General features: G+C 44.4%; 1 protein-coding gene across 2 annotated transcripts; it reads right to left on the bottom strand.

Moving 5' to 3' along the window:
* Positions 1-39740: 39740 nt before the first annotated feature.
* Positions 39741-71271, bottom strand: Wee1 (WEE1 G2 checkpoint kinase). Of its 2 annotated transcripts, none has more exons than XM_074041131.1 (11): positions 70591-71271; positions 69043-69248; positions 68393-68453; positions 67812-67984; positions 66601-66722; positions 61536-61682; positions 59836-59931; positions 59656-59741; positions 58040-58210; positions 57802-57947; positions 39741-42318 (listed from the first exon to the last, which is right to left on the bottom strand). In XM_074041131.1, the coding sequence occupies exons 1-11, from the start codon at positions 71161-71163 to the stop codon at positions 42144-42146; spliced, it is 1956 nt and encodes a 651-aa protein (XP_073897232.1). In that variant the 5' UTR covers positions 71164-71271; the 3' UTR covers positions 39741-42143. The 2 variants fall into 2 exon arrangements, with proteins under 2 accessions (XP_073897232.1, XP_073897236.1); XM_074041135.1 differs by lacking the exon at positions 39741-42318 and adding an exon at positions 54905-56255 and having other exon boundaries at positions 70591-71258.
* Positions 71272-72089: the final 818 nt, after the last annotated feature.

Here is a 72089-nt window from a genome sequence, read left to right as displayed (position 1 = left end):
TCCAAGTGTGGACTTCCCCTGGTCACAGCAACCCCCTCAGGGGTGAATGGGCACATGACCCAATGACAGCCATGAGATCTTGGTTCAGACTTCTAAGAAAGAGTTTCTCAAGGTTGTCTGCTAGACTTGAAGCAGAAAGCCCCATGGGTTCTGAGCCTGCCACCAGTCACCTTGCCAGTATTTGAATCTGAAGTGACAGAGAAAAGACAGAGCTGAGAAAAAGACAGAGTCAGAGTCCTGATGACAGCATTTGAGCTTTGAATTCACCTATGTCTGAAACCATCTCTGCCTCTCATCAATATTTAAAAAAAAAAAAAAAATCAATATCCTTTTTTCAAAAGTCACCTTGGGTTGGGTTTTCTATCTCAAAACCAAAAGTCATAAATGAGATTTTGATTCTGTGAAGGAAATATTTTCATCTCTGATTCAGAAAAATCAGCATTCAGGGGAAGTGGGTGGGAGGGACATGTAAAAACAATTAAATTAAATTAAAAAAGAAAATCAGCATTCAGATACATAAAAAGAGCCAGGCACTGGTGGCTCACACCTATAATTCAAGGTCTTGGGAGGCAGAGAACAGGAAGGTTGCAGTTCAAAGCCACCCTGGGAAAATAGTTCTCAAAACTCTATCTCAAAAAAACCCATCACAAGCTGACAGAGTGACTTAAGTGGTAAGAGCTCCTGCCTAGCAAGTGTGAGGCCCTGAGTTCAAACCCCAGTGCTGTCAGAAAGACAAAAGACCAAAAAAAAACCATCACAAAAATGGGCTGATGGAGTGGCTCAAGGTGAAGGCCCTGAATTCAAGCCCCAGCACCACCAAAAAAAAAAAAAAAAGTAGATAAAAAGAGACAGTTAAGGAGTAACCACACCAGGTCTTGAGCTCCTTAAGTCTTGATATCAATTTGCAGTTCTGTATATCACAAGGGCCTTCCTCAGTCACAGAAATGAAGAAGACAAATAGAAAATTTTGGGCTAAAAAATTAGCTAGCCAGAGCCTGGCATGGTGGTACATGCCTATAATTCCAGCACTCAGGAGGCTAAGGCAGGAGGATTGAGAATACAAGGCCAGTGTGGGCTACACTGAGCATGTGCTTCTGCCATGATGTCTCAAAAAAAAAAGAAAAAAATGAGCTAGGCTTAGTAGCAGCACCAGCTGAGATGGACATTGAATGGCAGGTGGGACTGGGCCTGCAGTGATGGTAAAAGGAAACTGTTTGCAAGACCAGGGATCCAAGGAATCTCAGGAGTACAAGCACTTTATACTGTCAAAAGCATTGGGTGACTGTAGGTAGTGGCACATGCCTGTGATTCCAGCTCTGGGGGTACTGAAATAGGACAAAGTTTCTGATCAGCAGGGCTATATAGCAAGATCCTGCCTGAAAAAGAAAAAAAAAAAGAGGATTGGATGATAACAAATGATAGCATGAAATAGAAACACATTTAGGGTCAGAATGTTTGGGGGAACCATATTAAATATTGGCAGCAAGTGGCTGAAACTCAATTGTGACTCACTTAATTGTGGTAGATATTGAGGAAATGGCTTATTGACCCAGGAAAGAGGACTCAAAAGAATCCAGTGAGGAGAAAAAGCCAAATTCTTAGCTGTGAGTTCCAAAATAGTGTCTTGAAAGCAGACAAGCTGGCTGGATTGAAGCAGAACTCCCCTCTTAAACAAATAAATGGATATGCTGGATAATTTTTTCTTATGTTGTATCTGAAAGGAAGAAAGGGAAACCCCCAGATACCAAGTATGGAAGGGTACCCAAAGCTACACTGGTGAACAGAATCTGAAGCTAAAACAGAATAGGCTTAGGGAGTAATGGTGGGATTTTAACATTGACATGACAGATAGAAATAAAGCCACAAACCCTTATAAGACATGGAGTTGGAATAAAGGTCCTATCTACTTCCACAGGAGAAAAGAAGAACTCTACTTTCCAGTCTGAGGAAGAGCAAGAAACCTTTTCATTAGCCTAAGCCACAGGGAGAAAAAGAACCTTCCATGAGAAACTGAAACCCTAAGTGTTTCTATGTCACTTTAGGTCCTGAATCCACATTATCCATTAGTTACAGGTCAGAAGATACTGAGAAAAATACAAATAAATTCATATATAGCCAACAGAGTTGGAGAGTATAAAATAAGAGAATCAAAAGTCCTAAAAACAGCTAACAGAAAAAGAAAGACTGCTTGCGAAAGAACAAATTAACCAGCTATTCATCAGCAACGATAGATGGCAAAAGACAAAGGAATATCTTAAAGTTTCTAGTGGAAAATAATTGTCTAACTAGAATTCTACCCAGATAATTAGCATTAAACAGTGGAAGATAAATAAAGATAAATTCAGACACACAAAGACTGAAAGAGATGACTTATTAGTATGGTTTGGATGTGGTCTGCCCCCCAAAAGTTCCCATGTTGGAAGCTTGGTCCCAGTGTGGGTGTGGTGGTATTGAAGTTGTGGACCCTGGTTAGTTCCCACAAGAGTGAGTTGTAAAAAAGTGAGCCTGGCTGGGTGCTGGTGGCTCATGCCTGTAATCCTAGCTACTATGAAGGTAGAGATCAGGAGGATCAAGGTTTGAGGCCAGCCCAGGCAAATAGTTCATGAGACCCTATCTCAAAAATACCAAACATAAAAAAGGGTGGTGGAGTAGCTCAAGTGGTAGAGCACCTGCTTAGGAAGCATGAGGCCCTGAGTTCAAACCTCAATAATGCCAAAAAAAAGAAAATGAGCTGACACCCTCTTCTCTCTGACTGCTTGTCTCACCGTGGCATGAGTCTCCTTCCTGCATGTGCTCCTGCCATGATGCCATCTGCCTTGATGCCATCTGCCTTGACATGCTACAACCCTCACCAGAGCCAGTGTCGTGCTCTTGAGCCTCCAGAACTGTGAGCTAAATAGAACTTTTCTTTATATATTGCCTAGTCTCAGGTATTCTGCCAATGAGAAATGTCCTAATACAACAACTCACAGGATTATTTTCTGAAATAATGACAAAGAATATTCTTCAGCAAAAAAATAATTGAACCCCAAATACTTGAGGCAATGACAAGCAAATAGATATTCATTCTGATAAATCTAATTAAGTATAGGCTTTTAAAATTAAAAAAGAAGAACAGGGTTGTTGATGTAGCTTAGTGGTAGAACTCTTGCCTAGCATGCATCAGGCACTGAGTTTGATTTCTAGCACCCCAAAAAAGAAAGTAAGAAAAAAAAGAAAAAAATTTGAAGTGGTTGAAGAAGTTGGTTAAAAATAAAATGGACCTGGAATATCCAAAAGAATTAAATAAGTATTATAAATTATAAGAAAGTAGGTGAGTTACCAGGATAAAAGTTACCATAGAGAAATAATGTGCCTTGGGCTGAAAGCATGGCTCAAGTGATAGAGTACCTGCCTAGCAAACTCAAGGCCCTGAATTCAAACCCCAGTACCACCAAAAAAAAAAAAAAAAAGTGGGGGGGGGGCGGTCAGAGCACTTAAAGGGGGCAAATTTGATCAAAGTATGTTACATATATGGAGATATCAAATATCACAATGGATTTGGCAATTTAGGGCTCACCAGTGATCTTGACTTGGTGGTTTTAGCAGTGGGTGAGGGACAGAAACCAGGTGTGAAAAGGTCGAAGTCAACATAAGGAAGTGAGGTTATGACTCCAAAAACCGCTCGGCTTCACATACCTAGCCATGACATTTAAAATATAAAAGTAACTTTTTTTAAAAAAGACATAGCTAGATTCTTATAAATGCCATGAACCAGAAATAGACAGAAACCCAGTGGTGTTGGAGCAGAAATCTCAGGCTCACAGGGCTCCAAGACTGCAGGCTGGACCATCATGGCTGGGTGACAGTCTGGCACCTATGGGGGCAAAATGCACCCCACAATGCGGAAGCCAGAGCTCACAGCTAGATACCAGAGGCTACAGTAGGCTCACTGCTTTTGAAAAGAAGATAAAGAAAAATGGCTGTGAATCTGTGTATTGTAGCTTCCTTAGAACTTCGGGAAATGAGGCCAAAGAGATTGCCCAGCCACCAGAATTGCCAAGCTGTCTGCTGGCCCCATGGGAGACCTGTCACATCCCTCCTCGCCAGGGGCAGGGAGTCATGTTGCTGAGCCCTGACACCAGTTTGACAAGGGCCAGATGAAGGCATCTTGGGAAGACACTGAGGAGGGAAAGTGAGAAAGCGAGAAACCAAACAGAAACACATACTTTCTTGCACAAAAAGAGCTTTGAGCCAGAATCAGAAAATACAAAAAAGTCCTACTGGGAAGAAAGATAATTTTAGACAAGAGAAATCAGACCAGAACATGCCTCAAATTTCCTCCGGAAGTTTGTAAGAATATAAAGAGACTTGAAGAACATATTTAAAGTGTGAAGGTGTTCAGAAATGAACACATACCTTCCATTTCAAAAGGAAGTTATTAAGTAAAAATAGGCAAAACTGAAACACATAAGAAGAATGAGAAATCTTTAAAATGCAAGAATACCCTAGTTGAAATTTACAAAGCCACAAATAGGAGAAATTCTAGATTGAATATACTCAAAATGTAAGTTAAATTGCATAGTGAAAACTTCTGGAACTGGAATATAAAAAAATAAGAATAAAAAAACTTATGCCTGCCAAGGTGGTTGGTACACGTCTCTAATCTCAGCGCTTGGGAGGCTGAGGCAGGAGGATCATGAGTTCAAGGCCAGTGTTGGCTATATACCAAGACCCTGTCTCAAAAAAAGAAAAAAAGGTTTTGGTTTTTTTGTACTGGGGCTTGAACTCAAGACCCACACCTTGAGCCACTCCATCAGCCTTTTTTTGCGTGTGTGATGGGTTTTTTGAGATAGGGTTTCTCAAACTATTTGCCCAGGCTGACTCTGAACCTTGATCCTCCTGATCTCTGCCTCCTAAGTACCTAGGATTAAAAAAAAAGATTTTAATACTGGGTGGGGCCCGGTGCCAGTGGCTCACACCTGTAATCCTAGCTACTCAGGAGGCAGAGATCAGGCAGATTGTGGTTAGAAGACAGCCTGGCAACATTCGAGAATGTTGTAGGGTGCTGGTTCAAGAAGTAGAGTACCTGCCTAGCAAGTGTAAGGCCCCAGAGTACCACCACTAAAAACAAACAAAAAAAAAAACCCAAAACAGTGTTGTGGAGATTTAGGCTGGGTGTGACTGTGCATGCCTATAATCCCAGCTACTCCAAAGGCATAGGTAGGAAGACCACAGTCCAAATCTGGTCCAGGTAAAAACACAAGTCTCTATGTGAAAAATAACTAAAAGACAGAGAGTTGTAGGGATTAAAAGAAGTTTCAAAATATAAAAAAAGAATTAACAGATTCTCACCACTTACAGGCCCCATACGAAATGATCTACAAGATTTTTATTCTGATATAGACACTTGTTCACATTTTAGTGTTTCTAAAATCATGATGTATATACAATCAACTGCTAACTTTCATACTTAGTTTTGTTTTCCCTTTGAAATTTTTGTCCAGGTTGTGTGTGTGTGTGTGTGTGTGTGCACTTGTTATTGTTTGGTTTTGGTTCATTCGTTGTGGTGCTGGGGATTGAACCCATGGACTTGTGCATGCTGGGCAAGCACTTTACCAGTGTGCTACACCGCCCCCAGCCTCTTATCCAGATTTACTTGCTTCGTCTTCTGTGCACTTACCATAATGTATCCACACTCTCCTTGAGCTGTGTGAATTTCCTCCCAAGTGTATGCATTCACGTTATCTGTGGACGTCATCCTCCTGAAGGCTCCCCGGTGCCGGGATCTCCAGGGTCCCTGACCCGAATGGACCTGAGGAAGGACTGAAGACACGAGACACACGAAAGGACTCACTCACTCAGGAAGGGAATGACGAGACACATGACCAGAAGGCTGGTGACCTAACTGGCCAATATTTATTTTTGCATCAGGCTTTTTAAGCAGTACAAAGCAGGAAGTTATACAATGCAAGAAGAACTCTATTCCTGGGAAACAATGTCCTCTACCTGAAAAACAAGGTTCTTGCTCCAATCTCCTAGGTCACACAAGCGAAGCTCGGACCTTCCTACTTTCAATGAGGACACCCAAACCTCCCTGTTTTCATCTAGCTTCGCTTGGTGTCACATACATAAAACTTGGGCCTGGTTGTGAAGGGCTTGTGCCCTGTTTCTGATCTTTCATAAACAAATACCTTCAGGTTAATATTTCTTTTTTCCAGACAAAGGAGCCACTCCATGTTTCCTCAAAACCCCAGTGAGAGACGTGGTCGCACTTGCAGTCCCTGATCTTGTCAGGACCCTGCTAAGCCACAATGACCTTGTCAGATTGCAGCTCATGGCTCCCAACACCCTAGAGTCTTCCGACTTGCTCCAGTATGGAGCCTGTCCTGTGAGCCTGTGCCACAGTTGCCATCTTGAACTTTTCTTTGCCCCTTTGGAGATTTCCTTCAAATCTCTCTTGTGAGGAATACCTGATCTCCTGGTTCCCATTCCACCTCCCTCTTGGATTATCTCCTTGATTCAATGGAACAAAATCTCCTATTGTGCACCAAGAGTGTTTTAGAAGCAGCAGTTTTTGAAACTTTCTACACTCACTTGATAATTTCATTGGGTTAAGATTCCAGGTTGAAGGCAGGTGTGGTGATGGCTCATGCCTGTAATCCCTGCACTTGGGAGGCTGAGGCAGGAGGATGGGAGATTCAGAGCAATCTGGGCTCCCTAGCAAGACCCTGACTTAACCAAGTTGAAAATTACTTTTCCTCAGTATTTTGAGGCATTTCTCCTTTGCCTTGGCCTTCCATGAGAAGTCAAGAGAATTGGGGTGCATTCTGGTCATTCGGCCTCTGTAGAAACTATTCTTTCTCTCTGAAAGGTTTTGGGGACAGACTCTCCTTGTCCATGATGTGGGATTTCCCCATGGAGGACTGATTTTCATTCATCGTGCCAGAATTTAATGGATTCTTTCAAGGCTTCACCTCTTGTTGCCAAGTCAACGTTGACCCCAGCCTATGCTCAGGGCTAAGAGCTAGCCTGTGCCTGGGATTCTGCTCCACGTTACTATCTTTGGGTTCCTTTTCATTCTCCAGCACCTGCAAATTTCCTTGTTTTCAAGCTGCCTCCATTGTACCATTCTCTCTCATGGCTGTAAGTGTCATCTTATGAATTGTGTAAGTTAGACCTCATTCGATGTTCCTTGTCTGATAGAGACCTCAAACTTGGAATTCCAAATCAGAGCTCCTGATAGTCCCTGTAACACACTCCTCCCTCAGTCTTCTGCCTCTCCATAGGGACGTTGTTCCAGGTACTCATCTGACCTCAGTCTGTTTTTTGGTGGCACTGGGGTTTGAATTTAGGACCAAGCACCAGGCAAGCACTCTACCACTGGAGTCCTTTATGCATTTTTTTTTTAAGTCTTACTTTATACCCTGGACAGTGGTCCTCACATAGCTTCCCCATATACCTGGGATGATGGGCATATGCTACCAACACACCAGCACTGGTTGAGATGGGGTCTCGAGAGCATTTTGCCCAGGCTGACCTCTAAGGGCAATCCTCCCTATCTCTGCCATCTGAATAGCTAGGCTTGTGGCATGAGCCATGGCAACTGGCCCTCAGTCATTCATGACTCCTCTTTTTCCCACACGTTCAATGCCATCAGCAAATCCTCTTGACTCTACCTCCAAAGTACATCCAGAAACCAATGAAGTCTCTCCATCTCCATTGCTAACACCTTGGTCCAAACTCCCAGCACATCTTACCTGGATTATTAAACTTTCAGCTCAATCTGTTGGACTGTCACTGTGATTGTCCCAGTGAACCACACGTCTTTCAGTAGTCCCCTTTTCTCAGATCGGGGCTGGTCCTGTGACCTATTTTAACCAAAAGGAGATGGTAGAAGTGAAGTTTGCCAGTGGTGAGCCTCGGTCTTAGAAGACCTGGCAGCGTCTGCCTGTGTACCCCTGGGAGCTCTGAGCTGCCATGTAAGAAGGCTTGGTGCCCTGCAGGAGGGGCCACATAGAGAGAGGCTTCCAGACCACTTGGGAGTAGACTGAGGAATCCAACCAACAGTGAGAAAGAACCGGGTCCCCACATGCACAACCTTAGGGGAGCTGCTGCAACCTACCCCCACCTACTTGAGCCAGGCTGGCTAAGGTGCCACACATGTGAATGAAAAAGTCACAGTGGACATTCCAGGCCCAGGAGAAAGTAACCCTGCTGTGCTCAGTACCCTGCTTTCTCCTGGATCGCCCTGCCCCCTTCAGCCTGTTCTTCACACAACAGAAAAGAGATCTTTCTAAAATGCCAGAAAGGGCATTTCAAAACCCAGATCTTCACAATGGCTTACCAGGTCTCCAGCCCAGCAAACCAAGGCCACAGATCCAACTCCTTCTACTGCCAGAGGAAGGAAGACTTCTGCACTTTTAAGGATTGTCAACAACTTTTTAAAAAAGGGTGGGGGGGTGGAGAGGAAGAAGAAAAAAAGAATATGCAACAGAGACCATATGTAGCATGCAAAGCTTCAGAAAATGGTTACTATCTGGCATTTTAGAGAACACTGAGGAAGTCTGCCCCTTCTCACACACACACACACCACCACCACCACCACCACCCCCACCCCCCGGCTCATCCCCTTGTTTACCTAGGCCCAGGCAGACCAGCTTCCTCATTCCTCAGTTTCTCCTGTTTACTCCAGCCTCCCAGGCAGGCTTCTGCCCTGGGCTCTTCACACTTGTGGTTTCCTCTGATGGAATGTTCTTTCTCCAGATATCTGCACACCTAACTTCTGCCCCAGGTCCTCCCTCAAGTGGTCCTGCTCCGTGAACCCTCCCCGACCACTCCCTTCAAGCTCACGGTCCTCTTGCATACACTCCCTAACACCCCCTCCTGTGTTTTTCTTAAAGCGTGTATCATAGCTAACATACATAGTTTACTTTTTATTGTTATGGTCTGTTTTCTATGTTCTCCCCCTAAAATGCAAACTCCACGTGGACAGGAGCTGTGGTCTTCACTGCAGCACTTCCATACTCCCGTCGTTTAGAACCGTTCCTGGTGCATTGTGGTATTTTGATATGTATTTCTGCTATGTCCTTGTGAGTTAAAAAAAACCTGTGTTTTCTGTCACTAGTTGTTAATGCCATGTTTAGGAGTCTTGTCCATGAACTCTGTGAAAGCTGGACCACAGGACAACAGTGTATCAAGAATCTGATGTCAAACTATATTACAAAGCAATAACAATAAAAACAGCATGGTACTGGCACAAAAACAGACATGAAGACCAGTGGAACAGAATAGAGGACCCAGATATGAAGCCACACAACTATAAGCAACTTGTCTTTGACAAAGGAGCTAAAAATATACGATGGAGAAATAGCAGCCTCTTCAACAAAAACTGCTGGGAAAACTGGTTAGCAATCTGCAAAAAACTGAAACTAGATCCATGTATATCACCCTATACCAAGATTAACTCAAAATGGATCAAGGACCTTAATATCAGACCACAAACTCTAAAGTTGATACAGGAAAGAGTAGGAAATACTCTGGAGTTAGTAGGTATAGGTAAGAACTTTCTCAACGAAACCCCAGCAGCACAGCAACTAAGAGATAGCATAGATAAATGGGACCTCATAAAACTAAAAAGCTTCTGTTCATCAAAAGAAATGGTCTCTAAACTGAAGAGAACACCCACAGAGTGGGAGAAAATATTTGCCAGCTACACATCAGACAAAGGACTGATAACCAGAATATATAGGGAACTTAAAAAACTAAATTCTCCCAAAACTAATGAACCAATAAAGAAATGGGCAAGTGAACTAAACAGAACCTTCTCAAAAGAAGAAATTCAAATGGCCAAAAAACACATGAAAAAGTGCTCACCATCTCTAGCAATAAAGGAAATGCAAATTAAAACCACACTAAGATTCCACCTCACCCCTGTTAGAATAGCCATCATCAGCAACACCACCAACAACAGGATGCGGGGAAAAAGGAACCCTCTTACACTGTTGGTGGAAATGTAAACTAGTACAACCACTCTGGAAAAAAAATTTGGAGGCTACTTAAAAAGCTAGACATTGATCTACCATTTGATCCAGCAATACCACTCTTGGGGATATACCCAAAAGACTGTGACACAGGTTACTCCAGAGGCACCTGCACACCCATGTTTGTTGCGGCACTATTCACAATAGCCAAGTTATGGAAACAGCCAAGATGCCCCACCACTGACGAATGGATTAAGAAAATGTGGTATCTATACACAATGGAATTTTATGCAACCATGAAGAAGAACGAAATGTTATCATTCGCTGGTAAATGGATGGAATTGGAGAACATCATTCTGAGTGAGGTTAGCCTGGCCCAAAAGACCAAAAATCATATGTTCTCCCCCATTTGCGGACATTAGATCAAGGGCAAACACAACAAGGGAATTGGACTTTGAGCACATGATAAAAGCGAGAGCACACAAGGGAGGGGTGAGGATAGGTAAGACACCTAAAAAACTAGCTAGCATTTGTTGCCCTTAACACAGAGAAACTAAAGCAGATACCTTAAAGCAACTGAGGCCAATAGGAAAAGGGGACCAGGAACTAGAGAAAAGGTGAGATCAAAAAGAATTAACCTAGAAGGTAACACCCACGCACAGGAAATCAATGTGAGTCAACTCCCTGTATAGCTATCCTTATCTCAACCAGCAAAACCCTTGTTCCTTCCTATTATTGCTTATACTCTCTCTACAACAAAATTAGAAATAAGGGCAAAATAGTTTCTGCTGGGTATTGAGGGGGTGGGGGGGAGAGGGAGGGGGTGGAGTGGGTGGTAAGGGAGGGGGTGGGGGCAGGGGGAGAAATGACCCAAGCCTTGTATGCACATATGAATAATAATTAAAAAAAAGAAAAAAGAATCTGATGTCATAGTCTTTCTTTTTTGTTTTGTTTTATTTTGTTTGAGACAGGGTCTCTCTTATGTAGCTTCAGGCTGGCACTGACTTGTGAAAGAGCAAAAGAGAAATGAGGAGGTAGAAACAAAGTGAATCCACACTTTCTCAATCATTTTTGCGGTGAAAGCGGGTTATGATAGTGCACCTCTGTAATCCCAGCGCTCAGGAGGCAGAGGCAGGAAGATGGTGTCCAACCTGAACTACAAAAAAAAAAAAAAAGAAGAAGAATTTCTGCTGTGAATGAAAGCAGAAAAATGGAATGGTGGCTGGAAAAGGACAAGGGTCAAGGGAAGGTGGATATAGGGAATAATCTAGACAACACTTATGCTTAACAGCATAGGAGAGAGGAAGCAGTTAAAGAGCAGAGCCCTCGGAGGGTGAGAGCGATGTGGAGCATAGGAGGAGAGATTGGTTGGTGAAAGGTCAAGATCTGCCTACCCTGGCATGGTAACTAGAGGAGATACAGAGCAGTCTCCAGCAAGGCTGGAACCTTGGGGGGGTGGGGGGAAGACTAGGGAGTTCCCATCTCCTGGCCTCTAGTTCCTCATTGACACGTGGGAGATGAGGTTATCTGCTGAAACCCGGGGTGGGCAGGATATGGGAGGCTTGAGAAGAGAGGACAGTCTGGGGCATGGGAAAGACAAAGGGACTTTACTAGGGAAATGGGAAAGGACAGTGGGCAGCTATTGAGGATTTAGGTAAGGTCGGTAATTACGAATGTAAATCATGCCTGTAATCCTAGCTCATCAGGAGGTAGAGAGCAGGAGGATCATGGTTCAAAGCCAGGCCAGGCAAATAGTTCAAAAGACCCTATCTCAAAAATACCCATCACAAAAAAGGACTGGTGGAGTGGCTCAAAGTAGTAAGAGTGCTTATGTAGCAATCATGAGGCTCTAAGTTCAAACCCCAGTGCCAACAAAAAAAAAAATGAAAGAAAGAAAGAAAAAGAATATAAATGAAAGCAATCAGCCAGTTTGGGTGACTTTTCATTGAGAAATACCCTGCCCCTTGTTTGGTACTGGGGAGATCAGATCGATTGTCACAAAGCAGTGATTCGTGATATGTGGCCCCCAGTCCAGAAGCATCAGAATCACTGAAAATTGGTGAGACCTGCACACTCTCAGAGCCCCTCAACCTGAATCAGAAATTTTGAGGTGGGGTAGGTGGGGTCCTGCAGGCTGTGTGAACAAGCCTCCAGGTGGTGTTGATGCTATGCACAGTCAAGTCCAAGCAGCACTGCCACACAGGGACATTACAACGGCCACTAGAGTCTGCACTGAAATAGGGAAGTAGAGGCGTGAGGAACTTGTGGGTCAATGTCTTAGCACAGAACAAGCCTGGTGAATTCACTCTCTACCGCTGTCATCACAAATGACCCCGGCTTAGTGGCTGAAAACAACAGCCATTTATGATCTAGTTCTGGAGGTCAAAAGTCCAGATACAGCATGGCTCACAAGGCTGAAATCAACAAGTCGGTGGGACCCCCTTCCCTTCTGGAAATGCTGGAGGTGAACCAGCCTCTAAGCTCATTCAGGTTGCTGGCAGAATTCAGTGCTTTCTGGTTGTAGGCTGAGGTTTCCTTGCTGGCTGTCAGCCAGGAGCCTCTAGAAGCTTCTTACACCCAACTGCATATCTTGTGTGTTACCCCTCTGTCTTCCAGCCAACCACAACATATGGTGTTCTGACATCTCAGATCCCCTTGGCTTCCCTCTGGGTCACATCAGTTCTGCTTTACTCTTGCATCTCTCTGACTCCAGCTCCAGCCAGAAAAACTTTTCTGATCTTTTTTAAAGATTCAGGTAATTAGATTGGGCCCACCTGGATAATCCAAAATTATCTATTACTTTAAGGTCTGTAACCTTAATTGTACCTGAAAATTCCATTTTGTTATGGAAGACAACATATTCCTTGTTTCCTGGGATTACCATGTGAACATCTTTGTAGGACCTTCTTTCTGTCTTTACAACATGGAATAGTAAAACAAGCTTCAGTGGTGGTAAAAAAAAAAAGACAAGGGGAGGGCTGGAGGAAATGACCTTGGCGGCTACAAGGCCAGAGAGCTGAGAGGCCTGGGTGTTGGGAAGTCATCCACATAGATGCTGGAGTCATTAACAGTAATTATACAGTAGGAGTGAAGGGAAAGGCTGTGAGCCAGCAGCTCCAGGTCTCATTGGAAGGCTTATGTCATTGATCATCAGAATGACTTCGGGAGTTCTATTACCATGTATGTCTGGAGTCCCACTTTGGCAATTCTTATCTTCAGAGAGGTTACACAAGCTGCTCATGGTACCACCATGTGCAGTGAGAAGCCATGGATGTCTTTGGTTGAGAAATATGGTGATCTGCAAAGCTGATCTTTGCTTTCTATTTTTTTTTTTAAGACTTCACTGGGTTTTAATTAAAGAGAAAATTGATTCTTGACAGAACAGGCGTCATACAATGGTGGCCAAAACCACAAAATCTTTAAAACGTGAGACAAGGACAAATCCAGGTTCTACTTGAAAACATGCATTGTATTCTCATCTATGTCTTGGACAATATACAAATTCATTGGGAAACAAGAAAGATAAAATCTGAACAATTTCACAAGTATCATTTCACATGTTTTTCATCCCAGCAATTTGAAAACAAAGGTTGGAATGACCTAAGTTCAAAGTCAGCCTGGAAATACATGTCCAGTTAAAGAAGTCCTTGTCTAAAGAAAATTTAGGGCTGCTGGAACAGCTCAAGTGGTAGTGCACCTGCCTAGTAAGCATAAGACTCTGAGTTCAAACCCCAGTACTGCCAAAAGGAAAAAAGAAAAGAAGTCTAAATGCTTTCTATTTTTTGTTTTTGTTTATTTGTCTTTGGTCTTTTCATTTGTTTGGTGCTGGGATTGGACCCAGGGCCTCCCACTCTACCATTGAGCTATGCTCTAAGCTATACTTTGAGGTAGTGGTCTTTAAACTTTTGCCTAAAATTGATCGAAGGCTGAACCCTCAGTATCTACCATCCACCACCCCTTTCATATCCTGATCCCTGCTCTCTTTACAAAAGAAAGGCACCTTTCTCTCACTCACCCTGAATCTTATATTGCAAATTCGCACAGGATATGAAGAATTCATGTCTTTAAACAGGGCACCTGTAATATCCACATGTGCCACATTGAGACCTGGGTAATTTGGTAGATGTTGAGATGTCAGATAAGATGTTGAGATGTCAAATAAGATGTTGATTGAGACAAAGGAAGAATGGCAGGCTTTATTCCTCTTCCATCTCCAGACTGCTGTGGAAGAAGGCAGCGCTCGAGGCGGGAGCCTGTGAGAGCAACAAGACCAGAGTGGGCACAGGGTGAGCCAGCACCTTTCTTCTCCAGCGCACTCGGGGCAGGCCTGTCTGCCTGATCTACATATCCAACTTAGAAAGAGAATTCACAATGAGATAGGGAAGCAGCACTTTCATAGAAGTTGAAAAAAATGAAGCCTGATTGGTTGACTTCTTTGATAACAAGGTTGGTTTTTGCCAATTTGATTATATGCCAGACATCTTCCCAAACTGAGTCAATTCTGTAGCTACAAGGTTGTAACAAATTCTACTTATTACCTGCTAAAGAGAAGGTATTTTATTTTTTAAAGGTGTATTAGAGATGGGCTGGGAGCATGACTCAAATGGTAGAGCAAGCACGAGGCCCTGAATTCAAACCCTAGTACTACAAAAAAAATTAATTTCAATAATTTATCAGTTGACAAATCAATTTTCAGTTTTGTTGAAAGTGAAAGAATTGAAAACCACCTCACTTTTGAAATCCCTTGCTACCCAGCTCGGCGCATTCAATCATCCATTTCTGGAAAGCACACCCCAGACTTAAAATTCATTTTTGGTAATAGTCTGCTATGTGAGTTTTGGTATATAACTCAGAAGGGGTTCAAATAATGGAAATTATTCCAATCTCATCTGTTTATGTGAACAAGGTACTACTTAACCACTAACACATGGACTAATACAAACACAGGCCCATCTGCTTCTTCCTGAGACACATTTTGGCCCAGGGATGCAGCTCAGTGGTAGAGCTCTTGCCTAGCATGCAAAAAGCCTTGGGTTCAATCCCCATCACAGGAAAAAAATGAAAAAGAGCAAGATATTTCCACTAAGATTTTATTTTCTATATTTAATAATTATCATAATTATAAAACATGTCTATTGTTTTGATCAATTATATACTAAGCCCAGTACTGAATAATAACTATAATAATTCAATCCAGAAAAAAGTTAACATTTACAATCTGATAATTGTAGGAAAACATCTTTAAAATTTCAATTCATTAAAAAAAATAAGGTAACTGGTAAAGACTTTCAAAGAGAGTACATTACATCAGGATAAAATTCTGTGGTGAGAGAGAGCAACGGATTTTATAAGTTTGAGGAGAAAAGGGCACAAGATAAAATTTCAATGTTAAAAAAATACCTTTTTTTTTTTTTTTGGCAGCAATGGGGTTTGAATTCAGGGCCTCATGATTATTAGGTAGGCACTCTTACTGCTTGATACACTCTGCCCGCCCTTTTTTGTGATGGGTTTTTTCCAAGATAGGGTCTCATGAAGTATTTGCCCGGGGTGAGCATGGAAAGGTGATCCTCCTGATCTCTCCCTCCTTAGTAGCTAGGATTACAGGCATGAGCCACTGGTGCCCTGCTCTATCTTATTTTTTTAATGGATGGAGGGTAGCAAATTGCATGGTGTTTAGATTCTATTAGATACATTTTTAAAAAGTGACATTAAGCAGGGCACTGATACCTCACTCCTGTAATCCTAGCTACTCAGGAGGCAGAGATCAGGAGGATCTTGGTTTGAAGCCAGATGGGGCAAATAGTTTGTCAGACCCTTCTCAGAAAAACCCTTCACAAAAAAGGGCTGGTGGAGTGGCTCAAGGTGTAGGCCCTGAGTTCAAGTCCCAGTACTGAAAAAAAAAGTGACATTAAGTTTTAAAGGTCAATCTACACAATAATTCAGAAATTGCATTCCTGAATTTATTTAGACTTATAATACAAATTCCAAAAATGATTTTGAGGCCTATGGATATTCAAGTTTGATGAAATACCTGGCCTGTTGTGAGTGCCTCGAGAATCTTTGCTGAATTTATTTATCAGCAAGTCTAAGACTAGAGGGGAACCAGTATGGGGTTGCTGCCAGAGTCCATTCACTTTTTCTTTTTTGGGAGGGACCTAGGGGTCAGGGTGTCCAGCACCTCACTGAGCTATACCCCCAGACCCCATTCACTTTTAGTACTCATGGAAGGACTGTCTACTTTGTGTCAGGAACTATACTATCCTACAGACATAAAATAGTAATCATGGCCTTGACCTTAGGGAGTTTATAGCTGGAGAAACTATGAGGCCTAAACCAAGGCTTAGCACCATAAAGGGCAGAGGTGAGGAGGTGGATGACAGCAATACCTATGTTTGCTGGTTGAGAAGTACCTCTAGGTTTTTATTTCATGTTTCCCTTTTTTAGAAAGTAAGCTTTGTGCTGGGCATGATGCCACATGCCTGTGATCCCAGCACTTGGGAGACTGAGGCAGGAAGATCATGTGTTGGATGTCAGCCTGGGTTATATAGTGAGACCCTGTCTCAAAATTTCACAAAAAATAAATTAATAAAAAGTAAGACTGGGGCTGTGGGTATGGCTTAGTGGTAGAGTGCTTGCCTAGCATTCTTGAGGCCCTGGGTTCATCCCTAGTACTACAAAAAAATAAAATAAAGTATAAGATTAACTTGCTATCTCTCGAGTACAAATACTGGGGACTCAATTTCAGGGTCCCCTTGAAACTGAATGTTGTTATTCTGCAGTCTTCATCCGACACCAATTTTTTTTTAGTAATAAAAATAACTCTTGGTCATATGAAGAATTCAGATAGCAACAAAGTGTAAAAAGTGAAAAGCAGGCTCTTTGTTTCACCCAATCTCATCTCATTAAAGTAACTACAGTTACAAAATGGGATAGTTCTAGAGTACTAGGGCCCAAGTGGGTAAGAACAGAGTAGCTACAGTGGAGAGGGGTCAAAGGTGAGGGGCCAGGCCCCTGGGTCTCCGGCCTCTATCCAGACCTGTGTCTGACCTGAAGGCCTAAAGCAGTGTGGCAAGTTACACGTACACTCACACATGCTGAGTAGTAACAGATGAAGTGGCTTCACCCTCGTGTTCCCAGCTGCCTCTGTGACCCCAGGGCTCCTCGAACTTTGTGCACACATCCCACCAGCACAGTCTCCTTCTAGGGTTCTGTCTTAGTTCATTTTCTGACTTAGCCCATTTTCTTTCTTTTTTTCAGCAGTACTGGAATCTGAACTCAGGGCCTTGTGCTTGCCAGGCAAATGTTCTACCACTTGTGTTGAGGAGGGCTCAGGCAGAGACTGAGAGAGCAGCACAGCTTTCGGGAAGCAAGTTTATTAGGCAAGCAGGCAGCGACTCTGCAGACTTGAGTCCAAAGGCTGAGCCTGAGAACAAAGGGGAGCTTTCCTTATATGCCATTTAAAGCAGGTTACAGAAGGGGGTGGGTGGATACAGCTTGTCCCATACATAACCACATGCTATTTCATTGGCTGTTTTAACCTCTGGGGCGAGGTGACCCTCCTCTGGTCTCCAGGTAACATTCCCCAACTCTGGTTTTCCTTTGTTTTACTGTAGCACTCATCAATCTCTCTCTTTCCCCTCCCTGCCTTCCTGCCACATTCCCCGCTTTGATGCTCAGACCCACTTCTGGGTCAAAGAGCATCATCTTGATAAAGACCGCAGTACTGGGGGATTAGGCAGGGTGACATCAGGCGTGCTCTTAAAACAAGGAACATTGGCCCTAGTAAGGTCTTGGACCCACCTAGGGTTGAGAACCAGTCCCCAATAGATCACTGGGACTTTGTCCCTTTCAAGTCTGCACAGGGACACGGGCAAGCTTTTTTATCTTGTTGGTGATCTCTTTAATTACCTTTTCCTCATCATCAGTCTGTAAACGAAAGTTACTCAAATTGAGATCATTCCAGGCTATTGTAGCCAGTGGATGAGGTTAGGGCTCCATGTGCCTGGGAGCCCCGTCCCCTACCACTGCGTCTCCTGTGCAGTATCATTGGAAAACTTTTGTCCCAAGCAGATCAAGTCCCCCACCAGGGTAGAGAATTGGCCTTTTGGACAGGAGATACAGTAATTCCCAATAATAGAGGTTTTTAGGAGCCAAACGCTCTCCCCATGGCTGAGGAGTGGTTTCATCAAAGGGTTCCTGTGGGTTTAGCTCTTTTGCCTCCCATGGCCAATGGTCTCTGATATTTGTTCCTCCACAAACATAACACGAAGTTACATTCAAAGTTTGTGCTATGGACTCAGCTAGTGAGAGGAACAGGTTTTTGGTTGTAACTAAGATGGGAAACTCACTTTGTATCTCCTCGTAAAAGAAGTGAAAGGCCTGGTATGAAGAGCTCTCATGAGTGATCATGATGAGGTGAAAATGCAGCAAAGTACCAGGGTCTGTTTCCTTTTTATAGACTAAAATGTCAAACTTTTTCCCAACTTCCCGGCCTATTTCATTGAGGTTGAGAATAGTGAGATTTACAGGATGATAGGCACCAAGAGTGAAGTCAGGGGTTGTTTTCCTTTTTTGTAAAAAAGTGACAGTTCCATGTGAGGTATGGACCTTCAAGCCAAGTTGCCCACCTTTCATAACCCCACTAAGGGCAGTAAAGTTGTTCATAGGATGCACAACTAGACGTCCCACTGTTCTCTTTTGGGCATATATACTTGCCATTTAACCTATAGGTCCTTTCCCAGGCTAGCCTCCCTACAGTGCCCTAAGGCCCGGTATTTTTAGCTATTGCAGCACACATCAAAGTATATGCACACAGGTTTGTTGGGGTCATTAACCTGGGTGTGGTGAATACTGGTGAAGCTTTGGACCTCTAGCCATTGCTCTTGAGGGCAATAGATGGTGTTAAAACAGATATACTGACCACCACGGAAGCAAACTGAGTAGGTGGTATGGCTGTGGGTGCAGGACCCTGCAATGGTGCCTGCACAGGAATAATAAGTATGGAAAACCAGAGTTTTGGTAACAGCATTCCCTGCTTGGGTAGTGTGCATACATGTGTCACAGTCCAAAACCCGAGTTTTCCCAGGTAGAGAGCGAACCAAAATTAGCAAGAAGAACACACAGAATGGACTTATCCTCAAAGGTGAGATGGGCGACTCCTCAAGCTTCCACCGGGTGTAGACTAGTCAGCTTCCACAGTGACTAGAGCAGGGCTGACATCGTCCATAGTTCCCTGCTGTCTCCTGGAAGCAGCATCCTGTCAGGGAAGGGCACTAGTGTTTTGAAGGTGATCTTGTATGATGAGACTGGGTCAGGGATGCACTCCCATTTGAGGGAAGCTGGCTTCATTTGGCTGTGGTGGATCCAGGGAATGATCTCTGCTGTGGAGGTAGACAAAACAACAAAAAAAGGGCCCCTCCAGTGTGGCCTTATGGTTCAATGTTCCATTTTTTTACCCTAACAGCATCCCCTGGTTTGTAAGGATGTGTGGGAGTTGTCAGGCTAACAGGGAGTCTCTCTCTTACCCAATCATTGATTTTTGAGAGAGTCAAATCAAGGGCCTGTATCTGTTGTCTCAGGGTGAGGTCACCTATTTTCTTAAGGTCCCCTGGAAGGCCCTTGTCTAAATGGGGTGGACACCAAAAAAGCATTTCAAAAGGGGAGAGACCCTCTGTTTGGTGGGGCTTGCTAATCCTAAACAAGGCAATGGACAGTAATTGATCCCATAGTAGGTGGATCTCCTGGCATAGTTTTTTTTTTTTCATTTTTCTTTTATTATTCATATGTGCATACAAGGCTTGGTTCATTTCTCCCCCCTGCCCCCACCCCCTCCCTTACCACCCACTCCGTCCCCTCCCTCTCCCCCCACTCAATACCCAGCAGAAACTATTTTGCCCTTATCTCTAATTTTGTTGTAGAGAGAGTATAAGCAATAATAGGAAGGAACAAGGGGTTTTGCTGGTTGAGATAAGGATAGCTATACAGGGCATTGACTCACATTGATTTCCTGTGCGTGGGTGTTACCTTCTAGGTTAATTCTTTTTGATCTAACCTTTTCTCTAGTACCTGTTCCCCTTTTCCTATTGGCCTCAGTTGCTTTAAGGTATCTGCTTTAGTTTCTCTGCGTTAAGGGCAACAAATGCTGCTAGTTTTTTAGGTGTCTTACCTATCCTCACCCCTTACTTGTGTGCTCTCGCTTTTATCATGTGCTCATAGTCCAATCCCCTTGTTGTGTTTGCCCTTTATCTAATGTCCACATATGAGGGGGAACATACGATTTTTGGTCTTTTGGGCCAGGCTAACCTCACTCAGAATGATGTTCTCCAATTCCATCCATTTACCAGCAAATGATAACATTTCGTTCTTCTTCATGGCTGCATAGAATTCCATTGTGTATAGATACCACATTTTCTTAATCCATTCGTCAGTGGTGGGGCATCTTGGCTATTTCCATAACTTGGCTATTGTGAATAGTCCTGGCATAGTTTTTTTAATTGTAACTTTTAGAGTCTTATTTATACATTTTATCTTTCCTGATCTCTGGGTGGTGGTAGGCCAGGTGTAGCTTTTAATTTATTTTTAAGCTCTCAGCCATTAACTGTATCACCTTAGCCACAAAGGCTGGCCCATTAGCTGACCCAATAGACACAGGTATTCTGAATCAAGGGATGATTTTCTTTTAATAGGCACCTGGCCTCTTTTTGGGCTTTCTCAGTCTGAGTGGGGAAGGCTCTTATCCATCCTGAGAAAGTGTAGACAAACACCAGCAAATATAAGGAATTATTTCTGGCACATAGACTGCACCTTTCACATACTGTCTTACTTATTCCAGAGAGCTGGGGGACAAGAAAGTGCTGGGCCAAGGTGGTCTCAAGAGGGGCCTGCCCTGAGTGGGTTCCTTCATGGAACTGTTTGACAGATGTGGGAGCCAGTGACTCAGGTATGGCAATGTGGCCATCAGTAAACTTCCACCATCTGTCCGGTAGAAAATTTTCTCCTTCAGTTCAAACAAAGCCTGTTCTTATGAAGTGTGTTATGGATCCCATTCAGATAAGGGGCACAGGAACAAGGCAGCTGCCAGTAAGGATGAGGTTTGTCTTCCTGTGAGGGCTGCTCGCTTGGCTTTCCTATCAGCCTTTCATTTTCCCCAAACAGCTGTGGTCTCCCCCTTCTGGTGCATGACTGCTACTCACTTAGGGGCCCATACAGCTTTTAGTAATTTTAGAATTTTTATCCATATTTAACACTTTTTTTTCTGAGTTAGAAGTCCTGACTGGAGCGTCTAGGGATATTACTGCATATCTGGCAAAATGTGTGCTTTTCAGACAAAGCTGTTGCCATCTATGAAATACTCAATGTCCGGATGACTAACGGGCTAGTTGGTCAAGCCTGGCCAGATGGAGAATACCTCATCTGTAATCTCTAAGCAGTCATGCTCCAGTGGGCCTGAATTAACCCTTAATAGGGCTGGGTTTAGAATCTTAAGAACCTCTAGATGGACATGTGGTTTTTTATGTAACATTCTTTGATATTTGACCATTCGGGAGTTTGTTAACAAATTATTTTCTTTGTATTTCATGAGTGTCAAAACAGAGTGGGGAACTCACTGTAAGTTTTTGTCTCAAAGTAAGTTTGTCTGATTCAGCCACCAAGATAGCAGTAGCCGCCAGGGTGCACAGACAGGGTGGCCAGCCTGAGGAAACTGCATCAAGTTGCTTTGATAAATTAGGCCACCAGGCAGTGCCAGGAACCTAGAAGCTGGGTCAAGACTCCTACAGCAACCAATCTGTCATGTACATATAGGAAGAAGGACTTTATCATATCTGGCAGGCTCAGAGCAGGGGTGTTTATGAGTGCCCTCTTAATTTTTTTTAAAGACCTTTTTTTTTTGTTTTTCTCCCCATACCATGGGTTCCCACTCTCCCCGCTTTGTGACTTCATAAAAGGGTTTTGCCAAGAGAGAGTAATTGGGCATCCAGATCCAGCAGAAACCTGCAGCTCCTAGAAGTTCTCTAATCTGTACAGTGGCACATAAGGGATGGGGTTTCCCTGGGGTCTCCCACTAATATGCGTTTCTCTGACTTTTTACATTTTTTTCCCTGCACTTGGAAGCTACTGCCACCATGGTTACCATGACCCTACATGCTTCCTCTAGATGGGGCTTCAGCCATGTGGGCTGACTGAGGACTGCATCCTGCCAGCAATCAATATAAGGAAACTGATCTGACTATTCAGAATCCCCTACAAACACTTCAAAAACTCTATTGACTATGACCTTCTCTAATGACCCCTCCAAGAGCTGTTCTACACCAAAAGCAGGCCAGTTTATTTCACAGAAGGTCCTAAGCATGTCAGGAGTCAGTTTGACCCCATAATCTTCATTAAATCCCCTCTTAAAGTTCTATTGGGTGTTCTTTCTCTGACATCCTCCCACTCCTCCCGTATGTCAGATGTCTAGACAGAGACAAAGACAGAAGGGATGAAGGCTGTGGAGAAGGAGGTAAAGGTTCTTCCTCTCCAGCACACAGGGGAAAACAAATAACACCACTCACTTCGTCTGTCTCTGGTTGCTCCCCTCATGGGGATTTAGGCATTTCTTGGCTATAGTGAGTCCATATAAGCCCTGGACTACAAGCACTGTTAGGGTTCACCCTAGACCATATGAGTTCGCCATGGACCTGCAGATCAGGACTCCACACTTGCTTTGTAACCAGGCTACGTCTCAGGTGTTAGGGTCCGAGAATCCTATTCCTCCGAGAGACAGAGAGTCACGCGTGAATGCAATCAACAAAGCAGAGTTTATTGAGCTGGCAAGCCAGGGTCAAGCTCCCACACAGACACACAGGTCAGATTGGGCAGACAAGACCCCGAGCCTCTTTAGGGAAGATCTTATATAGGCCCCTACCGGCCGTTACAGCAAAAGCCCGCACAGTACATAGCCAATGAGTTTGTAACACCACATACATTTCCAGCCTGTCCATTTAAGAGTACACATACTTTTTAGCCTATAGATTCAAGGGTCAGTATTCGCGCACACGGTTACATTTAGCAAGCAGGCAGGGCACATCTTGCACGTACTTCTAGTCGTCTTTCGCAATCTGCTCACATTCCTCACATTCCTCACATTCCTCACATTCCACCTGCCCCCATCCTGTTTATCTTATCCTGCATGGGGCATCCTGTGCTGGCTTTACTGGTTTCTGCTATGGGGATCTGCTGGGGCAAAGGGCACATCCTTTCATTCCCCCCTTTTCTTTGGGCTATATTGAGGAATCATTCTCAAGGGGATGAAGAGCCTGGTATTGTTGGCAGAGGACCAGAAGTTGGACAGTGTTAATTCGGTTTTTGATGAAAGTCACAAGTCAGTTTAGAATACAAGGTCCTATGGTGACCAGTAACAGGAGGATTACTATCGGCCCTGCTAGTGCAGACAGGAGGGTAGCTAACCAAGGGGACTGGTTGAACCAAGATTCGAACCAGCCTTCCCTGGCCTCTCTTTCCCTTTTTCGTTGCTCTAGGCCTTCCCGAAGTTTGGACATACAGTCTCGGACAACCTCGGTGTGGTTGTCGTAAAAGCAACATTCCTCCCCTAGAGCCGCACAGAGGCCACCATTCATAAGGAACAGTAGGTCCAGTCCCCTCCGGTTCTGGAGGACTACCTCGGATAGGGAAGTTAGGGATTTTTCAAGGTGGCTAATGGATTTTTCAATACAGTCTAGGTCCTCATCGTTGGCCGCCCTGAGGGAGGTGAGGCCGGAGTGCTGAGTGGCCAGAGAAGCTATGCCGGTACCCGCCCCTGCCAGGCCTATTCCAAATAGGGTAGTGATGGTTAGGGTGGTAATGGGCTCCCTTTTTGCCCGGGGGCGGTCGGACCAGTAAAGAATGGGATATTCAGCTGGATGGTAGAGGATTCTAGGCACCACTATCACCATCAGGCAGAATTCCCGGGAGGCATTAAAGACCGATCCAGCCAAGTGGGGGGTCAGCCCGTTCAGCGAGCACGCCCACCAGGTGCCTCCGGTCGGGGTTATCCAATGGGAGGCATTCCCGTTTGGGTGCTCAATTATAGTAGTGCACAATTTTTTATTTCCTTTTGGGATCTGCCCTACACAAGTCCCTTGGCCACTGACCTGAGCCATGGTCAGGCCGGCGGGTCAGACCTCCCAACCCGTTGGAGTGGTGGTGTTGACTACAAAAGAGGAATTGATTCCAATAGCCTCGTAGAAAGGGGGCGAAGGGCTGTAGTAAAGCCAGCAAGCCTCAGTTAGATTAGGGGCTGTCCTATTCAGGGTCTCAAATGTAGCAAACAGCAAGGTCTCCAGGGGGCTAGGTGGTACAGTGAAGGGAACGGTGGTTGTGGGTTCTGGGGGTGTTGCTTTGGGACTCTGAGAGTCATTGGGAGTGGTGTTCTGGGGCATCCGGGGAGTTGTGCGTGGAACCAATTTTGCCTCAGACAACTCTGGCTTTAACACAGGATTAGGCCTTAACACGAGATTAGGTCCTAACGCCGCAGGGTAAAAAGGGCTCCTGGATGATTTGTTTTGTAGAGTCTGACTCCCCAGGATTTACCCAATTCCCAATTTGTCACCTTTTTTCCTAAATCAGTGAAATTTATCATAATGGGATTACAATTGGGGGGAGTTGGGCATCCCTTATTTATAGGTCTAGGTTGGTGGTATGTAATACCAGATTGAGAGACTCTACTTAACTGAATAAGGTCCCCCTGTTTGGGGGGTGGCCACCATATGTCCCCTGAGCTCTCACAACCCCATGACTTACAATAATAGTCTGCGATTCCTCCACATTTTTTTCTGTGGTTGGGTTGGGGAGCGGGGCAGACATAGAAGTAACTTTGGCACAAATCCCATTGTCCCTGCCAGTGAATAAGGCCCTTAAGTCAAAGTATAATTCTGGGAACCAGGTGCTGGGAGGGGTCACCTTGGAGGTCTGGTTAAGAATGTCTCCTGTGGATATATCTACAATCATCCAGGTCAGGTTAAAAGGTTGATGTGGATTTGTATGCCCCAAGCAAGTGGTGGACAGGGTTAGAAAAAGGAATAAGGTTACCGAGGTCCAGTTTGCTGAAGTTTGAGTTTGAAGGAATTGTCCTTGTGGTGGGACACCCTTCTTGTTGGCAGGAAGTCTTCCTTCACAGCTACCGGGTCCGCCGGTCTGATGTGGGTGTAGTGGACCCAGGTGATGATCCCATTCTAGGAGGGCTTCGGAGCATCTGGGGTGTTTTCGTTTTCCGGAGCATCCCGTATCAGCTGGAGCTTGAGTGGATTTGTGGGATGCTGTCGTGCAGTCTAATTTCCCTGCTCCTCCTGAGGACGTGCCCATCTCACATGGGAGTGGTGTACCCGTGGTGCAATTCCATCGACCTTGAGGGCGGTGGGGGTAGTAAGCAGTACAACATAAGGTCCTTTCCATCTAGGCATCTAGGCTCTAGGGTTTTGGACTGATGCCTTTTAACCCATACCATGTCACCCGGGACTATGCCATGTTCTGGAGTCGGGACCCTCTCAGTAGTATGGTACGCTTGAATTAAGGGCCATATTTGTTGTTGCACCTTAGCTAGAGCCTGTAGCATAGTCAGGTAATTTGGGGCCAGATCACCTAGTCCCGGGCTTAAGATCCTTTGAATGATGGGGGGTGGAGCCCCATACAGGATCTCAAAGGGGGTTAGCCCATGGACATAAGGGGAGTTCCGGACTCGGAAGATGGCCAAGGGAAGGAGTGTCACCCAATCACCGCCAGTCTCCAGGGCCAATTTGGCTAAAGTCTCCTTTAGTGTCCTATTCATCCTTTCTACTTGCCCTGAGCTCTGGGGGTTATATTCACAATGTAGTTTCCAATTGGCCCCCATAGCCTGGGCTAGTCCCTGCAGGACTTTACTAACGAAAGCCAATTAACGAAAGGCAATTGTTATCTGACCCAATTGCCTCAGGCACCCCGTACCTGGGTATGATTTCCTCTAATAAGGCTTTTGCCACTACCTGACTCGTCTCCCTCTTTGTAGGAAATACCTCCACCCAGCCCAAAAAGGTATCTATGAACACTAGCAAATATTTGTACCCAAACTTCCCTGGTTTTACTTCGGTAAAATCCACTTCCCAGCTTCTTCCCGGGGCCCTCCCCCATTCCCAAATACCTATGTGGTGCCCCTCCCTTCGTCCTGGTTTCATAGCTGTACAGCTAGCACAATCCTCCACAATTTGACGGACGGCCGCGGTCTGGTTTGGAAATCAGAGTTGTGCAGATGTCAGCAAGTCTAGCAACTTTCTCCGCCCCAAGTGGGTGGACTTATGTAAGTTAGCTAACAGGAATCGGCCGAGTTTCTCGGGCAGGATTAGCTTGCCTTCCAAGTCGCTTCTCCATTCATCCTCCCTTTTTCTAGTGAGGGAGTGGGTTCTCATCCAAGTGAAATCCTCCAAGGAGTACTCTGGTCGGGGAGGTAGCGAAGGGAGCTCGGGGACAGGCACATCTATAGCCGCGACCATGGAGGGACTCACCATTGCTGCTCTCCTAGCTTCTTGATCAGCCCTGTTGTTACCGACAGCTTCCGGAGTCTTGGCAGACTGATGGCCTGGGACATACATCGCTGCCACTGCCTTCGGTTTTTCCACTGCTATTAATAGACACTGGACTTCGGCCAGGTTTTTTAAGCCTTTCCCTTCTGCTGTGCAAAATCCCCTTTTGCGATAGATGGCTCCGTGGACGTGGATGGTACCGAAAGCATAGCGGCTATCGGTGTAGATATTGACTCATTTTCCTTCTGCCCTTTACAGGGCCTCAGCCAAGGCAATTAATTCTGCCTTTTGGGCTGAGGTTCTGGGTGGGAGGGCGCTGCTCCATACTGTGTTTCCTTCTTGGTCGACCACTGCTGCCCCTGCCCTTCGGACTCCATTTTGGACAAAACTGCTTCCATCAGTGTACCAATTTAATTTACAGCCGGACAGTGGGGTGTCCTTTAGGTCAACCCGTACCTGGGTAACTTCGGAGAGGAACTCCTTGCAGTCATGGACAGGTGTCTGTAATTCCAGGTTGGGCAACAGGGTGGCAGGGTTCAGAGTTACAGGATCTGTGAAGGTGATCCGAGGGGAATCCAGCAAGAGCCCCTGGTAGTGGGTGAGCCTGGCATTCGTCATCCATTTCCCAGGGGGTTGTTTAAGGACTCCCTCCATCGGGTGAGGGGCCGTGACCCGGAAGGCCTGTCCAAAGGTTAATTTGTCTGCTTCTCTCACTAACATGGCAACGGCCGCTATGATGCGGAGGCAGGGGGGCCATCCTGATGCTACTGCATCTAATTTCTTGGAAAGATATGCCATGGGTCTCTTCCAGGGACCTAACTGTTGGGCCAGGACTCCTTTGGCTACCCCCTTTTTTTCATCCACAAACAGAGTGAGCGATTTTGTGGGGTCTGGTAGGGTCAAAGCAGGGGCCTGGAGAAGGGCGGCCTTTAGCTGGTCAAAGGCCCGCTGTTATTCCTCTCCCCACCTCCAATCCAGAGCCTCTTTGGTGGCCTCATATAGGGGTCTGGCTATCTCCGCAAATCCCAGAATCCAGAGTCTACAGAACCCTGCGGAGCCCAGGAACTCTCTCACTCCCCTAGTGGATGTGGGGGGTGGAATAGTCAAAATAGTCTGTTTCATGGCATCAGTCAGCCATCTTGCCCCATCTGTGATCCGATAACCCAGATATGTCACTGACCTTTCACAGATGTGGGTCTTCTTGGAACTCGCCCAATATCCCAGCTCACCTAACTCCGTTAGCAGGTGTTCAGTAGCCTCGCTGCACTCCTCTCGGGTTTCTGCCGCTAACAGTAAGTCATCAATGTACTGTAGTAGAGTGACTCGCGGGTGACTCTGGCGAAAGGGCTCCAGGTCCTGGCTCAGGGCCTTGTTAAACAGGGTGGGAGAATTTTTAAATCCTTGTGGCAGTCTGGTCCAAGTGAGCTGTCCGGTCTGGCCCCCATCCTCTTGCCATTCAAATGCAAATAGCGGCTGGCTGATTTCTGACAATGGAATGCTGAAGAAAGCATCTTTCAAATCAAGGGTTGTATACCATACTTGTGAGGGTGGTAGGTGACTGAGCAAGGTATAGGGATTCGGTACAGTGGGATGAATGTCCTCCGCCCACTCATTTACCTTTCGCAGGTCTTGCACAGGCCTATAGTCCCCGCTTTCCAGCTTTTGGACGGGGAGCAGAGGAGTATTCCAGGCAGACTGACAAGGCCGCAGTACTCCTTCCTTTATTAGCCTGCGGATATGAGGGGCTATGCCTCTTCGAGCCTCTTTGGGCATAGGATACTGTTTTACCCGAATGGGAAGAGCGGAAGCCTTCAATTGTATAACTACGGGAGGGAGGTGTTTGGCGAGGCCAATTCCCACAGTCTCTGCCCAGGCCGTGGGAAACCTTTTTAGCCATTGGGCTATGTCCCCTCCTGGCTCCTGTCGGCTCTCAAACAGTCAATATTCATCAGCCAATGATAGGGACAGGACGTGTATCAGGCTCCCCTCCCGATCAGTCACAATTATTTCATCTGGTTCAAAATAGATAAGGGCCCCTACTTTGGTGAGCAGGTCCCGTCCAAGCAAGGGAGCGGGGCTCTCAGGGACGACCAGGAAGGAGTGTGTGACCTGGTGTTTTCCTAAGTCTACCTTTCTTTTGGTAGTCCATGAGCATAACTGTGTACCCGTGGCCCCCCGAACGACACTTGTTCGTTCCTTGTTCAAAGGTCCACATGCCTTGTTTAAGACCGAATACTGGGCGCCGGTATCCACCATGAACCCCATCGGCTTCCCCTCCACACATACAGTTATCCAAGACTCAGGGAGGGGGTCCGAGCCCCGTCTCCCTCAGTCCTCTTCTCCGGCTAGAAGGACTCTGGCCTGCTCCACTGCTCGTTCCCTTTCCCTGTTACCTCCCAGTCTCCTGCCAAACCCTCTTCTTCCCTTTAACTTAGGGCACTCTCTCTTCCAATGCCCAGTCTCCTTACAGTAAAAACAGCGTTCCTTATCCGGGGTCCTGGCGTGGCCCCCTTCCCTGGGTTGGTCCCGGACACCCGCTAAGAAAATACGGGCCATTTCTCTTTGTTGCTTTCGGTTCTCCTTAGCCTGGAACTCCCTGTCCTCCTTCCTCAATTTCTCCTGGGCCTCCCTGTCTTCCTTTCTCCGCCTTTCCTCCCTTTCTTCTGGAGTTTCCCTTGCGGTAAAGACCTTCTCTGCTATCTGTAACATTTCCCTAATGGTTACCTCCCCTAAGTTTTCCTGTTTATTGAGTTTTCTCCTAATGTCTGGAGCTGCCTGATTAATGAATGAGAATACCACAGCAGACCGGTGGATCTCTGCCTCGGGGTCAATAGGGGTGTACTGATGGTATGCCTCATAGAGGCGCTCTAAGAAACCGGCCGGGCTTTCATTTTCCCCTTGGACAACTGCCTTTACCTTTGCAAAGTTGGTGGGCCTCCTAGCGGCCGCTCGGAGACCTGCCATAAGAGTCTGGCGGTAGATTCAGAGACGCTCCCTACCTTCTGCAGTCCCGAAATCCCGATCAGGGTGGCGTAGGGGGAAGGCCTGGTCTATGGCCGGTTGGAGGGTTGTGGGTCTCCCGTTGTCCCCCAAGACGTTCTTTCTAGCTTCATGGGGGACGCGCTCCCGCTCCTCCGTCGTAAAAAGAGTATTGAGCAGCTGGTGACAGTCGTCCCATGTGGGGCGGTGTGTGTGCATGACGGACTCCAGGAGATCTATGAGACACTTAGGGTCTTCTGAAAAGGGTGGGTTCTGTGTCCTCCAGTTATATAGATCACTGGAGGAGAAGGGCCAGTACTGAAACTGTTGCCCCCCTCCCGGTCCTCCTTGGCCTACCGTCCAGACTGGAAATGTGGGGACAGTTTCCTCCCCATGTGTTGATGAGGAGGGCCCATCTTCTCCCTCCCTTTCCTGTACCCCTCGGGGGCGGAGTCTTCGACCCATTCCTCCTCCGGCCGTCTGTCCTGTTGAGGAGGATGAGGAAATTTCCTCCTCCGGAGCACTGGCCTGACCAGGGGGAGTCACGTATGGGGGCGGCCGATCTTCCTCTACCCCCACGAGGGACGGGTAAAGGGGGGAACTCTCCGGTAAGACCAGGGGTGGTAAAGAGGGTGTCCTATTTTGAGGACTGGTCAGGGAGGGAAGGGGAGGTTTCTCTTCCTCTTTTATGACCAAGGCAGGCGTGACTGGGGTTTTAGCCCCGGGAGCCGAACTGGAGGGGTGAGTCAGAAAAGCTGTTAACCAAGGGGGGGGGGGTTCCCTGCTAAATCTTCCCAAACCAAAATGTAGGGGACCTGATCTGGGTGGCCTTGATTGCCTGGTTGGAAAACGACAGCCTTGACCTTAGTGATCAGGTCTAGGGAGAGGGAACCTTGAATGGGCCATCTGACTCCGAAGGTGGGCCATTCTGCAGAACAAAGGGTGTTGAACTTACCTTTCTTAATGATCAGACCCGCATTTAATGCCCTTTTTTTGACTTCTGGAAAGTGAGAGAGAATCAAAGACTTTGGGGTTGTTTGTCCCTGTCCCATTGTGGGATGAGAAGCAACCACCAGGAGAGATAGAACAAAAAGGGTGAAAGCAACAATAACTCCACACACACAGAACACTCTCCACCACTCGCTTGGACCGGTCCTTCTCTCACGCTGGTGCGCACCCCATTCAACCTCCTCACCGTCCAATTTGGATATCAGGCCGAAAGGCGTCCACTTGACAGGTGGTCGGTCAACTAGTTCAATTAGTTCTTCACCTGGCACCAGGATTCCTGAAATGCTCGAGCCCAAATGAGAGGAAAGCCTCTCCCAACAGGACCTTGTGGTCCCCTTAACGAGATTCCCAGAATGATTCTCCCTGGGGATTGGCCAAATCCCCGCCGCGGCCCAAATGGGAACAATCATCTACCAATTAGTTCCCTCCAAATGAGAATCTCAGACTCTCCCAATGCCTAGGACTTGGAATCACCTCTGCTTTCTCGTGGATGGTCTGCCTTCTCGAAAAAGGGTATCTCGGTGGGACCTCCAAATGTTAGGGTCCGAGAATCCTATTCCTCCGAGAGACAGAGAGTCACGCGTGAATGCAATCAACAAAGCAGAGTTTATTGAGCTGGCAAGCCAGGGTCAAGCTCCCACACAGACACATAGGTCAGATTGGGCAGACAAGACCCCGAGCCTCTTTAGGGAAGATCTTATATAGGCCCCTACCGGCCGTTGCAGCAAAAGTCCGCACAGTACATAGCCAATGAGTTTGTAACACCACATACATTTCCAGCCTATCCATTTAAGAGTACACATACTTCTAGCCTATAGATTCAAGGGTCAGTATTTGTGCACACGGTTACATTTAGCAAGCAGGCAGGGCACATCTTGCACGTACTTCTAGTCGTCTTTCGCAATCTGCTCACATTCCTCACATTCCTCACATTCCTCACATTCCACCTGCCCCCATCCTGTTTATCTTATCCTGCATGGGGCATCCTGTGCTGGCTTTACTGGTTTCTGCTATGGGGATCTGCTGGGGCAAAGGGCACATCCTTTCATCAGGCTCGCACTTTCACACACTCTCACACAGCACAGTACTTCCACCCCGCTCTCTGAGCCTGAAAGACAAGGTTTCACCCCCAAAAAGGGCATTACTCGGGTGCCTTTTGAGAGTTGATCAGACTCCCCTTCTGCCTCCTGAGGAAGGCCTGAAGTTGAACCCATGTTCTTACCAATCTGATGAGTGGGGTCCCAAGTTGGTCCCTGAGCCTTTTTGGGTTCCTTTGTGCAACTGGAACTCACCTCCTCACCTCGCTGGAAGAGAGGTTCCCTCCCCCAGATCAACACAGTCCAGTGGAGCCTGGCAGGGGCAGCCTTCCCAGTGGGCCAGGGACACTGAGCTGGTGACAAGAAGGTAAAAACACCACCCTCCAAATCCCAGGTGGGTACCCAGAAATGTTGCAGGAAGGCTCAGACAGAGACTGAGAGGGCACCAAAGCTTTCAGGAAGCAAGTTTATTAAGCAAGCCGGCAGCGACTCAGTGGACTCGAGTCCAAATTCTGAGTACTGAGAACAAAGGAGGCTTTCCTTGTATACCATTTAGAGCAGGTTACAGAAATGGGGGTGGGTTTTACAGCTTGTCCCATACATAACCACATGTTATTTCACTGGCTGTTTTAACCTCTGGTGTGAGGTGACCCTCTTCTGGGCTCCAGGTAACATTCCCCAACTCTGGTTTTCCTTTGTTTTACTGTAGCACTCATTAATCTCTCTTCCCCCTCCCTGCCTTCCTGCCACACTTGACCCATACTTCCAGCTATTTTCCATTCTTATAACAAAATACTTGCCACTGGGCAATTTGTAAAGAATAGAAATTTGTCTGGAGGCTGGAAGCCCTAGAGCATGGCACCAACATCTGCTCGGCATCTGGTGAGGGCCTGGTGCTGCCTCATAGCATGAGCAAGTGAGCTAGTTCAGATCTCTTCCTCCTTATAAAGCCACCATGGGGTCCCACCCTTACCACCTCATCTAATCCTAACTACCTCCCAGAAGACCCAACTCCAAAACTATTACCATATGGATTTAGGGATTAAGTTTCCAACACATGAACTTTTGGAGGACACATTCAAACCCTAGCACCATCCATCTCAGTCCTTTGGGGGACCTGTGTGTTTGAAAAACCCACAGGCTAACCAGGTGAATCTTTAACTGGTCTAATTGGTAGGTCTTCCCAGGACCCCTTCACCAGCCAACATGTCCTACCCAAGGGCTGGGTGCTCCTATAACACATTGAGTTGGTACCACTGGGCAGCATGGCAACTGAGAAAATAACCTGCCATGGGACTCCCTTCTCTTCAGTAAACAGATATGCCTATGCTAGACTTCTTTTCACTACTCTCCCCACACCACCCTGAGCCATCTCTAAAGCAATAAATCCCCTTTCAGTGGTAAATATCTTTGCAAGATAGTGTCCAAAGGGGCACCTCTGAGCCAGGCTTGCCTGGTAAAAGGGAGGTCTGCCCCTAACTTGACCTCTTGGGCAAAGTCCTCTACTTAAGACCTTGTATGTATAAGATGGGACCAATCTTATACATACAATTGAAGGCCAGGAAATTAGCATAAACACGTGTCAAACCTGCCAGCCACTCTAGTCCCTCCCTAAGGACTGCCCAGATTTTCCTGCCTTATGACTCAAAAATTGTCTTTAAACAAAGAAATCAATGCTTCCATGCCACCTGACAGGAGCCCACCACTTTTTGTCTTGCAGTGCTTCCTCCTACTCTTTCCTCCCTTTTCTTTCAATAAAGTTTTGCTGCTATTTCACAATTTGTGTCTCTGTCCAGTTTTCTGATCAGGTGACACAGAACTTGGAATCTTCTGGACTAGTGTCTTCTTAGACCACTCCGCCCAGTAGCACCACCTTTCATCCACTTGGCTACTTCACCCCTTAACTCAGGAGGCCTCTGCCTGGACCAGAAAGTGATAGATGAGTGAACAAATGAAGGAATGAGTAAACAAACAGTTACCTGGTTTCTCTAACTTCCAGGTTTTTCACTGTTGCACCTGACTCCTTTAAAATATGCTTTTGTTGCCTACCTTGATTCAGGCCCTTATAATTTCTTTTACCTATTTCCTTCATTCTGTTCAGCATAACATCTGCTGCTGGCCTCTCCCCTCCTCCCTATATTTTAGCCTCACTATCACAATCTGCCTTGGAGGCCAGCAGACTCATTTCTTTATGCCCTACATTCAATCATTCAATCATTCATTCATCAACAAACATTTATCCAGTGTCTGCCACATTCTAGGCACTATTTCAGGTACTTGTGAAGAGCCCACATTCACATAAATACATTGCGCCATCTGTTATTTGGTGAAAAGTTATATATATAGATATATAAAGAAAATGATGAGCTGGACACTGGTGGCACATGTCTATAATTCTAGCTACTTGAGAGGCAGAGATCTGGAAGATCTCAGTTCAAGGCCAGCCAGCGCAAATAGTTAGAGGGACCCCCCCCCCCCGCCACCCGCCGCCATCTCCAAAATAACAAGAGCAAAATGGTGTGGCTCAAGTGATAGAGAGCCTGTTTGGCAAGCATGATGCCCTGAGTTCAAACCTCAGTCCCACCAAAAAGAAAAGAAAAGAAAGAAAAAAAAAAATCAAGCAAGAAAGAGGAGCAGGGGGGTGACACATTAAACAGTTGGTCAGGAGCAGTCTCACCAAGAAAGTCTAAGAACAGTGAGGTAGTAGTGACAGGAGTGTGTCTCCAAGTTCAAGATGAGAAAACACAGCACAGGAAAGGATGGAGAGCAGGGCAGGAGACCTGGCCACAGTTGGTTTCAGGGTCAGACAGCACAGGGCATTATAAGGACTTTGTTTTTACTTCAGTGAAACAGACAGCTATGGCGGGTTCATGCCACTTTTTCTTTTCTTTCTTTTTGGTGGGATGGAATTTGAACTCAGGGCTTCATGCTTGCAAAGCAGGCATTCTACTGCTTGAGCCACACATCCAGTTCTTGATTTGAAACATTTTAAAAGAACTCTCCTGGCTACTGTGTTCAGAATAGACTAGCAGGGTATGTGGGTTATCGCAGAAGCCAGGAAACAGGAAAAGTAATTCCTGGAGCCCAGATCAGGGTGCAGCAGGGAAGGTGAGGGGAAATATTTGCATTCCGTCCTGAATATATTTTGAAGGCAGAGCCAACAAGATTTTCTGATGGATGGGAGGCTGGAGGTGAGAGAAAGAGTAAAAACTGACTCCTAGGTTTATTGTCTGAGCAAAAAGAATGGTGCTATCACCAGATGAGATCAGAGAGGCTGGGGTGGAGTCATTCAGGGAGTTAAGATCACATGTTCAGTTCTGGACACATGGAGCTGGGGTTGTCTTTTAGACACCAGAGCAGAGCTGTCATGTAGACACCTGCACAAATGACTGCAGAAAGAGACCTGGGGCGAATCTCATGCCATCTCATGCATTAAACATCCTATCTTTACGAACATCTCCAAATTTTCTTCAATTTCAAATTTCTTTTTTGGGAGAGGGAGAGGGGGTGGGACTGGGGTTGAATTCATGGTCTCCCACTTACTAGGCAGGCAGTCTACCACTTGAGCCTTTTAGTATTTTATTTTTCAGCTAGGGTCTTACCTTTTCATGGGCAGGCCTCTGATTGAGATCCTCCTACCTGCATAGCTGGGGTTACAGCTGTATAATACCATACTGGATTGTTTGTTGAGATGGGGGTCTCACTAACTTTTTGCTGGGCTGGCCTCAATCCTCCTGATCTCTACCTCCCAAATAGCTGTGATTACAAACATAAACCCTCATAACCAGCCCTCACACTCTTATATCCAACCCCCTACTTTATCTGCTGACTTAGCAATCTAACAGACATCTTTCCAAAAGCTAAATTTCAACCTTTCCAAAACTAAATTTCTCATTCCTTACCTCCCTCCACAAAACACAAATGAACCAACAATAACAAAAGTCAAAAGTCTCAACAGCAATTCCATTCTACCTAAATCTTAAACTCATCTTTGTCTCTTCCCTCTCTCTCTCTCTCTCTCTTTTGGTGGTAGTGCGGTTTGAACTCAGAGCCTCTTGGCACCCTACTGCTTGAGTCAAGTCCCCAGTCCTCTTTTTTTAATTGTACAAAGGGATTTCATGTGATATTTCCTTACGTGCATATGTGACTCTTCTCTTTGAAACTTCACATTCAAACCATCAACAGGTCCTTCTGGATCCATCCCCAGGCCTTCCTTACCTCCCTTACCACACTCCACCTGCTCCAAAGCACCCATATCATCTCTTGCCTGGATTACTGTAACAACCTCCAAACTCAGACCAAATTCAGACAGTGTCCCCCACATCTTCTAAGAGTTAAGTCAAAGCATCTCATTCCTTTGCTCAAAGCCTGTAGGCCGCACCAGATGTGGGCCCTGTCACAGGTAACTTATCTCTCTACTCACATCCCCTTTCACTTGCCTGGGCTCACTCCCCTCCTGTCACACTGGCCTCCTCCACTGTACCCAGCACACTCCTGCCTCAGGGTCTTTGCACTTGTGTTTCCTCTGCCTAGAAAGCACTTTCCCCAGCTTTGCAAAAGGGTTACTCTTTCATTCCCTTCATGTCTCTGCCCAAATGTCACCTTATCAAAAATGTGACTTCTACTTCCCTGATGACTTTATCAAAAAAAAAAAAAACCTACACCCACCTCTCCTTACATTGCAAGCCCCACAGCAGCTGATACTGTCTTGTTCATTGCTGTAACCTCAGTGCTTGGAGTGCCTAGTGTATAGTTGACATCCATTAAGCATTTGCTGGGTGAATGAACAAATAAAGCAAGAGGAGCTTCTCTGAGTTTAAGAATTCATCATGACACCAGAAATTGGCCTGGGAAAGGAAGAGACTTCAGTGTGAACTCTGAGCACAACAATCAGGACATAACAGCAACGCACACACACACACATGTGCACACGTGCCTGCAAACAGTGTAGACCCCATGAAAATGCACAGCAAAGAAGAATGACGAAGTGCAGCTGCAGGGTGTGTGAACACAGTAAAATGCTTGTGGTAAGCTACAGAAAAGTAGTCAACTGCAAACTAGAACCGATGAGACTGGGGTATGAACTCAGAGCTTGGCACAGATGCTCTGCCACCTGAGCCAAGCCTCCAGCCCTTCTCGCTCTGGTTATTTTGGAAATAAGGTCTCGTTTTTTTGCTCAAGCCAGTCTGTTCTAAGATCCTCCTATTTTCGGTTTCCCACAGTCACCAGGATGACAGGTGCATGCCACCACGCCCAGTTTTTTTTCCATTGAGATGGAGGTCTCACAAAGTTTTTGCTGTGGCTGGCCTTGAACTGTGATCCTCCCAATCTCAGCCTCCAAGTAGCTAGGATTACCAGGTGTGAGCCACCAGGTGCCCTGCAGAACTGTTTTTGGTATATAGTAATTGTACTGCTATAATCACAGCTATGCAAAATGTCTCTGTGTATACATAGTACATTAAAAACAAAATTAGCTATCGTATTAAGCTTATAAGTGGGATCGTGAGTGGTTTTATAATCTTTTTTTCTTCACAACTGAAACAACTCATGTTCTTTTTTTTCCCCGTAAAAGGTGAGTTTTAACTCCCTGGGCACACAGCAGTGGCTGAGGAAAATCCCAGTGCAGTGAAGTTAGCACACAAATTCCCCCAGGAACTCCCAGGTCAAGGTGGGAGGGGTCCCGAGCAGGCCCTGCAGAAGAGGCCTGCAAGCTGAAGTCTGGTGAGGCATGGAGTGTTTGCATGACTAATGGGGGGGAAAACCCACCAGAAAGCTATTTCTATTTAAGCTCAGAGAAATGCAGAAGTAAATCTGTTTGAGCTTAACTTGGCTTTAAAAGGAAACCAATGATACCCCTAGAGTTTTTGTCGGGAGGTGGGGGCCTTCTGTAAGGAGGGAGGTCAAGTGCAGGCTCTAGTGACCTTTACAAGAAAACTAAAATCTCCTGCAAGCAGCCGTATTCCAGGGCCTGGGGCAGAGGCTCAGGATTAGTGCAGAGTTCCAACTCTACAAATCCATTATCATTGATTTTTCTTTTTTTTGGTGGTAGTGGGGTTGAGCTGAGGACCTTACACTTGGGGTGGGGGGGGGCTCTCCCACCTGAGCGAATCATTCCGCCAGTCCTTTTTTTTTGTGATGAGTTTTTTTCCGAGATAGGGTCTTGATAACTATTGCCCCGAGCTGGCTTCAAACCTCAATCCTCCTGATCTCTGCCGCCTGAGTAGCTAGGATTACAGGCGTGAGCCACCAGCGCCCAGCTTGACCAGCATTTCTTAACCAAACTAAGGTTATGAACTCTTTGGTAATCATTAATCATAAAAGCAATGGGACTTCCTCCAGGAAAACCGTACATCAACCCAAAAAGCTGAAACATTTCAGAAGTGTCATGGAATCCCCTGAGTTTTATTCATCCTAGTTGAACCAAACCCCAGATTAAGAACCCTGATGGGCCTGAGTACTTGCAATGTGTGCAATGTAAATGCTATTTTTCAAGTCCGTTAATAGGGCTGTAATGACCGGGCGGTGGCTCATGTCTATAATCCCAGTTTCTCAGGAGGCAGACATCAGGAGGATCACGGTTTGAAGCCAGACGGGGCAAATAGTTCGTGAGACCTTATCTCGAAAATAACCCGTCACAAAAAAAGGGCTGGTGTAGTGGCTCGAGGTGTAGGCCCAGAGCTCAAGACCCCGTACTGCAAAAAAAAAAAAAGACTGTAATGAATAAAATACGAAATCAAATAATAGAAATACGAATTCAGAGACTTGTGTTCTATGTTCTCCAAAGAGGCAGCAAACGCCTGTGCAGAGCCAGGGAACGGTAAGCGGGTCCCTTAGTTCTGCAACAAGGCTGTCTCCCTAGTGCTGGAGAGGAGTCGGCAGGGGGCAGCGTCCCAAGACGCAGGCAGTGAAGGGCGCGGGGCTCCGAGCGTGAGATCCGGGGATGCGAGGCCTCCGGGAGCCAGTCCCGGACTTTTGGGGATGGATTGGTTTTATTCTGATTTATTTTCAAGGAAATGCTGTAGCTGCTGCTTGGCTCACCTGTACTTGCTTTCTTCTCCGATCCACACCAGGTTTTGCAGGCATGGCTTGTCAGCGCGTGCGTAGGGAGCGGCCAGCCAGACCCCGGCACGAGGGCTGGGTCTTTCGGGTTGTGGGTGACGGTCCCCGCGCGGAGACCCGCCGAACGCCCTGCCCGCGAGCGCCCTCTGCTGGGCACGGCCCGCCCCGAGCGCCTGCAGCCCCGATCGCTAGCCGCGGGGCGCAGCCCCAAGCCCGTAGCCTACCATCGACGTGTCCGGGACCGTGTTCCCCACCTCCCCCTCCACCGCCACACCCCCACTCACCCCGGGGAAGCTCTAAACCGGATTTCCACTTGGGTTACCAAACCTAGCTCTAGGCGCCTGGGACTGGCCCCTTACGCGACTCATCACACCCCAGGGTCGCACACACACAGTAGGTGTGCGCGCATCACACCTACTGCGCACATCGGTGTGATACATTAAAAAAAAAAAAGTGTTCTTCACATTTGAAACGTGCGTTTCAACTCTGCCCGGGGGACCTTGGTTGGAGCGGGTACGGACAGTGGTGAGCAAGGACGGAAGGGGACCTGCGGAGTGGGGGCGATCCGAAGAGCGGCTTTTGCGTGGGCTGCAGCAGACCTGACACAGGGACCTGGCGCGGAGGTGCGCGCAGTGCCCACAGCCCGCAGGGCGCGGTGCCCTGGAGTCCGGGAAGAGGAAAGACCTCGCAGGAAGAGCCGGAAGGGGCAGCCCCTACCCCCACGGCCGCTAAAAGCCAGGCCCTGCTGGGTACTGGAGACGTGGGGCCCGGGAAGCTTCGAGGTTTCCGGAGACGCGAACAAAAGGAGGCCACTGTCGCAGGGATCCGAGGCCGGGAATGTAGTTCAGGGGTGGAGTGCTTGCCTTAGCGCTGGGTCCGATCCCCAACATCGAAAAAAAAAAGGGGGGGGCCGGGTGGGGAGGATCAAACCGCAGTGACCGACTAGGATGTGAGCAACCCCAATGACCTTGCCCGGCTTCCCAGGTCTTGGGCACCACGGTCGCCGGCAGGGGGCGACATGTTCCTGTGGCACTGCTGGACGGGAACTGAGATGTGAGCCAAAAATAGAAGCTGAGATCAACCGCAAGGAATGCGACTGAACAGATCTGTAAAATCCTGCTGAGAGCCGTGTCCAGCCATATTCCCAAACATGGCAGGAAGGAAGGGTTAACTATGTGAGGAATGCCCGGATAAGCGAATGAAAACCTGGAGGAAAAAAATGTGAACTCCACAGACATCACATAACTCCAAGTGGATTAAAATGGTAAATATTTTTAAGAGACATCATAGACAAACAGAATCAAATAGGATAAAACAGTCATGATTGTGGATAATCGTCAATTTTCTCAAAGCTTTGACAATGAAAGAACGTGCAAAATTAGTCAAAGTTCAAAACCAAAAACTGGACAAGGCTTGAGGAAAATGTCTCCGCCAAAGAACAAGCAGATAATAACTCAAATGTATAAAAACACATTTAAATACATAAAAACAAAGCTAGGTGTGGTGGCGCATGCCTGTAATCCTCATACCTGGAAGTTGAAGGCAGGAGAATCTAGTTTGAGGCCAGATGGCCTACACAACCTGACCCTGTCACAAACAAACTATATATATAGTCAAGGTACCAACAACTAAACAAAGAAGGTTAAGTGTGTAATTCACAGGAGAAATAAATTATAGCATGGGCAAATATTCATTGCCCTTAATAATCAGAAATTTTAAACTTAACCCTGACATAGTACCTTCCATCTACTAAAGTGCAAAAATGTTTTAAAATTATAATGCATAGGCAGAGTAGCTCAAGCAGTAAGAGCACCTGACTAGCAAGTATGAGGCCCTGAGTTCAAACCTCAGTGCTGCCAATAAAACAAAACAAAACATAAAATTATAATGCATAATATTAACCAAATGGTAGTGGGCTGGATTTGTAGTTCAGTTGTAGAATACACGCACAACACCAGAGTTGGATCCCCAGCACCACAAAAAATAAAAGAAAACAAAATGGCAAAATAAGTTAGCATACAATTATTTTGAACAGCAATATAGTGATCTTAAGTTATTCAATAAATTGTTGTGGAAGGAGCTCCAACCCCAGGCCATGTATGACTTTAAATTCTCATTGCAATGGAGAGAAGCAGACAAAAATAAGAAAATAAACACAATGCCTACCACGCAAGGTGAAGTAGGACTGAGAAGAAAAAAGAGCAGTGAGTGATGGAACATGCTAGGTGGATTCAGTGAGTCAGGGTTGAGGATGAGTCACGATATAAGGGCATCTGAGCAGAGAGGGGTGAAAGTGAGGGAGCAAATCTTGGATAATCTATGGGAAGAGTGCTCCATGCAGGGGGAACAGAAAGTGCAACAGCCCTGAGGCACAGTGCACCAGAAGCAGAGCACCTCTTAATTGTGCAAGTGGCAATACTTTGACAATTTTTTAAAAATTTTTTTGAGTCTGAGTCTCTCTATGTAGCCCAGGAGTGCCTCAAACTTTCCATCCTCTGGCCTCAGGCTTCTGAGTGCTAAGGATTACAGGATGTGAGCTATCACATCCCTGGGGGGAAAAAATTTTTTTTACTGGTATTGGGTTTTGAACTTAGGGCCTTGCGCTCTTCCACTTGAGCCACACCCCCAGTCCTGTTCATTCTTTTCTAAATAAAGTATCTGAGGATATTAGTTAAAGTACTGCCACAGTTAGGTACCGGAGCGCCAGTGGCTCATGCTTTTAATCCTAGCTTCTCAGGAGGAAGAGATCAGGAGGATAGAGGTTCAAAGCTAGCCCAGGCAAATAATTTGCAGGACCCTATCTGGAAAAAACCCAGACCCTATCTGGGAAAAACCCATCACAAAAAAAAGGGCTGACAGAGTGACTCAAGTGGTAAGAATGCCTGACCAGCAAGTGTGAAGCCTTGAGTTCAAACTCCAGTGCCACCAAAAAAAAAAAACTACCACAGTTCAGAGAAAGGGTCATGAATGTAAAAGAAAAAAGTCTCTAATGAGTCTCTCTAGTTATGTGGTTTTTAAAACTATTGCTATTCTAATGATTCTTAAAGAAATCCCTAACCCAAACTCTGTCCTAAACTCCACACTCAAAGATCCTTCAGTGTACTTGACCTCTCCACTTAGATGTCTAAAGAGCATCTCAAATTTCAGTGTCCCAAACTGACCACTTGTTCTCCATTTTCTCTCTTCCACTCCCCCCTACCCCCCTCCCCCACACAGTAGTTTTTCCAACAGCATGTCAAGTCTTTCATTTTCTCAGGCCAAAAGCATGGGCTCATCCTTGACTCCTCTCTTTCTTTTAAAAGGGAAGTCAGCTGTTGAAACTATTCCAGGAATGGGGGGAGAGGAATAAAGGAGAATGATGGAGGGAGTGAATTCAACTATGATATATTGTCAGAATTTTGGTAAATGTCACAATGTACCCCCAGCATAACAATAATAATGATAAAAAAATAGAAAAAAAATGAAATCAGCCTTGGCAGTCCTGTACTTAAACCCTCATCTCTCTCCATATACCAGATATAAAAACTGATGTGCTCAGATCCCCTAAAGGCCCCAGTAACACATCCCCATTACCTCTGTAACCTCCTGTGCTCCCCTTCTCCCCTCTGGATTAGGCTGGCTTCCTTACTGCTCGTCAAACACACCAGAGTGATGGCCACCTCCAGGCCCTTGGTCTTGTTGCTCTGTCTGTCAGGACAGCTCTTCCACTCCATCCTGCATGGTCCATGTCTTCTTTCCTCAGGTCTTTGCACAAAAGCCAAAGCAACTTTTGTCAGAGAGGCCCTCCTCTCCAAAGCAAACACACACAAAACTCTCAGTCTCTCAGCTGTGGGTGCTCCACTTTAGTACTGTCCTTTCTCTCTCCCTTTTTTGTTTTTTGATGGTACTGGGGTTTTAACTCAGGGTCTCGTGCTTGCTAGGCAGGCACTCTACCACTTGAGATACTCCACCAGTCCCTATTTTTCACTTGCTTATTTTGTTTTTGATATTTATTTCCATACTAAAGGTAGAATTGTTGTCTGTATCTTCCTATTAGAATATAAGATTATATTAGAATATATTCCCCTGGGGGTAGAATTGTTGTCTGTTGTGTTCACTGATGTATCCACAGTCCCCAGAATGGTGCCTGCCTAGTGTGGGCACTTGACAAATATTCACTGAGTGAATGAGAGGGGAAAGACAAGCAAACAATAACCATGCAGTAAGGGGCAGAAACAAGGGAAAACATTCCCATTTGCAGAGAACCAACTTAGGAAGATTACTAAGAAAGTGAAGGAGTGATCCTACAAAAGATTCTATAAAATGTAAATACATTTCTGGGTCACCAAGATAGGGCTGGAGATAAAAAATTCCCCAACAGAGAAGAAAGGCCCTCCTGGTTCATGTTTACATCCAGCTCCAGCTTTAGAAATCCAAAGGAGTGAGGACTCCAGACTAAGGAGTCCTCACACATTGACCTGTGACACACATTGACCCCAGATGCGGGATAGAAAAGCTAATGGGACGACTTATAGCCTAAGATTAAGTTCATCCTTTGGTTGGAATGCTCTCAGTAAGGCAAGATAACAGAAACAACTTGAACTGGTGTCAATGAGAAAATGTCTCTTTTTTTGTGTGTGTGGAGCTGGGGATGGAACCCACAGACTCATGCATGCTAGGTAAGCACTCTACCACTGAGCTATCCCCCCAGCCAAAAGTACATCTATTATCTCAGGGGAAAAACTCCAGAAGCAGTGAGGAGTTGAAGAATTATTTGATCCAGAGCTTCCCAGCACCCTCTGGGGCTTTTGTTTTCTGGACTCTCTCAGCTCTCCCTCCTCTGTGTGCTGGATTTGTACTGAGGCTGTGTGATGGTTATTTATGTGTTAGCTTGACTGGGTTAAGAAATGCCCACACAGGTGGTGAAACATTATTTCTGAGGATGTCCAAAGAATGTTTCTGGAAAAGATTAGCATTAAATGAATAGACTAAGTAAAGAAAATGGCCCTGATCAATGTGGGCAGGCAAAGGTAAAGGAAGGACGAGTTTTCTCTTTTCTTGAGCTAGGACATCTATCTTCAGTTTTTGGACACTGGAGCTCTTGCTTCTCAGGCCTTTAGATACCAGCACTTAATCCATCAGCTTCCTCTGGTTCTTCATCCTTTGCATTTGGATTGAATTACACCATGTTTTCCTAAATTGCACACGGCGTATCACAGGATTCCTTGGTCTCTGAACTCATGTGAGCCAGTTTCCAGAATAAATTTCTTATACACTTACGTGATGCTTAACAACACCGAAGTCAACGATGGACTGCCTATGGCACGGTGATGTCAAAGCCTTCTTGGTGTAAATATATTCTATGGTGTGTGTCCAATGATGAATACGTTCCTCAGAACAAATTCCCATTGTTAGACAACACATGACTGTGTATATCTATATGTAGATATAGATAAATACTATCGGCTGTGTTTCTTGGGAGAACCCTGACCAATACAGGCTGTCTCACTCCATGGGAGCAGAAATGGCTTGTATCTTTTTCAGATTGCATATCCTTACACTGTTTCATCTCTGAAGATCACTGGGTTCAGTCTGTTTGGGACAGAGTCTGTCATATGGCCACCCCAAGGCGACTCCTGTGATCAGGGGAAAACCAACACAAGGAATGGAGCAGAACTGCCTCAGGCCCTTCCTCACTGGGCCAGAGGGTTGGGGCATCTTAGCTGGATTAGGACACACTGCTGGGGCTGGAAGTAAAGTTAATCCTATGAAGAAAGTGGCCCCTCCACAGAGAGAAGAGCATGTGAATGGTGGAGGACCAGCCACAGGATTCGTGACAAGGGTATGTCGCTCAGGGCTGGGGCGGTGGGAGATCATTGTCTGCTTCTGTTCTGACTCAGGTCTGATTACCCATCCCTTCACCAGAGACAGGCCCTGCACAGACTTCCAAACAATGGTTCCAAATTCCTGCTGGGGACCTGGTGCACACCAGGCTGCAGACATAGGCTAGGGCCTCAGTATGCACCGCACAGAGGTCCCTTCATCATGGTCCCCTTTGGTCTACAGTCAGTCGGTCCCACTACAGCCCCTCCCTTCCCGATATCCCAGCCTAGCTCCCCAAATGAAAGCCAGTCCAGACACCTGGCCTCTCCTGCACTTAGGGCTGATGCTGTCCTCTGACCTTCCTGCCATTACAACAGCTTCCTGAGCCTGTACCACCCAGAACCTTTGTGCACTTGTAGAAAGGAGCTCACTCCACCTTCCACCTCCACCAAAACCTGGATGTGGACCTGGCCTCCATTGCTGACCTCTAAAGAGAAGCCAGCTCACTTCTGTAGCCCACCTCCTGTGCTGCAAGGACATCCAGCATCCTCTCCCTGTCTCACTCAGACCATTGCTCTCCTTGGAGGCTCCCTTCCTTGGCCCTGCCATCTGTCCATTTCCCCAACCTTCCCTGAGGACTCTAGTCCTAACTCACACATAGGCTTCCCAGAAGAAATACTGCCGTGGTCCTGATTACATGGTGTCCCTGTGGATAACACATTCTACATCCACATTTTTTTTTTTTTTTGGTAGCACTGGGGTTTGAACTCATGTCCTCATACTTGCTAGGCAATTGCTCTTACTGCTTAATCACTTCACCAGCCCTATCTTGTGTTGGGTATTTTCGAGATAAGGTCTCATGAACTATTTCCCCAGGTTGACTTTGAACTGCTAACCCTCCTGATCTCTGACTCCTCTGAGTAGTTAGGATTACAGGCATGAGCCACCAGTGCCTGGCTCACATTCTACACCTAATCTTCAAATCTCTGACCTCTCATCTCTCACCTTTGCCCTTCTTACAGCATGGGCCACCTGTCCTTTTGGTCACACACTGAATTTGTTATCACCTACAAGTACTATACCCCAACAAAATCCCATTTTCCAAACACAGCCCCCTGCTCTTGCCACTCTCCCTTCCTATCTCACTGCATCTGTGTCCCCTCCTCCTTCCTTTTCATCATCACATACCACTGAATAGTGTGAGGAAAGTCCCGCTGTCCTGTGGACTGGTGCCAGGGTTTTCCATCCCTGACATCTGGGTTCTCTCTCTACAGTGTCACCAGATATCCTTGTTGGAAAGGGATCTTCAGGTCCTTTTCTTCTTAGTCTTCTTCTTTAGTCCAAGCTGGCTTAGAACTCTCAAACCTCCTGCCTTTGCTGCCTTAGTGCTGGGATTTCAGGCAAGAATGGGTCAATACCTGACCCATACTTTTTTATTCCTGAAATTTTCTTCTTCTAGGGCTACTAAGATGCCAGGCACCCCTTGTTCTTCAAGCCCCTTGTTGATTATGTTTGATCACTATTTATTGAGTACCTACTGTTTCATGTGGCCTTCTTAATATCCCCTACCATACAGCGACTTTTACCTCACTGTGCAGGTGCAGATGAGACATTCAAGGACCTCAGAAGCCAAACAAGCTAGGATCAAATGTGTAGCTAGTTACTGGACCAGAATTGTAGTCCCTACCTTTTTGTCTGTTCATTTGTCTGTTTTGAGACTGGCTCTCACTGTGCAGTCTAGGCTGGTCTCAGACTTTCAATTTGGACTGCTGGGATTACAGGCATAACTACCATACTTGCCTCTCATCTAATACCTTGGATGTTCTTTCTCCAACTTTCTCACTAATTCCTTTCTCCCCATCAACTGGGTAAATGCCACCATTCCCAGGCTCTGTTCTAGGTCATTTTACAAATCCTTCTCAGATTTTCTCACTCACACCCAAAGTTCAACAATCCCCAAATGCCAGTGATGCCCAAATCTAAATCCTGGGCCTCCACATGTATCTGACTGTCCACTGGATACTGACATCCCAAAGCCCTCAAGCACTGTAAACTCCGCATATTCAAAATTGAACTTTCTAAGCCAAACCTAGGGGTACATGCCTGTAATCCCAGCATTTAGGAGGATGAAGCAGGATGATAATGAGTTCAAGCCCAATCTGGGCAACATGGCAAAACCCTACCTCAAAAAAATATATAAATAAATAGAACAAAAAACCAAAAATTGAACTCGGGCTGGTGGAGTGGCTCAAGTGGTAGAGCGCCTGTCTAGCAAGCATGAGGCCTTGAGTTCAAGCCCCAGTACCACAAAAAAAAAAAATGAACTCTCTAGGATGGCTATGTAGCTCAGGGTAGAGCACCTGCCTACCATGCACAAGGCCCTGGGTTTGGTCACTAAAAAAAAGGAGGAAAAATGCTAGCAAAATTGAACTTCCTATTCTCTAACCTAAGTTCCCCTCCCTTTCTCTTCACTAAAACATGTTGCCTTGTGTGTATAAAGATGCTGCTTTGCCCTGGGTAGAAAAGGTATTCATTATTACCAATTTAAGGTGAACTAAAATGTCACCTTAAATGACCTAAATGTCATTCAAAGGGAAACAAGTTGGTGAATGTAAAAACATTTAGGATCCTCTTTTCCCTTTAAGGTCCTGAGTTGCTGAGCTGTGTTCTCCTCCCACAGATGACTTTGGAAGGAAGTACGGTGCTTGGCTAGCTGCCCACTTTGGGCTGGTGGGAAAGGTGAGTCATGAGGACACAGCAGAGCACATGTGAGGGTGTGCAGCGCGTCTGTCTGCCTGCTTAGAAATGGGCCGTTTCACTGTAGGTACTAGGATAAGAAGAGGCTGGTTCACATGTATAGCTGCAAACAGACGTCTTCCCTCTGAGGACGTCTCCAGGAGAGAGCTTAGGTTTCTGGGTCTCATGCCACCTCCTGAACATGGGCTCTCTGAGGCAGACACCTGGTCTTACATAAGTGGACTGCAAATTCCTTATTGTTCTAACAACAGAGCTTCCAAAACTGGCTGGGGGAGGCTGTCTGCACTGACCCAGCTCCGCATGGGTCCCACTGAGTCACAGGATGCAGAGTAATCTGAGTCTCACAATGAATGAAGCTTCCAGTAGCATTAACAGAACCCACTTGGTTTGTCATTTGTGCAAGTGAGAACACTTGGTGCATGGTGCAAGAAATGGAAAAACAAACTGAGGACTTTAAGAAAGAAAAGCAGGGGGCAGGGCTTACTGGAAGGAGAACTGAGTGTTTCAAGTAGCTGCTAAACTAGAGGAATGCGAGGGAGATGCTGAGTTTCTGGTTCTTGGGTCTCTGCACGCTGCTTCAGCTTTCTCCACTGCAGCCTGGCCTCTTTTGTATGGCTGAATCCCAACAGCTCCCTGGCCTCATATTCCCCCACCACCAGCAGAGAGGGACTGGTGTCTTCTTTCTCTACTCTGGCATAGCTTGGCTCAGGGGCAGACCCCATAATAATTGCATTTGGGCTGTGATGAGATCTGATGAGCCCTCTCTATTTGATTCAAGTGTTTGCCACTGGAGCAAAGAGCTATGCTATGAGGACAGGGTCTTACAGTATAGAGCTGGCCATTGGGCAGCCACCCTGCAGAACAAAGACAATTTCTAGCATAGAAGGAAAAGTAAGAATATTAGAATCAGGACTGGGGGCCCAGATCAAATGACAGAATGCTTGCTTAGGAGGCGCAAAGACTTGAGTTCAATCTCCCGTAGATAGATAAATGGATGGATAGATAGATAAATAGATACTATTGAGCCTGGCACCAATGGCTCACGCCTGTAATCCTGTCTACTCAGAAGGCAGAGATCATGAGTGAGCCACTGTGACACCCTAACTGCACAACACAAAACAACCAGTGAAGCAGCGGATGGTATGTGGCGATTCTCCCGGCCTTTTCTAATTCATTCCCGGTCCCAGCCAGGATCTAAACCTTCTGCTTTGGGTAAAATTAAATTGGATTTTCTGTTGCTCCCTAAGATTTTAGCTCTTATGTACCTTCTGGCTGCTCTCATTAGGACCTCACCTCTAAAAAAGTTTCAGCTTTTACATTAAACCCCAAATCCAGCCTGCTCAGCAAGCCCTCCAGCCAAGCTTACAGCAGCAACGCTTTGGGGGTCCAATAGCAGACATGTGTACTGCTCCAGGTGGGGAACTAGACTCTCCCTGGTCTTCTCTGGTCACTGAGTGAGAAAGAAAGACAAGCAGATACCTGCCAAAGGGGAGGTATTGGTTCCTAACACAACCCTGCCCTCCACCTCCAACCCCCAGGCCTGTCCCTGCTGGGGTCTGTCAGCATTCAGGGACCAGAAGACAGGGAGAGGCATAGGGGTGACAATTCCCAGGTTTCAGGCACAGAGGAGGTAGCACTAGGAACCCTGGGGAAAGGAGGATGGTACAGGGGACAAAAGGCACAGGGCCTAAAACTTGTCTGCTAAAGAAGACAGCAAGGCCAGTGATGCAGCAGAAGCAGCTGCTTGCTCCAGGCCTTTCCAGAATTGGGGCTCAGAAGAGGCCAAAGTCACAATGGCAGTGGACAGTCTTCTCTCCTCCTCCCAGGGTTGCTGTGACTCATTCCTGATTGACACAACCGAGGGTTTCTTACATACACTTCTTTCATTTAGTTATTCATTAGTATCTTCTACTCTGTCTGAACAAGAATAAATTGAAGCTCCTATTTCAGTTTGTTTATTGCAGAATTGAAACCCAGAAATAGAAAACATGAGCCTTGCAGAGTAAAGCTGGCTTCTTAGCGATCATTATGCAAAACCAGCTTGCTTCCCCTCTTAAACACACATGCTGTGCTCTCACCACTAACACCCAAGGAGTTCCACTCCGTGCCTTGTTATGCTTCCTACGAGGAAGCCCTTCTACCCACCCACTTGGCAAGCTCTTACACATCTTTCACAACTGAGAGGGAGTGCCACCTCCCCTGGGAACACCAACACCTCTCTCCCCAATAGACTAAGTATGCATCATTTGGTCTCCAAAGTGACTTATGTTGGCTATAAAAAAGTAGTTGTCTGCCGGGTGTGGGTGGCTCATTGCCTGTAATCCTAGCTACTCAGGAGGCAGAGATCAGGAGGACCTTGCTTCAAAGCCAGCCCAGGGCAAATAGTTCGAAAGACCCTATCTCAAAAATACCCATCACCAAAAAAAAAAAAGAGTACTTCTTTTAGTAAATTCAGTTATTTCTGTCTAATCCCTCCACTGAATTGTGTGCAACGGAAATAGTGGAGGACTTAACCTTGTGTGAAATCTCAGTGCTAGTATGGAGTGAATCCTCAAAATGAACACAGATTGAAGAAGCAAACCAACGAATGCAATCGACAACAAATGCACATAATTCCACTCTATACTTTGATTCGTTCAATGCAGAGCCAAGACTCTAATAGGGGAGCATGTGGTTATGCCTCATTTTCAGTGTTTCAGTTGTCATTCATCCCTCAGAATAATGGGCTTCAAATACCACCTTCCCCAAATTTGCATCAAACAGAAATCTAAGACTCACTGCCTTTCATCTCAAATTTCTTTCTTGAAGAATAGTTTCTTAGATACTCATAGCAATAGTGTGTGGCTGACAGGAAAGCCAACTGCACATTTGTCTAAATCACCAAACTGTATAAGTCTCTTTAGCTCTTAATGAAAATGTGTGGTATCTAATCCTGTTCAACAACCATCACGATCTCTCATTATAACTGGGCACGATAGTGAATGACTATAATCCTAGCTACCGGAAGACTGAAGCAGGAGGATTGCAAATTTGAGGCCAGCCTGGGCAAAAAAGTAGTGAGACCCTGTCTCAAAACAAAACAAAGGGCTGGAGGTATGGCTCAAGCATACCTGACAGCCAGAGTGAGGTATTCAAGGTATGAGTGTGTGTGTGGGGGGAGCTGTGTGGCTGTGACTCAAGTGGTAGAGCACTTGCCTAAGAAGGTGCAAGACCCTGGGTTCAGTCCCCGATTCTGAAAACAAACAAACAAGTGTATTAGTACACTTTGCCTGGACCTTCTGTGCTGGGCGCTTGCACAAACTGGCCATTAGAAAGCTGATGCTATAAGCACATACAGACGAGGAAATGATTCAGGCCAGAAAGGAGGTGCTGCTGGGATGGCTGGGTCACATGCCCTCTTGACTCCAAAGCTGGAACCTCAGCAAGAGGATTAACCCTGGGACTAGGACTTTGAGTTCAAACTCCAGTGTGTGTGTGTCAGGGGGAGTCGGGAGAGATGGGGGGATTAATCCAGGAAACTCAGATCTTTGGCATACGTTTCTAATTCAGTATCTAGAAGATTTAATTCATGGCCAGTTTAGAGAACTATGTTGCATTAGTCAAGCTCTTTTAACTTTATGCAAATGAAACCCATCCCAAAATAGCTTAGGGAAAAAAGAATTATATGTAGATTCATGAAATGGAAAAATCTTCCATAATGCCAGCATTCAAATAATATGGTTAGCCTTACATACCATATAGTAGGTGGTAATAACATAAAAAAATGCATTTAATTTTGCTTGTTGGTTTTTTCTTTTCTCTAGGTCATAAAAACTCCTTTAAACACTGCTTTGAATAGGTTTGTAGTACAGTCTGAAAGCTTTTAGCCACTTCATCCAGAAGGAAAGAGGGCAATGGCCTCTGTCCTCAGGCCCCTTTAGACAGATGCTTTCAGTTCTTGGGACTCAATTCCAACTTCAGAGAAGGGGCCTTCACTCCGGAAACCCCTCCCCCACTTCCTGCATTCCCCAGAACACTTCAAAACTTGTCTCATCCACACTCCTTTCTTTTCTGCCCCAGGCTCAGAGGACTTGCTCTGAATTAGGCTAAATGCTTCAGCCCAACATTTTGAGTCTAAATCCTGACTCTGTACTACGTAATCTGGAAAATTCTTTTTCTCATGGACATTTAGGATTAAATGTCGTTCGTAAAACAGCACATAGTACAGAGCAGATTCCCTTCTAGCTTATGGCTCTCTCTTCCTTCCTCTCCTTTAGTCATGTTTCTTAAAAATTATTTATTTAGGACTGGAGGTGTAGCTCAAGTGGTAGAGTGCCTACATCACAGGCATGAAGTCCCAAGTTCAAGCCCCATACTGCCAAAAAAAAAAGTGGTTTATTTATACTTGCTATCTCTTACTTTCTCGTCTTCTGTTTACACCCAAGCTTGCTGCAAGCTGGTTTTTCTTCTCCTCTACTGGCACTGCTCCTCAAAGATCTCCTAATAAACTCTAGGAGATACTTTCTCTGTAATACTGTTAGTATCTTCTTCAAATGTTCTTCTTGGTTGTCCATGACGTGAGATGCCTCCCAATTTTTCTAATTCTTAGGTTGTTCTTTTTTCTCTCTCCTCTGCTGAATGCATTCTGTCCTTTAGTATTTGTCCTCGATATTCATGTGTCAGGAAAAAGCTTGATTCTTTGCAATGAGATCTGAGTGTTCTGGATCTACTCTTATTAAGCTTAGGTTTAAATTCTCACTCAAAGATGAGTCCGCTCCTGAATGGTCATCTTAAATAGTTGTATACTAAACCTGCATTAGTAGGCATAAACTGGAATTCCATACTATCAGAATGTTAGAACTCAAAACCAACATATGCTCTTCTAAATACTTATTAACCCCATAAAACTAAACAATGTGAATTATGATATAAATGTTCCTTTGGGGTATTGTTTTCAAGGGCTGAGCTGGCTGAGGTTTCTTACTCTTAGTTTTTAGTGAAGCTTGGACAGAACAGCTTTTTCTGTTAAATCTTTCTGGAGTATACATAGGTTTTTTCCTTACTCCAGAGACCTTTGAACCGCATTGAAAATTAGAGACAACTGCTACAAAGAAAAAAGTTCAGTGATCTTCAGATTGAGTGCCTCTCCAAGTTTTTCAAAGCTAAATATTGGGAGTTTCAATGATGTCTTATTTGTTATAAAAGCCTACTCTGCTGAGCGTCTAGCAATACAACCAGGTTTGCAAAGTAACTTCTAGGTCCTCTCACTGCAATGTCAATCAGCTTAAAAGTACTGAATGAGGCAGTTTCCTCCAAATCCCTAGAGCCCTACATCTAGCCCTTTTGTTGCTGGGTATTTTTGTGATAGCGTCTTACTTTTCTTTGCCCAGGCTGACCTCAAACTGCAGTATTCCTGAGCTCTGCTTCCTGATTAACTGGGATTGTAAGCACAAGCCACTGGTTCCCAGCTTCAAAAATTTTTTGATCCATCCTCCTCATTTATGGGCTTTCTTTGGCCTTCAAGAAGCTCACAAAAAATTCACAAAAATGCCTTAAGGGGCTAGCAGAATGGCTCAACTGATAATCTGCCTAACAAGCATGAGGCCCTGAATTCAAACCCCAGTACCACTAAAAAAATGCCTTAAGGATGCAGCAACTTATTTGATCTATTGACTAAAAGTCAGGGAGATGTTGTGAGGAAGAAAAACTATGTCAAGATGCTGTTGCTTAAAACAAAGTAGAGTGAAAAATCAAAGCTTGAGAGCTAGTTCTTCAAGACAAAGTTAAGGCAACAGTTATAATTTGCAGTCAACTGCAATATGATTCCTCCTATCTAACTGCTCTTCATTTTCCATTACTAAAGTCAGTTTTTGGGAAAAAAAAAAAAAAACTTATCAATGGCAAATACCTGTCTCAAACAGGAACAGACCTCTGCGGTTTTTCTGAAGCTTTCATGACTCTTTAGCACTTGATGCCCATACTAAAGCTTTCACTCTAATTAAAACTATTCAAAACGCTCCTGTCTAAAGAAACAGCCATCCTCTTTCATTACTATGATGGCCAGTCTGAACATAAACTGGGATCCACTCTCCAATCTATTGTGGATACCCTCCATGACATGTAGTTTTTGGAGCTATCACTACCTTGCCTAAGGCGTCCAACATAGCACTTACCACCATTTTATTGTCATTATATATTTACATGAGTCGCCTCTCTTATCCTGAGTCCATAGTGAGAAAACTCTGGTCTTTAGTCAACCAGTGAGCACAGAAGGCACTCAACAAGAATACCTTATGTTGAATACGAGCCCAACTCTTACAAGCTTTTATTTGGTTTAGGAATTCTCTTTGAACGCCAATACCAGACTTTCTTCTTCCTAATCTAATATTCTTAAACAGTATGTGAAAAGTTTACCACACGTCTTGATGAGAAACATCTGAATTTTTCTTTGAAGCTAGTGCACTAGAAAAATGTACTTATTGATGTGGGAGTGATCAAAACACTTATTCTTTTCATACCTTTTTCTTTACTGGCTATTGAAATGTTAAGAATTACCTGCTCAAGTGCATGTGGTTACTCAGGTTTTCTTTTACCAATACTCACCAGCTTTTGTATATAATTTACCTGTCAATCTCTCACAGCTCTTAAGTTTTGCTTTTAAAGATGCCATAGGGCAAGGCATGGAGGTGCACCCCAGCAAGTTCTAGGACAGCCTAGGCTGCATAGCAAGACACTCTCAAAACAAAATATGCCATAAGCCTCTAGATAAATCTGGCTTGTTAGGAATGTCTATAGCAAAAGAAACATCCAAATTAAGAGCCTGACAGATTGATAATCACAATGATCTTGCAACATCTATTTTTTATCTGCTCAAGTCTTCACTGGGGACTGGCAGAGTGGCTCAGTGGTACAGCGCCTGCCTACCAAGCATGAGCCCTTAGTTCAAACTCCAGTACTGGAAAAAAAGTTATGTATCAGCCTGGCATGATGGAGCACACACCTGTAGTGCTAGCTACTCCAGAGGAAGAGATCTGGAGGACAGCACTTCAAGGACATCTACACAATACTAAGACCCCATCTCAATCTATAAGCTAAGTATAACAGAACTAGTGTCTAATCCCAGCAATGTAAGAGGTGTAAGGAGAAGGATCCCAGTTCAAGGTCAGTCCCAGGTGAAAATAAGACTATGAAAAAAACTAAATGCAAAAGGAGGACTGGTGGTGTGGCTCAAGTGGTAGAGCATCAGCCTAGAAAGCATGAAACCCTGAGTTCAAGCCCCAGAACCCGTTCAGTATTTTATTCACTTAATAAGCTACAGTATATTAAATTATATTCCTAGCAAGTCAGATGCATAAATACACAATTAGATAAAAAAAAATTTTTTTTCCGTACTGGGGTTTGAACTCAGGTCCTACATCTTGAGCCACTCTGCCAGGCCTTTTTTATGATAGTTTTTTTCAAGATAGGGTCTCTCGAACTATTTGCCTAGGCTGGCTTTGAACCTCAGTCCTCCTGATCTCTGCCTCCTGAGTAGCTAGGATTACAGGCGTGAGCCGGTGCCCGAGTAAATAAATATTTGTAGTGATATAAAACATTCACAGTGATGGATAAATTTTCATGAATCCCAAAATATAGCTAATGTGGACTAAAGCCTATCATTACATAGCCTGTGAGTTCCATATTCCATCAAAAATATGCAGACTGTTTAGTATTTCATACTTTATAATGTAATAGTTGGTAATGGAGACAAAATAGAAGAAAACTGGGACAACAAAAATTTAGATAATTAAGATAAGCTCAGAGTGACTTTTAATATGCCAATTAATGTTAATGAAACACAAGTCAGACAGACAAGTGCAAACATGTTTTAGAACAAAACGAATGAGAAAACAAAGAGACCACTTTTTTCTTTTTCTGGCAACATCTACTAGCCAGTATTAAGAGTCAAATGGCTAATCACAGATAAAATGTATTTTGTGAAAAACTTGGAATTAGTCAGAAGTCATTCTGGCATTTCAAACAGCTATGTACAGTATTACCAAGATCAGTTTATATACATACATGTGGAAGAGAAACCAAGTCAAACATTTAAAAACAGACTAGCCATACAATCAAGTACAAAAACTTGAGTGGAGGAAAGAGACATTTTAAAAAAGTGTCAGGGAAGGACATTATCAGAAAAAAAAAATTACAAAACCAGTAATAATTACACTACATTAATACAGCATTCAAAGGGAGAGGAGGTGCATTTTTTTTCAATGCACTAGCTTCAAAGTTAAAAGAGAAAAAAAAAGACAAATAGCTGCTTTTATCAAGAACAGCTATATGTTTCACATAATTGTTTCAAAAGAAAGCCTATTAACAACAATGATTGTTTAATGCTACAATTTTACAGCAAAGACAAACTAAAATAGCAGCAAATTCACAAGGCAATACTTCCACAGAATTATCATTCCATGGTTCATGCAATGCCTACAAAGTGCTCCCAGTTGGATATACAAGTATAACTCACAATTTAAAAAAAAAAAAAAAGAGAGAGAGAAGAGAAATAAAAGATTGACACAGGTACACTGGAGGCTGAGTCGTACTAAGTCTCTTAGCATTTCCCTTTCTGAAGGGAAAATATGTTTGCAATAAAGCCCTTGAGTCCTTTCTACAGGTCACTACAGGGAAAGATACCTTTTATTGCAATGCAACAGCAAACTATAAGCAGCACACCACCACAGCAGTTAACCCTGCAAAAGCTGGTGTTAACATCCAACAGTGACTGACAAACTATAGAAAACAGTCTGGTAAGATTAGATGAAAGCCTGATAGAGCAATGGTTGAAATACAGCTTTTAACTGTAATTCACAAATAAAAGTCCTAAAAGGTATTTCAGTAAAACTACTGATACCAATCAAGAAAGTAATTGCAAAGTGGATTCTAGCAGTGATTTCAACCTATTTTCCTCGTCACAGTTTTTTGGGGAAGGCAGGAAATGAGTAGTTCAGTATATAGTAAGGCTGACAGAGCGGTTCATTTTCTTTCCGATAAGTCGAGAGGTTCTATTACTCTGGGTGGTAGACCTAGTGGCCATTCGGTCAGTGTAGAGTGCTCTTTCCTCAGCTGCAGCTTTTGCCATCTGGGCTTTCTTGAGCTCTCTAAGAACATAAAACAGGAAACGAATTGACCTATTGTATTAATCCTAGAAAGAGATTCTAAGAGGCCAACCACAAGCTATATTACCAGTTGGGAAATATTCAAATACTATCATTACTCTAAGATACAATGGAGGAAAGGAAAAATAAAATACATAAAACTTTAGTTTATAGTCAAATTTATGAAATGGACTTTCATTTTTGTACTTTTAGAATTAAAGTATCACATATACTTTAATACAAGGACACAAGTAATAAAGATGTTAGTAATGACTGAGTCTTAAATAATTTCAATCACGCACTAGTGGCTTACACCTGTAATCTTAACTACTTTAGAGGGTGAGATCAGGAGGATCAAGGTTCGGCCAGCATCTCCAAAATAACAAGAACAAAATGGACTGGAGATGTGGCTCAAGTGGTAGAGTACCTGTTTTGAAAGTCCTAAGTTCTGAATTCAAACCCTAGTCCCACCAAGAAAAAAGAAACAAAATTCAAGTAAGACTCTACATACTGTGAATCTATCTTTACCTAGTAAGAGTTGAAAGGAAAACTTTACTTGCTATTGATTAAAAACTATGATGGGTATCAAACTAGTGATATATATAAACCTTTTATATTCAGTATAAAATTTATATAAATTTAAACATCAAAAAATCTTAATTTTAATATGAAACCTTCCCAACTCACTTTCATTAGGTTTAGAAATCAGAATGACAGCAATAAATTAAAAGAATTAGAAACTGCCAGAAGAGTTAGTGAGATCCTGTTTCAAAAATAAACAAGCTGGGTGTGAGTGCGCACGTTCATATTCCCAGCTACTCAGGAGGCAGAGGTAGGAGAATCTTGGTCAGAGGCTGACCCAGGCAAAAGTGAGATCCTATCTGAAAAATAAAGTAAAAAAGGCTGGAGGTGTGGGCTCAAGTGATAGAGCATTGAACTCAAAATCCCAGTACCAGTCTGTAATTCTCACTACTTTGGATGCTGAGATCAGGAGGATAAAGGTTCATGGCCAGCCCAAGCAGTAGAAAGCCTGCTTTGCAAGCACCAGCCCCATCAAAAAAAAAAAAAAAAGATACCTAGTACCAAACAAAAAAAATTAGGAATGTGATCTGTGGTTACTAAATACTTGCCAACACTGTGCTCTTTAGATACACTTCTTTGCAAACCAGCTTTCTGAAACTGTCAGCATTCACGTCAAGAATCATTTACCAACTTAATTGACACTAATTTCATCCTTTCATAAAATAAGTAAAACAAAATGTCATAAGGAAAACATTTTGGTGAGAGTAAGAGGGGAGAACTTATGATTTAGGGATTGGGGACTATCCTCACTTGTGAACACATACCAGTCTTAATATTCTTAATCTTTGTAACTTCAAAGTGGAGTAACAACACAAATTTAACAGTTCAAATATTAATTTAAAGCAGAAGTCCTCAAATTTTCATTGTAACAATCTAACTACTTAGATCTTTGTTGACAGAAAAGTCTAAATGATCTCTTATAACTTGAGAATGAGAAAATAAAAACAAAACAAAACCCCTTACTTACTTCTGTAAAAGTGAGTTTTTGAACTTCTCTGCATTCAATTCTATTCGTAACTGTTCTGCACTCTTTCTAGATGCAGACAACAATACTGAATGCTTTACTAGTGCCATTGCTGATGGTCTTTTCTCTGGGTCTGGATGAATCATAACCTTAGAAAGAAAAATAAAGTTGTGGTAGAGATATACAACTTAGCAAAATTTTGAACAGTGTCAATAAAGTACTTCGTATAGAAAATGCTCACTTTTAACAACTCTGTAAACTCCTGGGAAAGCACTTGCGGGATCCGAGGCAGTCTACCCTGTCTAATTTCATGCCATTGGTCTCCATTTCTGGGAAGAGGTTCAGCACCAGCAGCACATACTACTGTGAGGGCAAGGGCAAAAATATCTGCTTTCGGTAGATGGGTATAGTTCTGGAAAATTTTAAAAAATTAAGGCAATGAAAAAATGGTTAAAACAGAACATTACGTATCAATGATGACTTAAAAAAGAAACTAGACTAAAAAAGTTCAAAGCCACATTGAAATTAATGATCTATTCAGAGACCAAGCTGCTAAACTTAGGGAGATGTCTATTTTCTTATATTACAAATACATACCTGTGTGTGTGTTAAATTGATGTATAAAAGTAAATGCTTTTTCTTTTATCACTAGCCCAATTAAACTCTCAGAACAAACTCCTATCCCTCTAGGGATTCATATTCTATTTTATTTCAAACCCCCTTAGGTGCCACACTATTTTTGAAACTTTGTGACATAATTTAGTCATTTCTTATTAGTAAATTTTTATTTACCTTATTCTCAGTTTATGTACGTATGTGACTATTTCTAAAGAAGAAACTTAGAAATGAAAAGTTCTAGGTCAAAGGGTATATGTTTTATATATATATATAGATAGATAGATAGATAGATAGATAGATAGATAGATAGATATTTTGGGGGGCTGGGGTTACTGGGGCTTGAACTTGGGCCTCATGCTTGCTAGGAAGGTGCTCTAACACTTGAGCCACGCCTCCAGCCCGTTTTTGCTTTATTTTTCAGAAAGGGTACTGAGTTTTTGTCCTGGACTGGCCTGAGACCAAGGTTCTCCTTACCTACATCCTCCTGTGTAGTTGCAATCATAGGAATGCAGCACCTCACCCAGCTCATTGGTTGAGATGGGCTCTCACTAACCGTTTGCCCAAGCTAGCCTCAAACCTTGTTCCTCCAGATCTCAGTCTCCCAAGTAGCTGGGATTATAGGCATGAGCCACTATAACTGCCATAATTTTTTTTTAGTGGAACTGAGGTTTGAATTCAGGGCTTTGGCCTTGCAAAGCAGGCACTCTACTGCTTGAGCCATGTCTCTATAGTCTATTTTGCTCTTTTGCTCTGGTCATGTTGGAAATGGAGTCTTGTGAACTACTTGTCCAGACTGTTCTCAAACCTCTATCCTCCTAATCTCAGCCTCCAAGGTAGCTGGGATTACAAGTGTGAGCAACTGGCTAGCTATGATTTTTTTTTTAAAACAGAAAATCTTTTATTTTTCTTTTTGGTGGGACTGTGGTTTGAACTCAGGGCTTCACACTCACAAAGCAGGCACTCTACAGCTTGAGCCACATCTCCACTCAGATTTTTAAATATTGATAAATACTAATATTCTGATCTCCAAAAAGGCTATGAAGACTATTCTAAAGTTAAACAAGTACTGTGTGGGAACATCTCTTTAACTGCAACACAAAAATTTTTGCTAGATTAAATATCCCTGGGTAATGATGTGACTTTTTGTTTCTACTCCACTAATTATTAAATTTTTAATATATTTGAATTAATAGTCTTCTATGAACTGATGCAGATAGTATTACTGAAGGAAAAAATTACCTCTTGTAAAACTTCATTTGCAAGAAAACGGCTATCACCTTCTTCAACTTGTGGGCTAGAGATTCTTGTTACATGCCCAAGATCACCTAGATGTATTGAAAAAAAGTATATTCAAGAATTAAAACCAAAGTGAACAGACTCTCTTAAATTTTAATATAATAATCTAGTTTTTTTCCTTACCTATTTTAAACATGACTTTGTTGGATAACCAGTCATCTTCATCTCCTTCTTCAGTGGCAGCATTTGGAATTGAGGTTCGAGATATGAAAATATTACCTATTAGTTAATATACAAGCCATATTAATAGAGTTTACAAACATAATCAAATGTAAGAATCATTCAGAAAGTTTTAAAAATGGAGATTCTTATGTTCTACTTCAAATCCAGTGAGAGTAACTTCAAGGGTTAAGGACCAGAGTGTAATTTCCAGGGAATACATTTTTTAGCTTAGCACTGACCTCTGAACATTTGGAATACACTACATTAGACCCCTGTCATCTATTAATCTTCAGCAGCTTATTAAGTTTTAAAATAATATAAAGATAATAAAAGTAATTCATGATGCTGCCTAAGCAGAAATTCTAATTCAATGCTAAAAGGCTGGTGTGAAAAGAATGAGCCGTAATGACCCAATCATTGTATTCACATATGAATACAGGAAATTAAAAAAAAAGAAAGAAAGAATGAGCCATTTAGCCAGAGTTTCACTGACCATATTGCATCAACATCCCAACACTAATTTGTGGTTCACTATTTCCCACTATATACATGCTTTTTCTTCAAATTTGAGTAAGTCACGGTTTGTAGCTCCACGCTAGCCCACAGGAAAATTAATCCTGCTCACAAAGAAATCACAAAGACAGCCCACTAGCCCTGATTCAGTGACAATTTCACCTTATTTATAGGACAACTTAGTTAATGATGGAATCTATAAATTTAAAGATTTTTAAACTTCACATCCCTAAATATTTTCAATTTTTGTATCATGTAATACAAGGGTCTACTATATTTGTCTGACACTTTAAACAAGATGACTGTGTACAAATTAAGTCTTACTAATTCAGATTTACCACCATTAGTCTAATATTTTTCCTTTCAAAATGAAAAACTAGTGAGTTATTTTACAGATATAAAAATTCTACAGATTTCAGAATCAAGAAAAGGTATGTAAAATGACTTAAATTTCTATGAATTGACACAGACCCCCATAAATTGACAAAGAATTATTTTAAGCCTATAAAAATTTGTGCTCACTTCAGCAGCACTTGTAACACTAAACCTATAAAATTCAACTTAAAAGTACCTAGCTTAAAATGATGAATTTGAATCCATCAACCCTTAGTTACAACTTCCAATTTATAGGAAATATAGGAGAGAAAGGACCAAGCTAAAAATAAAAGGAAGCAACCAGTCAAATCCTGAAGGCTTATCTTGTGAGACAAGTCTTTATCATTTTTAAAAAGCAGGGTGAAACTTCAAAAAGAAAAATGGATATAACCAGATGCACTTCTCATGGTCCTGACATAAATACCAATTTGAACAAATCAACCACCAAAGACTTGGGTCGAATGAGAAAAATTTTAGTATGTTCTGGCCTAGAAGAATGGGTCTTTAAAGTCTCACTATCAGAGTACACTTTAAGACTATGTAGTTCCTATAAAAATAGAGTAAAAATTTTCCAGCTTTTAATAAGTATTATCTCAAATTTTTGAAGCAAAGCGGTAAATAGAAATCATAAAGCGATACTGGCAAAGTGGGTCAAAGACGTTTAAAAATCAAGTCTACATATATAAATATATACATATTTTCGTATTATTACAATAAAATGTTTTCTTCTCTATAGCCCCCTAAAACATGGGACAGAGGACTCTAATACTTACTAGGTTTTATATCCATGTGAACCAAAGACATTGAATGAATATATCTCAAGCCCCGGCCAACTTGCAAAAGGAGATCCTTCAACTCTACTTCTGTAAAGTAACTCATGATTCTGTAATTTTCACTTATAGCATCAGCTAAACTTCCACCTAACAAAAACAACAAAAATTAGTATTTTCTTTCCGAAACTTAGTTTTCTTCATTCCCTCTTTAAATGAATGACTGAAGTCTCAACCAAGAAAGTGACATTTCACAGGAACACATTCCTTCAATCTTCATGTGAAATAAAATTTAACTTTTCTTTTTGGCAGCACTGAGGTTTGAACTCAGGGCTTTGTGCTTACAAAGCAGGTACTCTATGGCCTGAGCCATACCTCCATTCTGTTTTGCTCTGGTTATTTTTGAGATGGGGTCTTGAGAACTTTGCACAGGCTGACCTTCAATGGAGATCCTCCCGATCTCAGCCTCCCAAGTAGCTGGGATTATAGGATTACAGGTGTGAGCCACTGGTGCCCAATTCTATTTAACAAGCTTTAACTCAAATGACAGCATGTATTTATTATCTTGAAAACCATTCTACACCACTATTTCTATGTGTCCATAGAATTTGATTGTATAATTGAATAGTAATACGCTAACCAATTCCTCCTAACTGATTAGACATTTTAAACTTATTTCCAGCCTCTGTTATTACATACAGTGAATAACCTTATTCACTGGTCATCGCAAACATATTAGTATTTCTCCTAGAACCCAAATTGCTAGGTCAAAAGGTATGTGTGCTTGTAATATACGCATGCCTAACACACATTATGTATAACCCCCAGAGAAGTGATAACCCCCAGAGCAGGCTATACCAACTTACATGTCCATCATTAATGTATGAGAATACTCTTTTCCTATATTCTTAACAGTCTACAAGCTGTATAGGTAAAAACCAGAATTTTAATTTTTTTTTTTGGCGGTACTGGAGTTTGAACTCAGGGTCTCACACTTGCTAGGCAGGCACTCTACCACTTGAGCCACTCTGCCAACCCTTTTTTGTGTTGGGTATTTTCCAGATAGGGTCTCTTCAAACTATTTGCCCAGGCTGGCCTCGAACCATAATCTTCCTAATCTCTGCTTCCTGAGCAGTTAGGATTACAGGCATGAGCCACTAGTGCCTGGCATAATTTTAATTTATACTATCTTTTATTATGAATGAGAACAAACCTACTTTTATTGGGCCAACCAAACCAGTTAATTTGTTTATATTTTTAAATTTTTTCTAAATTTATACTTTGTCTCAAAGGAAATGAGTTGTTTAAAAAAAACAACCTGTTTAAAAATTAAGAAATAATAAAATCAGAGCCAATGCCATAAAATCAGGAAGGTAAATGATAGGCTTTACAACTTGAACAAGATTAATTAACAAAATATCAAAATATTTTTTAAAACAAAAACAGGAGCTGCAGAGGTATAGCTCAATAGCAGAACACTTGTTTAGCATGTACTGGGGCTGGATCCCCAGCACTGCCAATAAATAAATAAATACATAAATAATAGATAAGTTAGTCACACATTTGGTTTTTTTAGTCTTCCTCTATACTTTACTTGTACAATGTTGAATAAGGAAAGTACAGGAGGGCTCTAGAAGGGAGCAAACTAGTAAGCCTATCCACTAAGGGAAGCTAAGTCCTAGATCAAATTTAGTTTAAAAAAAAAAAGAAAAAGGAATATGGCTACTTTCCTTTCTAAAGGAGGTCCAGCAACTGTTTCTGGACCAGTTCCTTCTACCTCATTGCTAGAAGGGCAAATAGAGGTGTGAAAAGCGAAACACTCAACTGACATTTCAGGTTCTCTTCCCCTGTCCATTAACATTTTTCTACCCTGTAATTTCAGTCTATCACTAAACCAAGAGAAAGGGCTTAAAATGCAAATGACTGTTAGTGATAATAAGGAAACTCAAATCCTTTTACATTGTGAAACTGGGAAAGACCTGAAGATAAACCCTATAAGGACATTCAAAGCAAGAGCAATGGTGTAAAAAGGAAACAAAAAAAAAAAAGAGGTGTCAAATGTATCTAGGTAGCCTGAGGTGGGTGTGGGATCCTGGTGGCACACACCTATACACCTATAATCCCAGCTGAGGCTCCAGAGTTCCAAGAAAGCCTAGGCTAGAGAATCTTTATCTCAAAAAGATAAAGAAGAAAAATCCATGATAGCTTCATTTTCTTTCATCTAGGTAAAAAGACCAGCTATATAAAGATTCAGTCCTGTTTTCTTAAGTGTTTTATACTGCTCCAAAATAAATTACTTTCAAAATATTATTTCATAATCTAACATTATTTCAGTACAGTGTCTTCGTAAATTGGTAGCAATACTATTCACACTTTCCCACACACCAGGCCAAAGGGTCTTCTAAAAACCGTATGACTTGAAGCTAAATGCATGGCTCAAGCAAGGAGAGCTCTTTCCTAGCAAGGCAAGAAGCCGACTTCAAACACTAGTACCGCCAAAAAAAAAAAAAAAAAACCCACAAACATCTGAATTACATAATCATGTTTTGGTAGGTTGTTACATGTTTTGTGATCCCTGGACTGCTACTGAAATACTTCTAAAGAGAGTTCTCAACATCAACAAAGTGAGAGAACAAAAGAAACTGAACAGAGTCAGCATCTGGCAAATATGGGCTAGAGAAGACATATGATTCAAACTGTTCTAAATTCAATGTAGTAACTGACAAATGAAGGTTAAGAAACAGAATAGTTCACAAGGTCATGGGAGATAGCTCAGTAATTTTTTTTTATGGTATGAATAGAAACATTTCAAGGGCTATATGAAACAAAATAGCAGCAATACTGTATACTGAACACAAAGCTCTTTCATGTGTACAGAACTAAATCAACTCAATGAGTCAAGATTAAGAAATTTACAAAAAACCCAAGAAATGTATCTTTCACTTATTTTGTTCATTGCCTTTAAATATGGAGAACCTGACTCTACTATCCACTTACTCACTCACAAGCAATGAATTTTGCTAATCTTGTTTAAAGAAAATAATGAAAATCAACAACAAAAATCTATTTCAAGTGTTAACTAAACTTTAAATTCTCTAATACTCCCAAGAGATATTCAGGAATAGAACTAATCCATTACACAAAGATGTGTGTATGTAATAACAGATTCCTACAAAGATGAGAATTCAAGTTAAGATTTAATGAAAAAGAATACTAGCTGGCCCCCAAAGGAGTTTTTGAAATTGAAAGATAAGTTGATCCTATACATTTGCCTATTTTGTTTCACTTTTGAAAGGGAAGAAAGAAGACCAGCTAGAAAATTTAAAGAGCAGATGGTGGGAACGAAGCAGAATTTCAGAATGCCTCTAAGAAACAACTAAATTTAGGCTGGGCACAGTGGCTCAAACCTGAAATCCTAGCTACTAGGGAGGAAGAGATCTGGAGGCTTGCAGTTCGAGGCCACTGAGCAAAGAGTTAACAAGACATTTCAACCAATAAAAGCTGGGCGCAGTGGTGTGTTCACCTATCATTCATGTGTAGACAAAAACAGGAGGATTTCAGTCCAGGCTGGCCTGGGCATAAAGATTTTATCTCAAAAATAACCAACACAAACCAGGAACTGGTGGCTCATGCCTATAGTCCTAGCTCTTGGGAGACAGAGATCAAAAGGATTAAGGTTCAAGGTTAATCCAGGCAAATAGTTCACAAGACCCCATCTCCAAGAAAAGCAGAGCAAAATGGACTAGAGATATGGCTCAAGTGGTAGAGCACTTGCTTTGTAAGTGCAGAGTCAGGTCCAAACTCCAGTTCCACCCAACAAAAACAAAATAAAATAGAACATGGAGCCAGGCACTGGTGGCTCACACCTATAATCCTAGCTACTCAGGAGGCAGATATATGGAAGACCAGGGTTCAAAGCCAACCTGGGCAGTTTGTGAGTCCCTATCTCGAAAATACCCATCACCAAAAGGGCTGGCGGAGTGGCTCAAGGTGAAGGCCCTGAGTTCAAGCCCAATACCGCATTCAAAACAAAACAAAACAAAACAAACCACATTACCAATACAAAAAGGGCTGGCAATATGGCTCAAATGGTAGAGCTCCTGCCTAGTAAACTTAAAGTGCTGAGTTCAATCCCTGGTACTAGAAAAAATAAATAAGTAAATAAAAATAAAGAAACACTGAATTTAGATCAATGGAGTAGTGACTGTCCTTTTATAAACAACCAACATCAGTATCAGAAGCACACAAAATGAAATGGAAAGGAAAGGCTAGATGCAGTGAGAATTTACTGAACAAAACGTCTTTGGTATGATTTAAATGTATCCCTGAAAGTGCACATATTCGAAACTTACTCCCCAAAGTAACACTATTGAAAGCTGGGGCCTAATAAAGTAAATAGGTCATGAAGGATCTACTTTCAAGAATGAATTAATGTTGTTACCATGAGGCTACGTTAACAAAAACAAACAAAAAAACAGAACTATAAGCCAAATAAATAAATTTCTGCTCATTACTGCCCAATCTCAGGCCTCTAGTGGGATCCTCTCAATCTCTGCCTCCCAAACAGCTGGGAATACAGCTGTGGGCAACTGCACCCATCCTCCAGGTGTATTTTTTCACACCTGCAGAAGACAGACTAAAAACAATCCTAACTACTATGCAGTTAACAAGCTCTTCTAGGTGACAGGGATATCAGAATGTGCAAGGCAAGGCCACTGTCCTCTGGAGAAGCTCAAGAGAATCTGAGTGACAGACACATAAATATTATGTAAAGTCCTACTAACTGAGACATGTGCAAGATGCTTCAGAATGGACAGTTTTCAATTTAGTTACACTTGGAAATTTATGCTATGCCTCTGATCTTTGAGTTTCCAAGAGATGAGAAACAGAGGAAACTAAATATATAGCTTAGTGGTGGGGTACTTGTCTAGTCAGTCCACATGAAGCCCTGAATTCCCTCCCTAGCCCTGCCAAAAAAAAAAAAGAGAAAAACTTAAAATAATAAATATTTACTTTCTGTTCATTTTGTAAAGCTCCCAAGTTTATCAAAGAGTCATTAATTACTCACCATTACAATATTCATTCTGTATAAGCATATGGTCATCTTCTGCCCAGGCAGAGAAATAGCGAACCACATGAGAATGCTGTCCAAGCACTGCATGAGCATATACTTCTCTCAAAGCGTTCTGCCTAGGAGAAATTTGAGATCAACAGAATGCTAAAACATTTTTACTCAAGACTAAATCAAATTAATTTACCTGAAATTTCATAAAATAAACTTGACTTTCCTAACTATTATTATGCTAAAAAGCAACTAGATTTTTAAAAAGGTACTAAGTCATTATGGAGCTGGATATGATGGTGCTTGTTGTAATCCTAGCACTTGGGAGGCTGAAGCAAGAGGATTGTGAGTTTGAACCCAACCCCGCTCCCTTTCCCCCGCCAAAGAAAAAAGATCCTCTAATCCTAGCTACTTGGGAGGCAGAGATCAGGAGGATTCTAAGCTCAAGGTTAGCCTGGGCAAAAGTTCAAGGGACCCCATCTCAAGCAATGCCTAGGCCTGGTGGTGCAAGCCTGTCATCCCAGCTATGTGGGGAAGTGCGAATAGAAGAATGCTGTCCAGGCCAGCCTAGGCATAAAGCAAGACCCTATTCCAAAAATAGGGCTGGTGGAGTGGCCCAAGCAGTAGAACACCTGCCTAACAAGTGTGAGACTGAGTTCAATCCCCAGTACGTTTAAAAAAAAAAAAAAAAAAAAAATCAAAACCTCATATGAGACTTTCCAAAGACTTCCATTAAAGAAGACTGTCAGAAAGAAGAAAACTTGCTGGCCCCAAGACTCAATGAAGATCAAAATGCATTTTACATGCATGCTGACAAAATATAAGAAATTTAAGTTAGGCTCTAAAATCAAATATTCATACTATTTACCAAGACCAATAAAAACAAATGATGCAAAATTAAAAGGGCCTCTAGTAGTCAGGAGGCAGGGCTCAGGAGGATTACAGTTTGAAGCCAGCCCAGGCAAACAGTTCATGAGACCATAAATCATCCAACCCAAAAAGGGCTGACAGAGTGGCTCAAGTGGTAGATCGCCTGCCTAACAAACTTGAGGCCAACTTTAAACCTCAGTACTGCCAAAATAGGTCTAATGAAATCTGTAACTTCTCAAAGAATACAAGAATTAAATTCAGGGTTTCATCATCCATAATCTTAATACATGTGTGTGTATATGACAACATGAGGCAAAAAAAGCAAGACAACAATGTTTAATACATACTCATCAACAGAGCCTGCCAATGGCTTTTTTGATCGTTTAATAGCATAAATGCATCCATCCAGCCTCTTTACACACTTGAACACAGATCCAAATTCTCCAGAGCCTATTTTCTCCAGCTCATGAAATTCTGTTGTATACCGTGACTTCATGTTGCTTTCAGTAATTGTAATTCTCTGTAACAGAAAGGGTATCCATACATATAGTACGAAGACATAAAATGATTTTTTTGCTTTGATGACAGTATGTGAAATTTCAAAATTATTCTGCTTCATTAACTCATTACACTTTACTATTTGACATATATATATACATATACATATATACATACATATATATGTATGCATATATACATACACGTATACATATGTATATATATATATATATACATACGTAACTCGCTAGGAGGCAGAAAGCCAAATTTCAGAAATAATGAAAAGCATTATTTCCAGGTATGGTGTTAAGTTAAATGCCTGTAATCCTAGCACTCAGGAGACCGAGGAAGGAAGATTTCAAGTTTGAGGCCAGCCTGAGCTACACAGTAAAAAACCCTGTATCAAAGAAATAACCAAAGAGCTACTTACTTTAGCAGGTCTTGTTTCATCTTCAAACTCATAATCACTGGCTTCCATGTCTTCACAGGAACTGAAAAAACAGTACAAATTTTATCTAACAGACATCAACTTGAGATCCAAGACTTTTATCTAGTAAGTATATAGTGAATTGGTTTTTAATGAAAACAAAAAGCATTTAATTCTGTAATCACAAGATTCAGCTCAGCTGATGAAAAAGTACCTGTTGTGAGACATGCTAACTAGATCACCACGACAAATCAAAATTAAAACCTTTCTAAACCAACTCTGCCTTTTTTTCTTGTGGGACTGGGCTTTGAACTCAGAACTTCACACTTGCAAAGTATGGGCTCTACCACTTGAGCCACACTTCCAGTTCATTTTGCTGTCATTATTTTAGAGATGGACTGGCCTCAACTAGGATTACAGAGATGAGCCACCAGCACCCAGCTCTGCCTCATTCTTGACATCAGATTTCCAACAAGGTATCTAGGCTTTTTATTCCTTCTTTTCTCACACTATGCCTTTCCTACAGCTGATTATTTCCCACCCATCTCCTGGGAGTTAAGTGCTAGTATGAGAAAAACTTCCAGAGCACATTCATTCATGCCATTGGAACCAATATTGGGTGCGCATGGGAACCAAATTATTAAGTGACTTACTCATTCCAATATGCTCTCTTTCTTCGGCGACACTGTCCTGAGGAATGAAGCAACACAGGATCTGGGGTAAAAGGATTAATATTCACTTGAGGAGTCTGTCGAGTGTCAAACTCTCTTTTTGCTGATCTTTCTATATCTGGGAATAGAGAACCACCTCGGAGTTTAACAGAACTGGAATCAATTCCTCGAGCTTTGGAAAGCAAACTCTAAGAAAGAAAACATAAAAATGTTTAGGATTCAAGTTCTATGAGCAGCTTTCTCAATTTCACTTTCAACAGTCCTTTAAAGTGGCAGAACAAAGCAACCTATCAGGGTAGAAACAGAGCACATGCAAGGAGGCCCCGGTTCCATCCCCAGTACCCGGCAAGACACAACACACTGCCTTTGTTGTAGGTCAAGCTAAACAAAACGGTGGCTAACTTAGGAGTGTGAGGTTGGGTACTGTATATACGAAAAAAAACAGCAGCGTAAAATGGGTCTCAATCCTAAAAAGGAACATTCATGCCGACTTATTTAAAAACATTTTAGTGGTTAATAGTTAACAAACTTCCAACTGTCTAAAAATAGAAGGCCGTCAGAGTCCCATAAAAGCTCCCCTCCCCAGTCTAATTAGGGCCACAAAAGCCACCCCGCAGGGCTCCCCCCTCTCTTGCCCTGGGCAAGTCGGCTCCTAATCAACACAGCCGTGTATTGCACATATTCCCGAGGTCGGTGACTAAAGGTGCACAGAAATCAGCAGGGACTCGGCTTTCCCACGTTCACCTTACAGGTGCGATGCCTGTCTTCACTGGGGAACAATCTGCCGTGGCCTGTCCTGGTTTACGCGGTCACTTGCACACACTGGCCAGACCACCTACGGGTGCTGAACACCTTACAGACTGCAGAGACGTGACCCACAGCACCCGGTTCCCAACCATCTATCACACTCAGGTCAGCCGAACCGGCACGGCCAGCCCCACGCCTACCCGATACTGTGTCCCCAAGGAAGCTGGGAACCCCTCAAGTCACGCGGGAGTCTGTAAGCCAGCCTCCACGCCAAGTGGAGGCGCAGAGCCCCTGCACGCCCCCTGGTCCCCCCGCACCGCCACAAGACACGGAAGCAGACGCGGAGACAATTGTACCCTCTAACCGAACCCCTGCCTACGCCGCCCAAATGACAGCCCCGGTGGCGGGATTTCAAAGGCACCATATGGCTGGGGTGTCAGGAGGCGGGTCCGCACCCCTAGACATCCCGCACGCACTCGGCGCCGCGGTCGGGGCTACGACTCCGCAGCCACCTGGCCGGGCCCTTTTGTAAGATGAAGACGCTCGGACGGGGCCCATTGTTCAGTTACATAATCTCAACGGCTAGCTCAGGGGAGGGCCAAAAAAAAAAAAAAAAAAGAGGGGCTGGCAAGCAAGCGAGCGGGGTGCGGCCGGGCGGTTATGTAACCGAACCCCGGCGGCGGCGCTCTCGGCCTTTTAAAGGACCGGGACTCCCGCGTCCGCCCCGCCCGCCCGTCGCGTCCCGACCACCTGGCCGGCCCCGCACTCCCCCCGCCCAATCACCTTGGGTGTGTGCGGGGTGTCGAACAGCCGCAGCTTGCGGAAGGTCTTGTGCGGCGGGGTGCCCGGGTGGTCGGGCAGCGGCGAGCAGGCGCCCCGCCGCGTCCCGCACACCCGTGGGGACGCGCACCCCGGGCCGCCGTAGCGCACCGGCGAGAACGAGCTGCCCAGGAAGTAGGCGGCCGCCGGCGACTTGACCGGCGACGAGGAGCCGAAGCCCTCCTCCTCCCACGAGTCGCCCTCCGCCCCGCCGCCCGCCGCGTCCGCGCCCGGGCAGGCGCCTTGCAGCAACATGTCCTCCTCCTCCTCCAGCTCCTCCGGGCTGCCAGGGGTGGGGCCCGGCGAGCGGCGGCGCTCCGGCCCCGGCTCGGTGGGGCTCCGTGCGGGCGGCAGCGGCGAGTCGGGCTCCTGAAAAGCCGAGTCCTCCCCGGTGCTGTGACCGCTACCCTCCTCCTCCTCTTCCTCCTCCTCCTCTTCACAGTCGCTGCAAGGCGAGAAGATCAGCTTCTGCCGCAAGGAACAGGCGGCCCCGGCGCGGCGGGGCGGCGGCGGCTGCTGCCGGCTCAGGAAGCTCATTGCGGGCCTGGAGTCGCGACCGAGGACCGGAGAGCCGCGGCCGGCCGAGTCCAGGTCGCGGCCGGCCTAGGGGGCGGGTCCGCCACGTGCAATTGGGCGCGCCGGGCCGCAGAGGCGGCGGGCCTGCGCGGCGGCGGTGACCACTCCGAGCCGCCCGGGACTGCGGGCGCGGCGACGGCGGCGGCGCGGACGGCCCAGCAGAAGCTGGGTGGCTCGGGCGCCAAGGCTGGGATCTCCGCAAGTCCAGCCGCAAGTTCGGGCTCCGCGGCTTCCCGCGACCGTTAACCACGTGACGGCCCAGCCCACCAATCCCCGCCCAGCCCCGGGTTTGAAAAAAAAAAGGAGGGCGCGACGTCGCCCGCGGGGGAGGGGCCAGCTACGCGATTTTGGCGCGAACCTGCTAGCTCCGCCTCCCCGGCTCGGCGCGGCGCCAAGCTTGGGCGGGGTGGGGCGGGGTGGGGCGGGGCGCGGCTCCGCGGGCCTTTGAGCTAGCCCTGGCGGAAGGAGGGCCGACCCGCCGTCTGGTCGCCGCCCGGACCGAGCAGGGCTGGGAGCCTCCCAAGAGGCCTTCTAGGAGACCGACGGGAGTGGACACTGGGGCTGGGGGCACGGGAGTGACTCCGGGCCCCTGCGGGCCCGGAGCAGCTGCAGACCGCGTGGCCCTCAGGGCTGTCCCGGGAGCGCTCCCGTCGGGCGTCCCTTTTGGGACCGGCCCCTGGGGCGTTCTGGGCGTGGCCATGCTCAGTCACGTTCCCGAGACGAGGTCTGCGCGGAGAATGGTGACTCCACAGCCTCAGGCTGTTTCCTAACGACGTGAGTTCAGGTGTGTAGACCGGACACCGCCGTCAGCCGAGGACCGACGTGCGGGCTCTGGGGACTAGGACACTGGCGATGGAGGGATGGCGTGTCCTCTGAGCCTCGGTTTC

The sequence above is a fragment of the Castor canadensis genome, chromosome 1 (genome assembly GCF_047511655.1).
Source record: "Castor canadensis chromosome 1, mCasCan1.hap1v2, whole genome shotgun sequence".
Taxonomy (NCBI): domain Eukaryota; kingdom Metazoa; phylum Chordata; class Mammalia; order Rodentia; family Castoridae; genus Castor; species Castor canadensis.
Note: the sequence above shows the minus strand (reverse complement) of the source record. Positions and strands in the feature narration are given on the sequence as shown.

Coding starts and splice junctions, on each gene's coding strand:
- Wee1 (XM_074041131.1), bottom strand. CDS start 71,163: ATGAGCTTCCTGAGCCGGCAGCAGCCGCCGCCGCCCCGCCGCGCCGGG. Junction 69,249..70,590: donor ACACCCCGCACACACCCAAG/GTGATTGGGCGG, acceptor TTTCTTTCTTAG/AGTTTGCTTTCCAAAGCTCG. Junction 58,211..59,655: donor CAAATGAAGTTTTACAAGAG/GTAATTTTTTCC, acceptor AAAATTTTCCAG/AACTATACCCATCTACCGAA.